Source organism: Vicia villosa, linkage group LG6 (assembly GCF_029867415.1).
Source record: "Vicia villosa cultivar HV-30 ecotype Madison, WI linkage group LG6, Vvil1.0, whole genome shotgun sequence".
Classification (NCBI taxonomy): domain Eukaryota; kingdom Viridiplantae; phylum Streptophyta; class Magnoliopsida; order Fabales; family Fabaceae; genus Vicia; species Vicia villosa.
In genome coordinates this window covers 163,180,536-163,252,056 of record NC_081185.1, presented here as the reverse complement: position 1 = coordinate 163,252,056, position 71,521 = coordinate 163,180,536, and the positions used below count along the sequence as shown (strand labels likewise).

Genomic DNA, 71,521 nt, shown 5'->3' with positions numbered 1-71,521 from the left:
GAAAAGTAAAATTAAAAATATAAAATAGTAGCATAAAACAATATCAAAAACATTATAGTAAAATAGAAAAAACAAATGAGATGAAATATTAGAGAAGATGAAAAAGAAATAGTAAAAGAGATGAGAGATTAGAGAAGAGAATGTACGTTAAACACGTACTCGTAAGATTAAGGCATAATATGTTTAGGTTTGGGTTGGAAGTGAATTAAGTGAAGTTTGGATTGTAACATAATGCGGTTTGGTTTGGTTTTTAAAATATAAACCGCAAACTGAACCGATCCGCGCGGTTTTGTTAAAAAGTGACCCGAACACATCTGAATCAAATGCGGTTTTTTATGATTCACGTTTGATTTGATTTGGTTAGTAGTTTTTTATTGAGTCGGTTTGGTTTTGAACACCCCTAATTTTATATGTATATAGTTAAATAAATATGAAATAAATGTCACATGTCATAGAAATATGTGTTATTTACATACAAAATTATAATAATGGAGAAAATGAAGAGAGAGAAAATGGAGAGGATTCTGACCTATCCACGCTATGGGGAATAAGACATGAAACATTGTTTCGTCACACACACACACACACAAAATGACCAAATGGCATAATCAAGATCTATATATAATCTTAATTATATTCGAGTTTGATGCGCATATTTAAAGATCTATCAACAACATAATCAAGATGTTGAAACGTCCATAATCATCTGGTGGTACCTAGGTTTTTATGTCTAGTTATTTATAATTTATGATTGTTGTATTGTCTTATGTTATGTTCATCTTTGAATCGAAACATGTAATCGCCAAAAGATTATGCAATAAAAGTATTGTGAGAAGTAGTCTGAGTCACAAAATATTCATCTATTAAATCAAAAATTTAAATAGGCCCCCACGGGCTATGTGTGCTAGCCGAGATAATCCTGTAAAAACTTCATCATCCGGGTTTAGCAAACCTAGAGGTTATCCACAATAACAATGATCATCTAGAGACGCTCATGGTCATCTGTGCTTGGTGGAGGTGGTGATGGTGGCACGTCGTTAGCCTATACCACAACATGAGAAACCCTAGCAACAAAAGGCCTTGCCACCATCCGAAGACCCTGCATCGGGAGGTATGAGGCAAGGATGTGATATAGTGAGATACCACTCCAAGTAACCATCCTCACACTACAAAGGGTGCTGAACACTCACTTCCCTAGATCTAATTTCAGAGGCATAACTGATAATTTGGCTCTAAAACCATCTATTAATGTCCCTTTTTGGAGCCTCCAAAACTGGTCAAGGGATGCCTTGGACATAACCATATTATCGCAGATACCTCTCAAGTAAGTGTCTAGCAGCCGAGGTCTCCCATTTCATATGTGTTGAATATAATGCAGTATCATCAAATACACAATGAGCCTGGTGAGTTTTGAATGGTGTCCACACGACATTATCTAGTGTCAAAGCACCAAGCCTTCTCATGTACTCCGCAACACCATTAGGAATCGCTTGCATGGCCTTCCATCTCCTCACCCGTGGAGCATCTGTTGCGGCATGTTGCACTCTCCTATCGCAGATGTTGGGGAAATGCTCATATGTTAAGCACTAGAAAAATAAAAACTAATTAATGTCACAAACAACAAATTAAATAAAAACAAATAAGAAATTCTCGTATACATGGAATAGACTCAGATAACACGCAAGTTGTCTGGTCTCATGCACAGTCGCAACTCCAAGTGTCATATAAAGCACGGTCATAATGGATACTTCTCAAGCCTAGCATGGAGTCTCTAGGCTACTGAACAACCACATGTATCGAACATCAATACAAACACCCAACTACATCCTTAGTGACTTGCCGATCCTCTACAACCTAGAGTAATGATGTCGTCTAGTTAATGAAAATACCAATAAAGAATCTAACACCAATGGGAAGATGGAAAAACAAGGAGACATCATCCAAAGTGATAGTCATCTCCCCAAATAGAAGATGAAAGGAAGATGTCTTTGAGTGTCACTGCTCAACAAAAGCAGACAGAAGGGAGGCGTCGAGCATGGTCAATGAGCAATCAGTGAACTGCAACAGACTGAAATCATAAACAATATGCCTAACTTACGCATGCCCTAGACTCACTGGGGAAGTTCTTCAACTTTGAACCGTGGAATGCGATGTTCAGCGTCAGACGCTCCTTTAGGAAACAAAGTTAAAAAATTATCAATAAACTTTAAACAGACCACTGAACCATAATAAATATTTTTCAAATAAAATACAATATATATATATATACCTCTCCCTTCCATACTCTGTATGCGACATGATCAGCCTACCCTGTGAACACAGATCGGTCACTAGGTCCTCTTGAGAAGGCTCTATCGGTGTGAACATATGCCTCTGTAAAGCACGAGTCGTGGCCTCTATATTTGTAGGAGTAGCATCATCGACTACAAGAACTTGCTCATCTGGCACAACAACCTCCTCATCAACAACAAGAACCTGCTCAGTCGCAACAAGTACCTCTTCTACAGCAATAGGAACTTGCTATATATATATATATACCTCTCCCTTCCATACTCTGTATGCGACATGATCAGCCTACCCTGTGAACACAGATCGGTCACTAGGTCCTCTTGAGAAGGCTCTATCGGTGTGAACATATGCCTCTGTAAAAGCACGAGTTGTGGCCTCTATATTTGTAGGAGTAGAATCATCGGCTACAAGAACCTACTCATCTGGCACAACAACCTCCTCATCAACAACAAGAACCTGCTCAGTCGCAACAAGTACCTCTTCTACAGCAATAGGAACTTGCTCAACCGCAACATGTACCTTCTTTATAGCAACATAAACCTGTACCTCCTCAGTAGAAACATGAACCTGCTCAATCTCCACAGGAGCAGGCTCTTCCACAACAGCAGAAACTCTAGCAGTTCAGAGTCGGGGTGTGCGGAACTGGCCTGCTTAGCCATCTGTTTCTGGTGAGACTCAACCAGGGCATGTCGTCCAGCCCGCAGTTGGGAAGCCTTTCCCTCAGCATCTCTAGCAGTAGTTACCGCTCTATTAGTGGTTCCGTCGACAATGGTGTTGTCCTTCCCTCTGGTCCTCACTTTAAAAAAATGGAAAAAGAAAAATTAGTAAAGGAAGAAGGTACCGGAAAATTTTGAAATTTTCGAAATTTTTTGGAAAAAAATTGAGTTAACTGAAATTTCAGGTAAGAATTCCCAGAATTTTAGAATCTCCCGGAAATTCATAAATTTCTGTGAAATTCTTCTAGAAATTATGAAATTTCTGGTATTCCACTAAAAATTTCAAAGAATTTCCCATATGGACGTCATATTTCTGGTATTTTACTTACTATTTTCAAATAATTTACGATATGCTCGTCAAATTTCCGGTATCGCCTAAGATTTTTGAAATTTTCAGTTAGGAATCGTGATTGTGTGAAAATGGTGAAAATTTTGAGTAGAGTTATAATGGTTTTTTCATTCGATTCGGGAGGGTGTCAGGTACAAGTGTGGAGATGGCAAGTTAATTCCTCTAAAAGTTGAATCTCATTAGACAAGTAATCGCAGTTGAAGAAGAAGTTGTGGGTTTGACTATAGAGTCGAGATAATAAACCTTTTTATTTTTATTTTTCATCAATTTATATAATTTTATTTTATTAATCAAATTTTAAATAGCATAATAAATTTTCTTAATCTTAACAATTTTATTTTATTTTTTACTATAAAATTTAAATACTATTTATGAGTTATAATTAAATATTTAAAAATTCGTCGTATATTAAATTCATCATTTATTGTTAAAATTTATTTTATAATAATATATTAAAAAATTAGTAAGATGACTAATATTATTTTTAATTAAGTCATCATAATTAAATATAAAATTAGCTAAAAATTAAATTAATTAAGTTTAAAATATTTTTGAATAAATTGACTTGAGTTAGCCAAATATAGGTATAATTTATAAGGTTTTATAATTTTTTTAACTAATTTTTTTTTTGAAGAAAAGATATTTTATTCAACAAAAACAATAATACAGTGGTGATATATAGATCCACCCACAAGTAAGAGGCCTATAACATCAATTGGCCAATGTAATTCCTAAGTTTCCTATAATTCCAAGATCTATAAACTATACAATCTATGATTTCCTGTACATAATCACTATAAGTAGTATGTTTGTAAACTATATCATTCCTTCTCTTCCAAATTCCATACACAGTCTCTGTGAAAGCAATTTTCAACACTTTTGCTTTAGTCCCTTTCTTGGAAGAAGCATGGAGAACCCACTTCAATTCCTCTTGCCATTTCAACGGTTGATGATTATAGTTCATCCAGCTCAGGACCTTGCGCCAAATATCAGCATTAGTTTCACAAGCAAAAAAACAATGTTCACGATTTTCCTCTTCTCTTCTGCAGGTACTACACAAGTTCTCATCAATCATATTGAATCTAACAAGTCTATCCTTTGTGGCTTGTTTCCCATGGCATACTAACCAGGCAATAAACTGAGCCCTAGGTCGCGCAATATTCTGCTTGAACAAGTATCTCCACTCTACTTTTTCCCCATCAGCACAGATAGCCAGATAGAATTTACTCATCTGGAATTTACTCTGGGTTTGCATATTGTTCCATATAGTGAGATAGTTATGAGCTATCTCTCTCATATCCAGGATTCTGCTGAAAATCCAGGTTCTGCTCTTTGGCACCACTGCATCCATCACATTATTCCCTTTGAGATACACCATATGGATCCACTTCACCCAAAGGTTATCGGATTTCCTGCACAAATTCCAAAGACATTTCAACATAGTTATTTTATTCCAAACAGTCAGGTTAAGAATACCTTGACCACCATGACTCTTAGGCCTACACATGGTTTTCCAGGCAACTGGACTTTTTTTACTTGCTTCAGTACTACCTGTCCATATAAATGTCCTGCACATTCTATCAATTTTGTCAATAACAGCTTGAGGTAAGGGTATGCACTGCATCTAGTATTGGGCAATGGCAAGAATCACACTTTTAACCAACAGAATTCTCCCAGCATAGCTTAATAGTTTCACAGTCCAATGCTTCAGCCTGTGGGTTATTTTCTCTATTAGGGGCATATACTGATTTAAGGTAAGTCTCTTGCAAGTAACAGGCACACCTAAATACTTCATAGGCAATTTTCCCTCAGCAAAGCCAGAAACTTGAGTCATAATAGCCTTGTCATCCCTAGTCATCCCTCCACAGAACACTTTACATTTGTTAGGATTTATCACTAATCCTGTAGAAGCAGAGAATGTATGCACACTACTCATCATAGCAAGAATAGATTTAGTGTCACCCCTACAAAATAGAAGGATATCATCAGCAAATGTTAAATTCGTGATACCTGCCTTCTTACATCTGGGGTGAAATCTAAAGTCTGGATTTCCTTGCATCTTGCTCATCAATCTATCAAAATATTCCATCATAATAACAAAAAGCAGAGGTGAGATAGGGTCACCCTGTCTCAACCCTCTCTTTGCTTCCATTCTCATAGAAGTCTGCCCATTAATGTTGAATTCATACGAGACATTTGTGACAGCAGTAAGGATCCATCTAGTGAAGTCTCTAGGCATACCAATCTCCTGCAACACCTGCTCTAAAGAGTACCAATCTACCATATCTACCATATAGTAATTCTTTTAACTAATTACTATATTAACTATGACAAAACTTAGATACAATTCTCTAGGTGTGATTCTTACTGTTTTCCAATAAAAATATGACAAATATACTTAAATATCCTTTAGTGAGTGAAAATATAAGAAATTTGCATACGTGTAAGAGAAAATTATACACTTGTCATATTTTTATAGGAAAATAATAAAAACCACACCTAAGAATTGTACCTAAGTTTTGTCCTATTAACTATAATAAATTTTTGAGACACTTAGCTTAATTTTTTAAAATTTTGAGGATATCATAATTTTAAAGAATATTTTTAAAATATAAATTTTTGAATTTTATATTTCTCTATTGGTATGAATTGACACATAGTTACAATTGAACTTGTTACAAAAATCATAATTGTTTGAATCAATTTTTTTTTGAAATATTTAGCATCTTTGTTGACAAAGGAGGATGATTTCCTTACCTATTATAGCCGATTGAATTTGACATAGTTTTGGATGGTCTAAATGGTACGATTTTAGATTTTGACTTAGCATATTTACTAGTAAAGACACGGTCCTTTTAAAGCTATTTTAAATAGATTTTTATAAAAATCATTTTTAAAATATCACTTTTTTTAAAATTACGATTTTGACTATGTTTTTGTCTTCAATAATATTTGTTTATGTTATAGAATGTCAAATGTAATATTTCAATTTAAAAAAAATAAATATAAAAAAATTTATAATATTTTAAAAAAGAATTTTATAAAATTTATTTAAATATATATATATATATATATATATATATATATATATATATATATATATATATATATATATATATATATATATATTTGAGGTTAAAGGTAGTGCACTGACAGTGTAAAAAAGTTTTACACTGTCATCCAATAGAAACAAATCGTTTTGCCATGTCATATAAGTTTTTTTAAAATTACAATCTGACTTATCCTGATTCATGGTCGTGATTGGTTGACAGTGTAAAACTTTTTTACACTGTCAGTGCATCACCCATTTTCTCTATATATTTTTAAAGCTGAAACCGACACTATATGTATATTAAAATGGATCCCTCAAATAAATCATCATTTTCATATGCTATGTAACTTTATTTAACACGCCACTAAAAGTTGGAGTTATAAATAAACGATTATAAATAAACGGTTATAAATCATTATTTTTAACAACTAAAATCTCTTTTATAAATTCCTTATTATTTTCATAACGTTTTATATTTTAAGTAAAATATTCTAAACGATTTCAAATATAAATAAAATTTAAGAACGTTTCTTTTGGTTTTTTTTAAATGATTTTTATAATATTATATAATTTTGTGTAAAAAAATTTTATAAAGAAATTTTTTATAAATGCTTTAAATGAAAATTTAGTTTGAATAGTTATTCTTAAAATGTGATTTTAGGTATTTCATATATTTACAGAAAAAAAATTTAGATATCAAAATTTCAAAAAATCACTTAATTTTGAAACTATTTTAAATAATTTTTCATAAAATAATTTTGAAATAGCACTTTTTAAAAAAATTGAGATTTTGATTAAGTTTTAATTTTCAATAATGTATGTTTATTTTATAAGATGTCAAAATTATTGTTTCATTTTAGAAAAAACAAATATAAAAAAACTTGTAACTGAAAAACGATTTAAAAAATCCAATTTAAAAAATAAATAAAAAAATATTTTTTTTAAAGCTGAAACAAACTGACTTTTAATAAAAAAAACTGATGTATTTAGTATTTTAATACAAATGGTTTTTTAAAATAATTTTTATATTTAAAATCAGATAGAAATATATTAAACATCAGAAAATTATTGTAGCTGTATTATATCCTCTCACTTGATCCTCTCACTTTAATTTCATTATTTTTGTGCACGAGGCACACGATATGGGTGCAAGACTAAGGGTTTCTCACTATAAAAAAGAAAATGTACAAAGTAATGTTAATAGCAGAAAAAAGTTGATGTTGACTTAAGGGTTTCTCACTGCTTTTTTTTTTTTTTTTTTTGTTTAATGGCAGATAAACGTGATTAGTAAAAAGCTAACGAGCAGTATAAGTGTGTTAGTTGCCTTATTAATACTTTCAGTACACATAGTTACGAAATCAATCTTCTATATCTTTTAAAAACTATATATTAAAAGGAATAACACTTTTTTAAAATAAAAAGGAATAACACATGTTAAAGTAATTTATAATCCTTTTAAAAATATAACAATTATAATTATAAATGATTGTTATAAAAGACATCCACAAAAACAATTATTTAATTAATTTTATATGACAATAATTTAAATATTTAATTAACATATCTGGATTAAAATGATATGTATTAAATTATATATTTTGATTAATATAATTAATTAGAGTATTAATATAATTGAGTTATTTTGATTAATTTCCAGATATATATTTTCGAAAAATCTCAACACTAAATATTGAGTTATTTCGGATATGCATATGTACAAGTCACATTTTTTTTAATAAAAAAATGATTTCAGAAATACATATCTAAAATATAGGTATATTTGAAGTTTTCACCAAAGGCTCGTGAGAAGCTATATAGCTGCATAGAGAATTTCCCCACACTTAAAACCACTTTAATGGGCTGCTACGGCTGAGCCCAACCGCCCTTTTTTGGCCCAATTGAAAAATCTGTGACGGTTGAATAAAAAGATGAACCGCCTCCTTTAAAAATCAAAGAACCACGCTCAATACAGGAAAACACTGTTGAGAATCAAATGTGAGGAAAAAGTCTCACATTGAGAAAGAAGTCTCACATTGATTAGAAAAGAGAAGAATGGAGAGAAAACTTACACACGTGAATGTGGAAGAGAGAGTTTTCATATGAGGGATAGCATTGTATAAACTCACACTTGTGGAGAAGTGTTGAGAATCAAGTGTGAGGAAGAAGTCAACACTTTATAAATGAGAACTCACACACCACACACCTATCACTTTAAGGCTTTAGGTGAACAAGTGGTATGTCTCTCACAAAGTGTATTTCAAGTGTAAAATGCTCTCTTGTTAACCCGATCAAATTGCCTCCAACAAACACTTCAATCATATAATACTTATATAGTTCTATTCATATTTCAAACACATAATTTAGATGGATTTTCAACATGTTGATGCTAAGGTTTCTCGACCATTCTTTATTTCTTAGTGTCTATTTGTTACTTTGTTATTAGTGTTATTGTTTTGTGGTTAGAATGTGAAAATTGAAACTGATAATTTAAGCACTTGTTTAAAAATTGTTATTATGGCTTGGGCTCTTTTGAAATTTATTTTCTTCTTTTAATAAATTTAATAAACTAGGCATGTACACACCCATTCAATTTCTCTTATTGAATTCTTATCATGGAGTTTGTGGAGACAATCTAATGCTTATGCGTTTTGATTAGGTAAAGGAAGATTTGACACTTGAACTCTTAATGAACATCTCAAAACTTCCTCTTCAACACCAGGAAATTATCCAAACAATCTAATGCTTATGCCATTTGATTAGGTAAAGGAAGATTTGGCACCTGAACTCTTAATGAACATCTCAAAACTTCCTCTTCAACACCAGGAAATTATCCTTTGATAACTAAATTTTCCTGTTGTTATATAACTAAATATTGTACACCACGTCGCTAGATACTGAATACTTGTGATTATTTTGAGTTTTTGTAAGTGGGACTATGAGGACAACAGCTAGTGTTGACTTAGGCGATTTATTTCTATCTTGGTCTATGATTTTATTTATCTATATTATATATGGTAATGAACTACGCAGGGTTACATACTTCTTCTCTTAAGTTTTATTTGCGAGTTTGGAGGAGAAAAGAGGGGAGAGTTTGAAAAATTAGGAAAAATTGAGTGAAATAAAGAATAAAAAGATTTTGGGTATAAGAGTTTTTGAGGGTTTGATTTTATTTATAACACAAAAAAATTTATAAAACGGAGGAACTCAAAAATTATATTGAATGAGAGTTTTGAAGGACTTACATAAATTTTCCAAATATCTTTTAGGTTGTTATAGTATTCTTAAAATTAAAAATTTAGTAATAATAATAATGACTCTTTTATCATTCTAAATAAAATTATTTTTTTAAAAAAATATCAAATATTTTTCTATAATTTTTTTAAAATTTCATTTTTGAAGCGTTTCCCTCCCCTCCTCTCCAAACTCGCAAACAAAATCTTACATATAAGTTTTATCATGGTAAAATGAAATGTATGCTTGTCAATTGTATTGGCTCAATTTAGTTTTAAGTTCCTTAAGATGTGGTCTATATGAATACTGATGTAGGGATTTTATGATTTCTTGTTGGAATGATAGAGTGGTTGGCTGCCCTATGTTATGATTTCTATGCATAATATTTCTTTTGCTGATGACTTCATTTCATATGACAACTAGCTATTTATAAATGTGATCCTTATGTCTTATATATGTCAGTCCAAATTCATCAAATAATTCTTGAAATGTATAAATGTTTGATAACTTTGGCAATTATATATTGATTAGTAACTGTTTTGAATGGTATATTGATTACTATCATGACAGTTTCTCACCCAAACTACAGGTTATTATAACTACCTACCTAATTAGCAATAGTCTTATATCCAATATAATTGCTGTTTTGTACTAGAATTGTTATAGAATATGATTTTATAATTTATAAATAAGTCTGAAATCTATCGTTAAAGAAAATTCATAGTTGTTTGAAATTCAATTTTGTCTCTCTGCCTCAACAAAGCTCCACGCGGATGTCTTGCTTGAGTTCCTACCACTTCTATCATATGCTAGCTTTAATTATTTCTTTTGGATCTACATGCCACCTTTTACTTTTTGAGCTTCTTCTTGGTTTTTTCATTAAATACATTTTTTTATTATTTCCTTTCTCTCATCACTTCTCAGACCATTTAATCTTTCTGTTGCATTTTACATCATTACTTTTTTGGGTGGTATCACACACTTCTTCTTTACTACTTTTGCCCTGCTGCTAACTAATGCTTTTATTCATAATTAAATTTTTTCTATTATTTAATCCTGATATTTTCAAATCTATAGTGTATTGTTGCATACCATTATTTTTTTATTCTACTATTTTTGAGTTGATGATCATATTTGTTTTAATAGTTAATAATTGATGATAATAATTAGTAATGATCATATTTGTTTTATTCTATTATTAGAAAATATTTTTATATATGAAACCAATAGATTATTTAATTTTATTTTTTTGCATTATTTACAACTTATGGATTATTTTTCTAATAGTTTTTTTAAACGATGTTATTTTTATATATGAGAGAAAAATTACTATTAATTCAAATATTTTTGTAAACGATACATAAACAAAATAAATATTCTTATACAGGAAAAAATTATTAATTTAAATTCACTACTGCAATTTTAAACTATACTATATATATATATATATATATATATATATATATATATATATATATATATATATATATATATATATATATATATATATATATATATATATATATATATATATATATATATATATATAGAGAGAGAGAGAGAGAGAGAGAGAGAGAGAGAGAGAGAGAGAGAGAGAGAGAGAGAGAGAGAGAGAGAGAGAGAGAGAGAGAGAGAGAGAGAGAGAGAGAGAGAGAGAGAGAGAGAGAGAGAGAGAGAGAGAGAGAGAGAGAGAGAGAGAGAGAGAGAGAGAGGAGAGGGTTATATTGACTCCAAGAGTAAGTGATAATAATTTACTGCACATCTTGATCATTAATTATTTTCAATCTAATGGTTAAAAATAATAAGTCATTAAATGCGGAAAGAGAAAACTATTCCTTATTATTTTTAACCATTAGATTGAAAATAATTAATGGTCAAGATGTGGAGTAAGTTATTATCACTTACTCTTGGAGTCAATATAACCCTCCTCATATATATATATATATATATATATATATATATATATATATATATATATATATATATATATATATATATATATATATATATATATATATATATATATATATATATATGTATATATATGTATATATATGTATATATATGTATATATATATATATATATATATATATATGTATATATGTATATATATATATATGTATATATATATATATATATATATATATATATATATATATATATAACGTTATAAAAAAAAGTTATAAAACATCTTTAAATCTAAATATTAAATATTAAATATTAACGGAAACATTAAGTTATTAATCAAAATATTGAATATTAATGGGAACATAAAGTTACTGATCACAATATTGAATATTAACGGAACCCGAGGTTATTGATTAAAATGTTGAATATTAACGAGAACATGAAATTACTGATCAAAATAGTGAATATTAACGGGAACATGAAGTTATTGAGTAAAATATTGAATATTAATAGGAACATGAAGTTATTGATTAAAATATTGAATATCAACGGGAACATGAAGTTACTGATCACAATATTGAATATTAACGGGAACCTGAAGTTACTGATTAAAATATTGAATATTAACGAGAACATGAAGTTACTAATCACAATATTGAATATTAACGGGAACCTTGAGTTACTGATCACAATATTTAATATTAACCTGAACATGAAGTTACTGATCAAAATATTAAATATTTACGGGAACATGAAGTTAATGATCAAAAAATTGAATATTAACGGGAATATGAAGTTACTGATCACAATATTTAATATTAACATAAACATGAAGTTATTGATCAAAATATTGAATATTAACGGGAACATGAAGTTATTGATCAAAATGTTAATTACTTTTAATATACATTTTTTCTATTAAAAAATATACATCTAAAACAAATGAGCATCCCGTACCAAAACCCGTGCGAACGAACGAGTTTGTTACTAGTTGAATAGGACTGGAAGGACATAAATTAGATTGCAGTTGAATCTTTATGCTTATATGTTTTGTATTGAAATTAGTTTACATGGTAAAACCATATGGAAGATGACAAATGCTTTATGGTTTCATCTATTTGCTTTATAGTAGTTTTCTAGGCTATAACCTTAATCTTTATTGACAACCGTTTTTACAAGTTATGAGACTGGCAAAGAAAGGAATAATTTGAAGGTTAAAAAAGCATATTATTCCTAGACGATTCAGGTGAATAGAGCTGCTTCCAAATTTGGCTCATCAAGAGACAATGATGCAACTTCAAGAGTTCCTACGCCATCAAAATTTTCCCATGCATTTTCACCAATGTCCCATATCTTAGTACTCTCTTTTTTGTATTCTTCAAATTTTCTAAATCCTGCCCAAAAACCTCAAATTTGTATGCACATAAACCAAGTCTTCAACTATGTTAGGATTCAATTTGTTTCTTTTTAAAAAGTGGATGCATGAATAGGTACTCCAATTTATTTCACAACAAGATGAAGAGCTAGGTTGCACAAGAAGCTTCAAGGCAAACTTTTGAAGAAGAGGAGCGGGAGAACCATGCATAATCCACCAAGATTTGGGGTCTAATACCCATCTATTTTCAATGGAGTTAAAAGAATCAAAACTATTTGATTTTTATGAGAAATTAGTATATTCATTTTCAAGCTTTTTTCTATCCTCAAATGTTGTAAACAATTTTCGAAATCAATTATTCCTTTGTGTAGATATCTCTTCATCCTCATGTGGAGAAACTCTATTTAAATCCTCACGAAGCCATTAATCACTATAGTACTTATAAATGAAGTAAATGTTAATACATAACTTATGAATTACAAAAGGATAAAAAGTAAATAATAAATAAGCTAGTAAATTTTTGGCTAATTTTACCTTGGATTTAAAGAGTGAGCCGAAAAACATTATAAAATGGTACAACTCTTTGTTCTCCTATCAATTAGTATCGCATACACATTATAAAATGGTGATATTGATGTATCATTTAAATCTTTCCCTTCATGCCTATATATTGATGTCTTCACCTTCTCTATCATAGAATCCCACATCTCATATACCAAATGAAGTATGGACTCACCGATATCACAAACTCTAATCATATTATAAATAGGCTCTATAAAATCAATAATATATGCAATTTTGTCCCACCAAACATCATTCAAAATAAATTCTTTTGTAGCTTGAGCCTTACCCATGTCATTCTCTCTATAAGAATTTCATTATTCACTAATAACACTTCAAGCATTTAAATCTTCTTAACATTACTATGACAGATGCAAAATGTATGTCAAAAACATCAAGTAATTTGAAAGATGAGAATTGTTTAAAAATGACATTTCTCAGAGAGTGGTTCAAGATAAAATTTCTAACAAAAGAAACATCATTAACAATTTGAGTAATCCAATTACATTCAGTCCATACTACCTCATTTTTTTAGTATTTTTGGCAGTACATGTATTCTTCAATGCAAGAGTTAATGTGTGCACAACGCAAGGAATCCACAAAACTTTTGGAAATGAACTTTCAATGATCATTCCTGCAGCTTTGGATAGGAGCGTTTTCTGTAATAACTTGGATCACATTTTCTTCTCTTACTTCTCGTATAACTTCAGCCATCCTATCAGCCATGTATGTTTATTTTTAATTTCATTTGAAGTATCCACAACTTTCAAGCATACAAAACCCCTTTCACTTATGGCCATAAAATTTATTAAAGGTCTTCTTTGACAATTTGTCCATCCATCATAAATAATGCTAACCCCTTTTGAATTTCAAGTTGATTTAATGGGCTTATGCAATCTCTCAACATGTGTTTTCTCTTTGTTGTAAGAGAGTTGTCCTCAATGCATTATATCCAGGGGAGGAAACTAGATAAATTATGGTTTGCAGCAAATAAATAAGAATTCACATAATAAGGATTTCTCGCAAGGTTAAAAGGCAATCCAGCGTAATAAAACATTCTAACTATAAGAGCTCTTAGAGTCTCTCTTTCACTTAAATTAAAAGATTTTTCTAATGGACTATTTTTTCTCCTTTTCAAATAAGGACCCTCTTGCATTTTTTTCACTGGGTAATGGAACATGTTTAGGTTTCACTCTATAGTTCTACAATAGATTGTATCTCAGACAAATATTCTTCATTTACACTATGACTCATAGAAATTCCAATTCCATAAATTCTTAGCAAATGATTTTTTAATCTATTGTTAGAACTTGTAAACTCTTTTTGACAAAAGTTACATACCCATACCTTATTTCCACCTGCTTCTGAACCTTTAATACCCTTGTTTGTTATATTGACATAACCCCAAAGAGGACAATGATCATCTTGTAAAATATTTTCAGAGAGAAACTTATTTAGAATTTTTGAATTTGATTTGGAAGATGTGGTTGACATTCTGTTGTTTAAAAAATGGAAAGGTATGGAGAAGTACAAAAATAAAGTAGCAGAAGAAGAAAAAATTTACGTTGCAACTTGTAGAGAGATGGTGAATATTGAAAAATGTTAGCTGCATAAATAGCAACTAATAATTAATATAATTAAATATGAGATTATTGGGATTGAAAACTTGTACAGCTATTGCCTATCAGAAAGTAGTAATTAATGATGAATATAATTGAATGAGATATTGAAAATTGATATAAAAGATTATTGAAATCTTTGAAAAGTGAAAAGATTAGGAAAGAATTAAATAGGGGAATATATAATGAACGTTAAAAAATTAAAAAAAGAAATGAAGAGTCATTAAGAAAATAAAATCTGCAAAAAATTGGAAGGTCACATATCTTAAACGTATCAGAAGCGTATCGCAACCGTATCAGATTTTTTTTTTATTTAAAAATAAATTGGATACTCCTTTGATACATATCGGCAACATATTAGAGCGTATCAGATACGATTCGACAAGAATTTTGAAGTATCTGTGCTTCATTGATTCAAACTACCTCTATACATGGATTTATGAATTATCACTTATATTATGATTGATATGCCATGTGTCAACTTCTCCCCTAATAAAGACTTTATATATACATTGAGAATTTAAAGCTAATTAAGGTATGGTTAATCTGAACAGCTAAATGTGTTTTTTTGTTGTTGATTGGAACTAAGTAATGTTGCTTGCTTAATTTGCTCTTTTGCATGAGTAGGAAAAATTACAAGCTCCAACTAAGGATTCATAATCTTGCAGGTGATAAAGTGATGGTGTATTCATAATCTTGAGGAAGGCCTTCCAGGATAACATCAAGGTATTCACGAGCTGAGATCGGTTCACCGGTCGCGTTGTTTGAGCTAATAATCAATTGAATGCGAAGAAGAAACTCTGAAATCAAGTTCTTGCAATTTTTCAGATTTGTGTGTCGAAGCTCAAATCAAAATTGCGAAAGCTTTGCTGCAGTATGTTGTTGAAAGTATGCATGAATTCTGTCTCATAGCAATTCTAACTGAAAGCAGTAACAATTCTTAAATTCTAGGAAATTAGTTAGAGGCAGTTTTGACTAAGAATTACTACTATGCAGATAGTGCACAATAGGTACATGGAATTGTCTCTATTATTTAACTACCTTTAAAACTGCAAAACGACACAATGATATGATTGACATTTAATATTTAATGTGTTTGTGTCCCACTTTCCTCGCAACTAATTCCTATATGCTTCCATAAATTTTTGTTGACAACCCGGTATTATGTGGCTGACAAAATCTAGAAAGACTTTCCATTCAACACATCACGACAAGTATTGAGGCAAACTATTCTGTGCCAACTATGGGTCCAATAAAGGAAGACCCATTTACAATTCTCAAGCAACGAGTCTAAGATAAAGTAAGGTCCAATAACTACTTGACTTATATATAAATATATCGACACACATAAGAAAAAAAACACATACTTTTTCTACTTAACTCTACCCGTTTTTTAAATTCAAGAACACACCACCCTAATTTACTCATAATTCTTGTTCCCCTACAAAAGAATAAATGTCTTCAATTTAGCCTGATATTCAACCTTCCAATTTTCCAATCATATTTCTTCAAACTAATTTGCAGGAAGAAAAATGAAATAACAAAGTCAAGTATAAAAAAAAAAAATGTGAGAAACGAATTAAAAAGAAAAGAGAGAAAGAAAAACTAGTAAAAGATTAGGTTTCATTTTCTCACATGTTATTAATTTGTTAATTATGGCAATAACTCAACTAATTTCTTCTGTCTATACAATAAATTTAAAATAATGAAAGATAACTAACTAACTTGCATAATCAAATAAAGTTTCGTTTGTGATTTATATCTCCTCCACGTATGCACCTTTCTCTCCATATAGATAAAACCCCGCTAGTGCCACGTCACAACTCTTTCTTTTCTTTTTCTTTCTTCCATCTTTCTCTCTTCTTCAACCTCAACATTTCCCTCCAATTTTCCATCTCTTCCGTTCCATACATGGCAGTTAAACTACGCCACTGCAATTTTCCATCGTTAAGGTAATCAATCAACTTCATCTCTCTTTTCGTTTCTGTTCCGATTAACAATCGCAATTGAACATAGTATACAAATCAACGCAACTGTTTAAGCCCTAAGAAGTAGTGACGTTCTTGGAAGATTTCACGTTTTTTGTTTCTTTCTATTGAGCTTAATCATTTCTTGGATAGAATTCTTTGTTTATGTGTATTCTGTTTTTGATTGCGTTTTTCTTTGAACAGTTCGTCGAATTCTTGGTTTTCGAAAGACCAACGCAATGCAGACGCAAAGGCGTTGAACTTGCATTGCCAGCTGGTAAATAAGGGTAGAAGTTCAAAACAGAGATGCTTCTTGCATCGTGCTTTGTTTTGGAATAGTGAAAATGTTTTAGTTGGTTATAGAAAATATTCCTGTAGACCTAAAAGAAAGGTAAAGAATCTGTTATTTGCGGCTTCGGATGATGGTGTGACTGTTAATGAGGATTCTCAAGATAGTAGCGGTAGTAATGCTACTGACCTTGAGAAAATAAAGGTGAAATTGAATAGGCCGTTGGTGAATGATGAAGATTTCTGTGAGGGGCTTTTGCAATCTTTATATGATGCTGCTAGGGTTTTTGAGTTGGAAATTAAAGAGCAGAATTCGCTCTCGAGATTGCCTTGGTTTTCGATGAATTGGTTTGGAGTAGATCGAGATGCGTGGGAGAAGACACTGTCGTATCAGGTAATTGCAGTACTGATAATTATTACTACTTGAGGTATATTGTGTGAATTGTATTTAATTACCTTTTAAGTTTGCTATTTTATTGACACTCAAGTTTTGACTACGGCTTTGGGATCTAGGATTTCCTTTTGTGGATTTGAAATATAATCCAAATGTACATAATTTATATTGATGGTGTGAAATTGTATCATGCTGATGGATAGATGTTTTCTTATGTTGCAAACTTGCCATTGCTATTAGAACTGACACTGTCATTTCCCAGGTTTCCCATTCATCATATTTCAATTGGACTCATTATTTCCATATTTTTCAATAATTAAGTTTATGCAAAACTGAGAATCAGGTTGCGTTAATTCTCCCAGGCTGCGGTGTACTCCTTATTGCAAGCTGCAAGTGAATTATCATCCCAAAGTGATGGGAGAGACAAAAATGTCAACGTGTTTGTCCAAAGGAGGTAGTATGTTGCTTTGTGTTTTGGTTACTTTTATCGGGAGGATTAAGAAATCATTAGTTGTGCAAAACACTTCTGCCTTTCATTGAATTATATCTTATTATGTGAGGAATATATATTTTTTGGGCTATTTCATAAATGTTATGATAAGCTGAAGTTATCTATATTACATTTTACATCTTTGACATGTTCCCTCATGAAAGAACCTTTTGGATTTGAATCATGGACAGCACATAAGCCCACCTGTCTTGTTCAACTTCAACTTTTGATTAAAATGTTGAGTGGAGTAAGGATTGAAATTGAACTTATACAACTTGTTGTAAAGGGGTTGATATGATGCTATGGACCAACTTTGCCAAAAGCTAAAATAGGTAGATGAAAAAACAAATTTTGTTACATCTCTAGCAGTATATTTGAAATTTTTTATTTTTTAATACTCCCTCCATTTCAAATTATTTGTCCCATAAGGTTTTTCACATGAATTAAGAAAATCAATAAATAACTTCACTAGGGGGTCAGTTTTACTACACTGTCCTTCTTAACTAGTAGACTATCGGACATTGTCATAAATGTATAGTGAAATACAGTAGCTTGGAAGTGATGCAGATAGTATTTATTTGGGGTCAAAGTTGGGAGAAAAGAGTTACTGCATTGAAACAATTAAATGGCAGTGATTATATTTTTTGTTCATTTCTCTTAAGCGACAATTAATTTAAAATGGAGAAAGTATTATGATTAGATAGATGGAGAGAAAGTGAAAGAAAATATTTGAGAGGGAGAGAGAAAGTAAGAATTCTAACTAAATCAGAAAATGCTGAATGAACAATTGAATTATTCAATTCTGTACACACTGATATTTAAAGAGGATAAACAATGAGCGAGTCTTAGAATGTTCTTGGCATATTCTGTTATAATAACATAACAGAATATGCTGACTCAGCTTACAAACTAACTGTCATTATAGTTTTATAACTACCCTGACAGCTAAACAAGCTATACAAACACATAGTAGTAAAGTTAATGCATACTAATACTAACGATACTCTAATACCTTATTAGTTGAATGGTTTTATACGAAGTGTCTACTATTATACAGTTTGCTTGCATCTTGATGTTAAACTCTGAAGTCTGAAATATATACTCGTTTGTTTTACAGTTGAAATATGGTATTTATTGAATGCTATGAGAACCATCTCGTTTGAGTTTTTGGCCTCATGATTAAAGTAGATACTTGTGATGCACAAAATGATTGCATACATGAAAACTTGCTTGACTGCCTGTTAATCTTTGACATGCTTTATGTTTGTTTCATTCAGTAATTCTTTGTTAATCCTTTTAGTTTTGATATTTTATTCTACTCCCTTTTTTGGGCTTTAACACGTTAAGTGGTTTGTTGATCCAGTTTACTCCGGCTTTCTGCTCCGCTGGAGAGTTTAATTAGAGAAAAATTATCAGCCAAACAGCCCAAAGCATATGACTGGTTTTGGTCCAAGCAAGTTCCAGCTGTAGTGGCTTCCTTTATTAATAAGATTGAAGGGTATGCATGCTTTATTAATAAGTTCCAGCAATTGCTTTGAATTCCATTTTAAATAGTTGCTTTTATTAGTTCATGTTCTTTCATGTTTCATCCTTCACATATATATTTTTAACGATAAATGCAAAAATAATTTTTAATGGATTTTCCAGGTCTGGAAAAGAAATATGTGGGGGCTTAAGCAGTGCAAGTGATGTATCTCTTCTTATGCTTGCACTAACAAGCATTGCTGTAATCATAAAAGTTGGTCCGGCAAAACTTTCGTGTTCACAATTCTTTTCCTTGAGCACGGAGATAACTGGTAGTTTGATGGACTTGTTGGTTGATTTAATTCCTATAAGCCAAGCCTATAGTTCTGTCAGGGATGCTGGTCTGTGCAGAGAATTTCTTGTTCATTTTGGTCCTCGAGCTGCAGCATGCGGAGGTAAAATTGAGCAAGGTTCACTAGAGGTTGTTTTCTGGGTAAATATCGCTCAAAGGCAGCTTCAAAAAGCTATTAATAAGGAAAGAATATGGTCAAGACTGACAACATCTGAAAGTATAGAGGTTAGTTCTGTGAAATTTTAAAGTCAACTTGTTTTGACCTTCTAAAGAGAGGATATTCAGTTGAAATGATTACACTTATTTCTTTAACCTACTGTTCTGCTTAAAATGCATCATTCTAATATTTGACTGATGTGGTTTGGATATTCTGTTCTTGACTTGTTTAATTGTATTGACATCTGCAATTTTGTTTTGCTTTGGTGGGATCTGAAACTGTAAAGTTTTTTTAACATCTAGAAATAGTTCCTCGAATAAATATGTGAAAAAGTATAAAAGATTACATTACATTAAGAAAGTACAAGAAAAAGTACTTTGAATAAATAAAATAAAATAAAATAAAATAAAATAAAATAAAATGAATTGAGAAATGGGTTGCATTGAGTATGATAGAGGTAGTACTCCTTTTCGGTTCATGTATATACTTTGTTATAAGTAAAGCTTCTATTTATAGTTTGCATAATGCAGGTTTTGGAGAAAGATTTAGCAATATTTGGCTTCTTTATTGCTTTAGGAAGAAGTACACGGTCCTTTCTTTTATCAAATGGTTTCAATACTCTAGATGAACAAGTTGAAGATTTTATAAGGTACAACTTCCGTTATATGATATTCCTTTCTCCTAAATCTGTTTTGATTTTAATGATTTCTTTCGTGTATTTGTTGATCCATATATAGCCTTTTGTTATAGGCATCTCATTGTAGGAAGTGTTGTATATTATCCTGAGCTCTCGTCTGTAAGTTCATATCAATTGTACGTGGAGGTTAGTATGTATGATCATTCCATCTGACAGATGTGCTCCATTATTCAGTTATGTGGACTGATAAAATCCCATCGACTTTGCAGGTAGTTTGTGAAGAGTTGGATTGGCTTCCTTTTTATCCTGGAAACGTCAATACTGCAAAACAGCTTCACATGCATAAAAGTAAACATGAAGGTCCTCCAAATGCTGAAGCAGTGCCCCAAGCACTAGATATTTGCTCTCATTGGATGAAGAGCTTTATAAAATACAGTACATGGCTAGAGAGCCCTTCTAATGTGAAGGCGGATAGATATTTGTCAATAGGGTAACTACACCAATGCTCTATTATTGTTTGATAAATACCAGTTTCTAATTTAAATTCTTACAAGTATTACCTTCTTTTATGTTAGGCACAAGAAGTTGTTGGAGTGCATGGAAGTTAGGATGCTAAAGTAAGCTATCAGGGAAAACACTGCATATATGATGTTTTTTTACACTCTTATTGTTACAATTTACTGGCACTCATTATTTAAAACCAGAGTTAAATATTGAAACTGTTGCATATGCATTTCTCATGGTCATTCAATATGAAACTTGAAGTAGTTCAAATTAAGTTTGGGTAGCTTGTCCGTTGTGAGTGATTGTTTGTGTTTTTGGCTTTTTGCATAACTGGTTTCAAATGCAATAAATGTGGGAATTTGCTTTGGAATAGACATTTCATTGCTTGTGAAATTTACTGGATTACTAGATTTAATGTAATGATAGACATGTTTTGTGAGGGATAAATTGTTTTCAGAAAATCACTTAATAAGAAAAGTTGCACGTAGTCACTCTTCAAATGAATCTAGAATAAAGGCCCTGCTGACTGGTTCCAATTCCAATTAATAATTTTTTTTCACATTTAGCATGTTTTTTAATGCAGTGAGCTTAATCTTATTACTTATGTGTCAAAATTGTTATCATATTGTGTATGCATGCCTTTGAGTCTCACATCTTAACAGTATACTCTTGCGTCTTGATTAGATCCTAGACAATCCTTTAGGAAATAAACTTGGAGGTTGTTCCAAATGGTGTGCGTTTTATCTCCAACACAATCATTATATGGCTGCTATATAAGCAATCTATTACTAAGAACTAGTTTTGCATTCAGTCCTCGTTACTCAATGTAAACTTGCTAGTTTAGATGTTTCCAAATTATTTGTTTCAATGTTTCAACAACTTTGTGGAGATAATTGTACTTTTGTTTTAATAGTATTTGCTGAAACTTCAGACGCAACATTGACACATACCCGATTTTATTATAAATATTTGCCTATTCCAAAAACTGTTTCTCTTAAAATGTCTGGAGTACTTAAGTTTGTGAAATGTGATGCAGAGATAAGACATTGGAGATCTGTGCCAACAAAACAGTTGAGAGATCTGCAGTTCATTCAAGTGCAATTGTGTCAGATTCTTTTGATGAGGTTTTAGTTCCCATTTTCAAAATTTGAATTCCCGCGAAATGATACAAGTTTTGTCAAATTAGAAATCTCCTAGAGTAGCAAGTATATAAGTTTGATTTCTTGTCATTTTTGTTTCAGTTTTTGAATATATTAAGTGTCAACGTTCTTTAAATATTCTTACTTCATACTCCATTGGATGAACCTTGAACCTTTTGTTTTGACATATCTTCAGCTAGGTCCTAATGCTATGGATTATCTCTGGCCTTTACTTTTCAGGTTTTACAAAATGTAGAAGAAGTTGTGCTAAAACTGGAGAGTTTGCTTCAAGAGTTGTATGCATCAAGTGTTAGTTCTAGAAAAGAAGATTTGAAAGCAGCCTATTCTGTTCTAGAAAAAATACGGAAGCTCAAGAAAGAAGCTGAATTCATTGAGGCATCTTTCAGAGCAAAAGCAGATTCACTACAAGAAGTATGGCTTTATGTCCTCCTCCTCCTTTATCAGTCAGTTCCTATGGATTATGGTTAAATGTTGCTGTGATATTTTGACTTTCACAGCCGTCCATTTTACATTTCAATGGCTTTTTCTTAATTTCTCAGAATTGGTTTTAAAAGTTTATTTAACATGTATGCTGGAGGAAAACAATTTTCTTTTTGATACGCCATTTAAGGTGTCTTAGCAATTTTCTTTCTCAAAATAATGAAGTGTTACTACTATGAGTTATACTAAATTTATAATTTCTATGCACAGAGATTCATCATTGTCTTGCTCGACTTGTATTTATCCCAGTAGTAACATATTTGCCTTTTGAGAATATATTTGTATTTTGTTATCGATGGCATTTTTTGTTATATTCATTCACGGAGTTGATGTTGGTCAGTCCCACAGTCCAGTTGGTGCAAAGCAAGAGTATTTTAAAGCAAAGAGCAGAAAGAGTGCTAATGTGGTTAGAAGCAAAAAGTAAGAAATATGTTTGTTAGCTATTACTTTTTATTCAGTATTTGTTTTCTGAAAAATCATAATTGCTTGATATTATATTATTATTATTATTATTATTATTATTATTATTATTATTATTATTATTATTATTATTATTTTATTATTATTATTATTATTATTATTATTATTATTATTATTATTATTATTATTATTATTTATGTTTATATAAAATATATGTTCTTTTCAGATACATAGGCAAATCTCAGGGGTTCAGAAACGACTTTGTACAGGTTCAGATAGATATTCTTTACCATAATTTCATGATTCTGATTTGTGTTTAATGTTATTAGGGAAAGGACGGCTAGCTAGACATTGTAAAGGTCTATTTGGTTTTGCTGTTATTGTTGTTATTTTGTCCTTTGATATTTCTTTTCATTGTCTGCTGTCAATAGCAACTCCAGAATTATTGTATAGTGCGTGGAAAACTGAACATTTGGTTGTTGCTGGCACAAAAATAGATTATATTTGGTATTTTCTGTAAGTTTAGGTAATAACTACGTAGTTGTTTAAAATAAATGACTGGCTGTTTGAATAAGCAATTTTGTGTGTGTGAAGAGGTTCTGTTAAGAGTGAGATTAACCAAAAATATCTCTGGTCTGTTGGTTAACATAATATAATATCAAGCTTCTTGCACCAAAAATATCTTTGGAGAACATTTTCCTTTGTTTGGTGCAAGAAGCATTCTGCAGACAGCATTCTCTCTCAAATTAAGTTAGAGGAGCTTATAATGCAATTTAGTTTGCTCTTAATATTTCCTAATAATCTTTCAATATGATGGTTTTCTTGTGCTTTACTTTGTTTGCAGAAAATTATCTGTTCTAATTTACTTAAACCGTATTATATTGAATGTTGAGTAATGTGGGATTTGATATCTTCTTTGAAGGACAGTATTATCAAACTGTCTACATCAAATGAAGATATCCTGGACCCAGAAGCCAGTGATGTCCATCGCTTTAAAAATTTGAGAAATGAGTTAGTTGAACTTGAGGGACGGGTTCAAAAAAGTGCTTATGAATCAGTAAAGGACGAGGTATATCTTAAATATCTCCAGTCTGTCTTCCAGCGTCTAGCTTATTGAATCGTAAGCCTGTAGTATACATATTTCCTTTAAGATCGTATTTGAGAGACAACTCGTAAGAGACTGGAGATAATTTTTCCGAAAACTATCTACTAGTCAGTTTCTCTTAATATAACTTGGTATCTGTAAGTGATACATACACATCAGCTTATTTTGTTTCTTAAGGGACATGTGCAATTTTAAAATTTGACTTGTCCAACTAACTCTCTGTAATTGATTACCTTGTTATGATCTATTTGTTACCATGAATTTTCGTTTACCTTGTCCAACTAACCCTAAACCTTTACAGGAGTTGGGACTTATGGATGATGGTGCTCGACATAGTGATGATGCTGGAGTTGTTCAGATGGTCCAAATTCAGAAGGAAGAAGATATTATAAAAAAATCTCTTAGCAAGCTAAAGGAAACAGGAACAGTATGGCTTAGTCTTAAGACTTTTCTTTCTTGGAAACATTATGTTGGTTTAGCTTATGAATTCATCTGCATCTTCACATTGATCAGATGAATCCGACAGTTCAATTACTCCCTTAACCAATTTTTACGAATGAAATTGGTTAGCGTAATATGTATTTCTAAAAAGTCAATGATAATATTGGCAATGCCCTCCTTATCCTTAAGCCATATTTGTTTCTTGTCTCTAACATGAGTTCTGATGCCGCTACTCAACAAACAGGATATTTGGCAAGGAACACAACTTTTAGCTATTGACGCTGCCGCCGCCATGGTTTTAGTTAGAAGAACCGTGATGGGAGATGAATTGACTGAGAAAGAGAAGAAAGCACTCAAGAGAACCTTGACTGACATGGCTTCAGTTATTCCAATTGGATTTCTAATGCTTCTTCCGGTGAGTTCTGCTCTGCCTGTTTTAACGATTTAAGTTGGGCTAAATATGTTTTTGGACTTTGCCATGTTAGCCCATTTTAGGGTAAATTTTTCTGACACTTTAGTTATCAGTATCAATTGTCCATAATCCAATTGTGCGTGTTAAGTATAACAAGAACTTAGTATTTTGGCATGAGGGATGCACTTAAAATAGTAAATTGTAGAGTTATAATCTTTGACTGAAAAAGCAGCGGTTAAAATTATATTAAATATGGTGCAAGAATATCTAGGACAAAAGTATGAAATTACAAAAAAATGCACTGACTAATCTAGAGGAACCAAATCCATGCAACCAACATTATTCTTTCTGTTGTGATCATGCTTTCTGGGCATTATGGCTCATCCCCTGTCATTGCTCACTTGTGAGACAATATTGACAGAAGCTTTTGCTTCAAAGCTCAACAATCAAATAATTTTCTGTCATCTTGTGAAGCTGATGTATGTTATTAATCATCTTTCACATTATATAATATATGTAAGCAATTGTAATGTAATTGAATCTAAAGATTCGGCATGACGTAAAAATCCTATTCCATAACAGTTGAGAGTTAGTATAGCATCTATTATCATGATTTAAAGAGATTCCTACTCCACCGTTTCCCTAGTTGGTTTGGCACTTTCAAAATTTGAAATGATCAATTTTCCTCTATAATTTTACCGCAACTTAGAAATATATTTTTCTTCATTCTTTACCTGTGATGTACGGCTCTGGTCTTTGAGAATGATTTAGAGTTATAAAAAAAAAGAGAAGAATGGAAACCTATAGAAACTTATTACTGGTTCTGGTCTTTGAGAGTGATTTAGAGTTATAAAATAAAGAGAAAAGAGAAGAATGGAAAGCAATAAGAACTTCTTACTGTTTCATATACTTATATTTGGTAGGTTCTTATAGGTTACTGCTGTTGGATTTGTGTGGTGTTCTAAATAGCCATATTAATTTTCTACAGGTTACTGCTGTTGGACATGCAGCCATGTTGGCTGCTATTAAGAAATATGTACCAGCTCTGGTATGTACATTGTCATTCTTCTGCTTTTATGTTAGATCTCCTATCCATAAATTGATTCTCCAATCATGAAATCGTGGGAATATGATGTATCTTCTTTTTGGCAGATACCATCGACTTATGCACCAGAAAGGTTGGATATCTTGAGGCAGCTTCAGAAAATGAAGCAAATGACACCCAGTGATATGGGCTCAGACGAGGAAGTAAAAGAAATTAATTGAACATAAAAAAGTGCATCCAGATTTTTGTGTAGCATAGCTAGAAAATTACCATTCTTTGTGGGGTAGTATACAACTGGGGTTTAGCCCTTCTTTATCAATCCCAAATTTCTTAAAACAAATTTTGGCATAAAGAAATTCATTCCACATGTCTGGCATTTCCCGATGAGCACCAACCGGATACAATTTTGCAGGGCCCAATACTTAAAAGTGTAGCCATCTTTCCTTTATACTGACAGATATGTGATGTTCAAAAACTGGAAATTTCCAGCTTCCATATTGTATCTGTTAGATATTCAATCATAGATGCATATAGTTTGGTTAGGTTTCAAGTTGTTGCACTCTGTACAGGGTCATTTTGTATCAATGATTACATGTGTGTGCTTTTCCTGTATTCCACGGCCATTGTTCATTTATTTAAAACCTGACTGAACATATTGTTGACACAATTTGATGTTTAGGTCATCTCTCAGCTAGGAAAACCGTTTGTGAAATGAGGCAAGAATAAAAAACAAACAGTATTGAGTATGCTTGCAGTGAAGTAAGAACAGAACGTGATTAACAAGTCATACTGTTCCGACTAATATTGTTATATATTACTAAGAATAAAGATGATATATTATTAAGAATAAGAGGTTCCTTTTATAAGAGAAAATAGAATCAATCACCTCCTTAATTTTATGAGATATAAAATAATAAGAATAGGAAGTAATATATTATAGGCAAAATACTCTTTTTCGTTCTCTAACTTTCATTCGGGGTCCATTTTGGTCCCATAATTTTTAAAAAGTTCAAATAACTCTCTTATCTATTAAAAACGTAGCACAAGAGTCCTTTCCGTCCAATACAGACAAACGGACGTTTGTAGATGTTTATGTGGCATCTTACGTGGACGTTACTGTACTCTTCTCCTTCGTTAAAAGGAATTGGGGGCTAGGGTTAAACCAGATTCTTCTTCCTCTACCCAATTCTTCACAAATTGGGGGTTAGGGTTTGCTCGATTCCAGCTTTTCGAGATTGGGAAGAAATTGGGGGCTAGGGTTTTGCAGAAAGATAACTTCATGAAGTCGTCTCAATGTTCGTCACATATCTTACAAGGTAGCCATGAAAGTTTGAATTATGCGAATTGTAGGAATGCGAATCTGCTATGTAATGTTGTGGTATGCCATTGTGGAGCTAAAGCCACCCTACGAAAGTCAAAGACAACGAAGAGTTTTGGAAGACAATTTTGGGGATGTCCTAATTTTAAGGTAAGTTAAGTTTTTAGTGATTGTTGGTTTTCTGAGTTTATGGTAATTTAACATCAATCTATGGCACATGTAGGGACCTGTGAATCCTGGATGTGGATTTTTCGAATGGTATTTGGAGGAAGCTGAAGATAAAGATGGGCATTGTATGCAACATATGGTGGAAAAGCTTGGAAACAAATTTGAAGACCTACAAATGGATGTTGTCAAAGTTAGATTGTCAATTGAAGAGATAAGGAAGGAGACTGATCAAATTCAAAGGCAACTGAAGAAGATGATGAAATTGGAAAAATGTTGTAGCTTGATGATTGTGATCATGTTATTGGTTATGTGTTTTTTTAAGGTTTAGGTGTAATTTTAAGGTTTAAGTGTAATCAGTAGATGTTATTGTTACCAGTAGATGTACCTTTTAACATTAATGAAATCAGTGGTTTGGTTAGTCTTAATGAAAGCAGTGGTTTGCAATATCAAACATGTGTGCAACATTGAAAGATTGTAATAACACCATACATGTTCATTAACCATACATGTTCAAAACCAAACATTTTCAAAACCATACATGTTCAAAACCATACATGTTCAAAATCATACATGTTTAAAAGCATACATGTTCCAAATTGACACTGACAAAAGATGAAACTAACAGTCTAAACAATCTAAATATTCTAAACATTCTAAACATTCTTCATGGATGAGTTTCTCTTTGTTGGAGTTGTCCTTCTAGTTGTTGGGCCAATTCTTGATGCACCTAATCTTGTGGTTGGTCCAGGTGGTACCCAAGGAGTTAGTGCCCTTCTCACACTCAATTTCTTTTTTAACACCCCATATTTTACATTTATTAATTTAATGGGAGTTTAAATTAATTTCTTTGATTATTGGTATTTTAATTGGACTTAAGTTGGAAATTGTGTAAAATAAGCTATTGGGCCAAGTTGTGGTTAGTAATGGAGGGGGTGTGATTGATAGGCCCTATTACTAACGTTATTTTGCTTTATTTTCATAAAATAAGAAAAAAAGAAAATTGGAAAATAGAAGAGGAAAACCTAAGAGGAAGAAGGAGGAAGCTCATGGACAAAGACTTATTTTCGTATTCATGAACCTTTACAACAAAAAATTCCCGCGAGGAGGGCTGGTGTGTTTTGGGCAGCTGTATGTTGGTGCATTTGGAAACAAAGGAATGATATGGTGTTCAATAATGCAGTAGAAGATGTGGAAGAGATAGTACACAATGTAAAGATGCATTCTTGGTGGTGGATGGCTATTGGAAATAAAAAGAGAATAAAATGTTCCTTCTATGAGTGGTTTAACTTTCCTATACAATGTATGCAATTGTAATGTTTTTTAGCTCTGCCTTTTCTTCTGGTTTTGATGCTGTTCTGGTCTGTTGGTGAATTTTTGGCCATCTTATTTTTCTGGCCTTTGTAATGTCTTCATTGTTGGTTTGAGCACCATTGGTGCTTTATGTTATATATAAATATACCATTGCTTATAAAAAAACAAATCATGTCATAACTTTCTGCTCGTAGCTCCAAATCAGGTAATTCTTGAAGATTCGGATTCTACACGAAATTTCCTTCGATTTAGTATATTAATTAGTTTCAAGGAGGTTTTTGTTGAGGGAGATAAGCGAGTTTGAAGATGGGAGATTCTTGCTGAATTTGAGGAAAAAGGACTTACGAGTTTGATGGAGAAGAAGGCGAAAAGTCCAGATCCTTGGCTAAGGTAAGGGGGGACTCTTCCGATTAACATCTATTATCGGGTTATTGAAAATAGGACTAATATAGGTATATTATTTCATGTCAATTGTGTCGAATGCTAGATTGGGGTTTTGGGATGATTTTGAGGGGAATTGTATGATTTGTTGAATTGCATAGATCATTGGTTGATTGTGTGTTGTTTTGATGTGCGATGATGAATAATGATGCAATTGACGATTAATTGTCTGTATATGATGTTTAGAGTCAGTTTTGGACTTAGACTGGGTGAGATCGCAGGGTCTGACGCAGACCTGAAAATCTGTGAAATCGCCAGTTCGCGCCGCATCCATGTGTTAGCGCCGCGAACTCATTTGGGTTGTTCAGGTCGCGCCACGAACCTTTATTTGCGCCGTGAAGTGCTTGGAAGAGAGCCAAGGAAAATTGATGCGCTCATTTCGCGCCACGAACAATGTGTGGCGCCGCCTGCTGCTAGTAATTTTTGAAAAGTTTAAAGATGCATAACTTTCGAACCGTTGGCCTGTTTTAAGTGTCGTTTCAAGCAGGATGAAGCTTAGGAAATATTCTTTGTGTTATTATAATGAAATGAGCAGCACCTTGAATTTATTTTATCATCATTTGCTTGTTTTGATGTATGATGTGTTGTGGATATATATGATAAGATATGACGATGTATGCTAATATGCTATGTTTAAAATATGAGTCGTATGATGATTTATTTGAATTGTATGACGAAGCTTATGAGACATCGTATGCGAGGATATGAGTATGATGTGACTATTTGTTAGTTTGATGGATGATGTATTGTTGACATACATGATGAAATGTGACAATATAAGATGCGTTGAAAATATGATTATGTGATGATTGTTGAGAATTGTTTAATGATGATTGATTTGATTTGGAAGATGTGTATACATGTATGTTATTTCTTATTGATGATGATGATTGATGTGGATACATGTATGTTCTTTAATGATGATGATGATTGATTGTATTTGAATGATGCTAATGTATATAAACATACTTGATGATGATGACGATGATGATGGTTGAGTATTTGATGATGTTACTCATAGACTTGACGATGGTATAAGTATGTTTTATATATGTTTGCATTCATTCATAATCATTTATTGAGGGCTGAATCCTGATAATGTGGGGATTCAGTGAAGGGCATAATTCCCATTGTGTGGAGTTTGTGCTGGCAGGGCCGTATCTGGATGATGATAGATCGGTCGGTGGGTTATTCCCATTGATGATGTTGGTACCACATGCATAGTGTCAGTTCATTCATATGCATGATTTTATAACATGATTGGATGTTTTCCAGTGTTATGATTTTGTTATGATGTGTTGGTTTGATGAGGATGAAACTTGTCTGAATTATGAATATGTTTTCAATTGGGTGAATGATGTAACTATGATGTGTTATTATTTATGATTCAATAACATTTGTTAATTTGAATGAGACTCACCCTTACTGTTGACATTTTCAGATTGGCGAGTAGCGACTTTTGGCTTGGTAAGGATTAGCTCATAGGCCAGTTTGTTTAGTATAGCGTCAGTGTCATGCTCTGATATTGTAACACTGAGGGAACACTAGTTTAGAGTTTATGATGATACTCTATTTTGTTGTTATCGGATTAATTTTGTGAGATATTGCATAGATGATGTTATGTTTATCCGTTGATTAATGTTCCGCTGTGTAGAAACATGATTTTGTTAAATTGATGATTCGTTCCTAAGTGAAGCATGACAATTGATTTATGATAAATTGTTTTAAATTGAATTGTGGCACCCTTGTATTCATGTTACTCTGATATAATTATTTAAATTGCCGCGGGGTTTAGAAGGGTGTTACATATTTGCTTCTGAGCAGCAGGTTGTCTACTTCTGGATGTCTGAGAAGCTTGTGTTGTTTGCTGTTGAGTAGGCTGAGTTGTTTGCTGTTGAGTAGCTTGTGTTGTTTGCTGTTGAGTAGCTTGTGTTGAAACCTGTTGAGTAGCTTGTGTTGACGGCTGTTGAGTAGTTTGTGTTATCTGTTGTTGAGCAGTTGGTGTAGTCTGATGTTGAGTAGGTATGGCTGGCCCTGTTACCTTACAAGTGGCTTTGTTGTGCCCAGACTTCTTGCATCTACTGCACTTCACAATTAGCCCAGTTCTCCTAATTTTTTTTCCAGACCCATCTATCTCTCCTTGTTCCAGATTCCTTTTCTTCTTTGGTCTACCAGGCATCTTTCTGTATTTTGGAGGATGCACATCTGGGTATTGTGTTTTTACCCATAAGTTTGAACCATTAACAGGGTAAATAACTGGTTTGTATACTGCAATGTACCTACTCTTCCTATAGTACTCAGGAATGTAATCTTCAAATTTAAAGTTCCTACTCTTCATGCATGACAAGGCATGCACACATGGCAAACAAGTGAGTTCCCACCTTCTACATGAGCATTTGTTGTCTTTCAAGTTCACTGTAAACATCTCAGCTGGATCTTGCACATGCTTAACTTCAAAGATATGTTCATCAGACATCCTACATATTAGATAAACTAAACCATCAGACAAATTGAGAGGTACATCAAAAAAATGACATATATGTTACACACCTTACAATCCAATTGTTTGTGTATGTACTAGTTTTCTCCACTTGCTTTCTAATGTTTGGTAGCACTGCATCATCAGAGAAATTCTGAAACCTCAACCTGTTGGTTGCCCACCTCTCCATAAAATAAGTTCTGATCTCTTCAATCATTGTTATAAGAGGCTTGGACCTTGACTCAAGAATCACACTGTTGAATGACTCAGACATGTTGTTGAGTAAAGTGTCACATTTGTTAGTTACCTGACACAATAGACAAAAGTATTCAGAATCATTCAGACAAAAGTTTAAAAAAATCTTTGAAGTTTACCTTAAAATGTGATTTACTCCAGAATCTGGGAGATGTCTTTAACATATGTAGATATGCCTCACCATTGATAAGCCTCATAGCCCTCAATTCTCTTTCCCAAGCTTGTACATATGTTGTCTTTGTAGCCTTCCAGATGGCATCCTTTAACATTTTCCTAGGAACTTCTTCCTAAAGATGTTGTAAAGATGCCTTACACAGAATCTTTGTTCAACACCTGGAAAATGTTCATCCATGGCTAGTAGTAGACCCTGCAAAATACAAAATATTAATAGCACATACAAAATATAGTAGTAATCAGCACACACAAAATATGATTATGTACACACCATTTGTTGGTCAGAAATGAATGTGTATGTAAGGCATTCTTCTTGACCTCCTAAATCATCAATCAAGAGTTGCAGAAACCGGGTCCAACTATCTTTGTTCTCTCCTTCCACAACTACAAAGGCAACTTTGAGCATCTGATCATTTGGATCCCTACCTATTGCAGCAAGAATCTGCCCACCACATAAGACCTTCAAAAAACAGCCATCTAGACCTAAGATATGTCTAGACAACTTGAAGCTTTCCTTACATGCTGCAAAGCAAACATACATCCTTTTAAAATAAGGTCTTTGATCTTCTACACCTTCTTGAACTGGTTCAACATTAAGCTTCACAGTGGACCTTGGGTTAGCTCTAAGTAGCTCATGACAATAATCATATATCCTTGTGTAATCCCCTAAGAAAGATCCATTAACAATATCTCTTGCACTAAATCCTGCCCTTATTGCTCCAGGTCATCAAAACCATCAGATGAATCATCAAATGCCACTTCCATAACACTCTCATAATTCTCATCAGCACTGTCATCTCCACTATCAGTACTAGACTCATCATGCACCTCACCAACATTATTATCCTCCACAGCCACATTACCTTCATCCAAACCCACATTACCTTCTTCCCTAATCACATGTCCTACTTCTAAGACCATATTATCTTTCACCACAGTCACATCATCTAACTTTTCCATAGCATCATCTTCCTTTTCCATAGCATCATCAACTTCTTTCTCCATAGCCACATTACTCTCCTCCTGACCAACTACTTCTTCATATATTTTAGATAGTAACTTTTCCTCCTCTTCATTCACTATGTCCTCCTCTATAGGGTATTCACAAAATTCTGGCTCACATACAGTATGTTGAATATATATGTCAACCCTTAAGTGAACCCTGTAAAGACGAGCTATGTCTAAGGCTCCCTTATCATCAACTAATTCAGTCATGCCAAATGTAGGGTCCCTATACCAGATTCTCTCAAACTCCCTATGACCTAAATGCTTAAGAGCACCAACAAATTCAAAATAGCTCCAGGTGTCTACATCTATTTTCAAGGAAGCAGTTTCTCCTCCTTCATAGTTAGTATTGTCACTATCAATGAAGGCACCACTATGGTGAATTGTTAGATAAAGAAACTTGTCCATTACACCTGATTCATATTAAGCCCATAAATAAGAACCCTAAATCATAACAAACCCAAAATTATAATCAAGCATTAAACACCTAATTTCAGAGAGTAGTGATTTAATAAACCTTAAATCAAAACAATCAGAAACATTTACGAGAACCCAAATACAAAACAATCAGAAACAATCAGAACCCTGATACAAATGAGCGAACCCTAATACGAACGAACATGAAGAGAACCCTGAAAATGAAATCCATTCACAACAATCAGCACCATTTAGAGGTATAAATGACATACCTGTTATTCTTCAGTGGTTGATATTCTTCACGCGTTCAACTTTGAGCTTTAGAGGTACACCCATAACTTCTCAGCTTCAACTTTAGTGGTTGATATTCTTCAATTGTTGCTAAGTATGAAAAATGAGCCTTCTAAAGGATAAAAGTTTAGTTTTAAGTTAATGATACACACGTGGATAATACACATCAGCATGTTAAATACCACTTGTATAAAAAAAATAATAAGACAACTAACAGAAGCAAACGGAAGGATAAATGTGCTACGTTTTTAATAGATAAGGGAGTTATTTGAACTTTTTAAAAATTATGGGACCAAAATGGACCCCGAGTGAAAGTTAGAGGACGAAAAGGGTATTTTGTCTATATTATATTTCAATACAATTTTTCAAGTTGGTGCTTTAATGTCAATTATTTCCAATTTGCTAATCGAAATTCAAATGTTCTTGTCAAACTCGAGATTAAAATCTTAGATGTTTATTGATTGAAGGGAACAAAAGATAAGTAGAGAATATTAGAACCTATTTTCTTTGATATAATGAAAATCGATTTTAATTTGCTTTGTTCGATCATGTTAAACATGATTGTGAACTATGCTTATAGTAATTTTAATGTCACAATAAAACTTTTAGACATATTCCTTCACAAATTTTTTGGGCCATTATTATAAACTCGGCTTCAACACTACTTCTAGCAATCTATCAATCACTTCTTATTTTTTTTCTTCTCCATGTTATTAGGTTCCCCATAAATATGTGCAATAGTTTGGAGTTAATTTTCTATCTGTAACAAATCTTGTCTAATATGCATCTGTGAATATTGTCACGCTTATATGATTAGTCTTCTTGGAAATAGTCTTTTTTTCTGGAGATTTTTTTCAAGTATCTCAAGATTATGTATACAGCTTTAACGTATTCTTCATATGAAGCATGTATGAATTGACTAGCAACACTAATTGAAAAAGCAGTGTCAAGACAAATATGTGCTAGAAATGTATCAATTTACCAACTAACTTTTGTATTCTCATGGTGTCAATCGGGGTGTCTTCCTTCTTCTAAAGTTTAGTATTTGGGTCTATATGAGTCTCAGCAACCTTACAACCATACATGTATCTTGTATGAGAGATCAAGATTAGAACATATTTTTTTAGAAAAAAAATAATTCTTTTCTTTGATCTTGCTACTTCCATGCCAAGAAAATACTTGAGTGAATCCAAGTCTTCGATTTCAAATTCTTTTGCTAAGTATTTTTTAATCTCTCCATTTTTGCCACATCATCACATGTAAGAACAATATCATCAACATAGATAATTAAAACCATTATAACCTCATTTTAACCTAACTATGTGAATAAAATATGATATGTTGTCCTTTGGTATATCCTTGTTTCTTCGTTCACTAAGTAAATTTTCAAACCAAATTCTTCGGGATTGTTTTAATCCATACACTGACTAATTTAGTTTGCACACTTGTGACCCAATTTTCGAAGCCTAGATGATAATCCATATACACTTCTTTTTCTAAATTAACATTGAGAAAGACTTTTTTTACATCTAAGTGGTGGAGGGGCCAGTCTAAGTTAGCAGCAAGGGATAAGAGATTTTGTATATGTTAAGTTTTACAACAAGAGCAAACATCTATGAGTAATTTATGTCATATGTTTGAGTAAATTCTGAGTTTTGTATCTTTCGATGGATTCATCAAAGTTGTATTTTACTGTAAACACCTACTTACATCAAACAGTTCATTTCCTGTCGTTAGAGTTATGACAATTCAAGTTTTATTACTTTCAATAACTTTCATCTCATCAAGAACAACTTCTTTTCACTTTGAATCTTCTAGAGCTTCTTATACATTCTTTGAAGTCACGATACTATATAAATGAGAGGTAAAATTAGTAAAAGAGGATGACAAGTTTGAATAAGATGTAAAATTATACAAGGAGTGCCAAATTATCTCAGTAAAATATTGAATTTTTTGAAATTTTCGATAGATTTACCTATTAATCATGTCTGATGCTATATATCAAAAATTTAATATTTACGGCATTCCATACTAAAAATTTAAAATTTACGGTATTTCAAATTTTCTGATATGTTTATTTGGATTGTTTTGATTTATTGGTTTTCTATTAGAAATTCTTAAAATTTCCAAAACGTGTAATTTTTAAAATACCTGATAAATCACATTTTTGCTGAAAATTTTGAAATTTCTAATAAACGGATACCAAAATTTTGTAAAAAAAATAAATAATTTCAATATCGGTCAAAAAGGATACCGAAAATTTACACTACAGTACCGAAATTTTACTTTTTGATTATTTTTGCTGCCAGTAAATTTTTTCCAGAAAAGATAAAAAAAAATTGAGTAAACAGTGTCAGACATAAAATGTGGGGTGGCATGTATAAAACTCCTAAAGGTAGTGGAAAACAGCAACCATACACATACACTACCCAACAGTAGCATAAAACACAAATTGAAAAAAATAGACAACAAACACTTAATTTTAACTTTTCATTTACCAAATAAAAACTAGAAAATCCTTAACATTACCAAATAAAAACTAGAAAATCCTTATCCAAATCCATAAACAACAATTCTCAAAAACTAAATTATAAAAATTAATTAAGCATCAGCTTTCTGATAAACATAGGTCAAACCACACTTGCCACAGTAATGACGATCAAAGTGATTGGCCATGAAAGTCCTGGCACCGCACTCCGCATTGGGGCACTCCTTCCTCAACCTCTGCACCTTCCCGGAATCATCAACCTTGTAAAACTGAAGCACAGCAAGCTTCACCTTCCTATGCTTGTGCTTAATCTTCTTCGGCTTGGTGTACGTCTTCTTCTTACGCTTCTTGGCGCCACCGCGGAGACGGAGAACAAGGTGAAGAGTGGATTCCTTCTGGATGTTGTAGTCAGCTAGAGTGCGGCCGTCTTCCAGCTGTTTGCCGGCGAAGATGAGACGTTGCTGGTCCGGTGGGATTCCTTCCTTGTCTTGGATTTTGGCTTTCACATTGTCGATGGTATCCGAGGACTCCACCTCAAGGGTGATGGTTTTCCCCGTTAGGGTTTTTACGAAGATCTACATCTTCGGAGAGCCTTAGGCTATGTTTGGGAGTTTGGAGGGGAGGGGAGGGGAAGGCTTTCAAAAATGAAATTTTAAAAAAATATAGAAAAATATTTGACATTTTTTGAAAAAATGATTTTGTTTAGAATGATAAAAGAGTCATTATCATTACTAAATTTTTAATTTTTAGAATACTATAACAACCTAAAAGATATTTGGAAAATTTATGTAACCCCTTCAAAACCCTTCAAAACCCTCCTTCAATATAATTTTTGAGTTCCCCCATTTTATGGGGTTTTTGGTGTTATGAATAAACTCAAACCCTCCAAACCCCTCCTACCCAAAATCTTTTTATCCTTTTCACCAAATTCTTCCTATTTTTCAAAACCCTCCCCTCCCTTCCCCTCCAAAATCCCAAACATAGCCTTAGGGTTTGCGCCGGAGAGGGTAATTGGATGAAACGCGAGTCTCTTGGTTTGTTTGGGGAATTAGGTTTGGGTTTTGTGCTTGTTGGTTATTGGGTTTAATAATTTGAAAGAATATAAATAAATAAATAAATGAAGTCTTTGGTGTTTTAATCAAAGTAGATATGTTTAGCTCGATAAAAAATATAATAAAAAATAATTAAATAATTAGATTTATTCAAAAAATATTTTAATCAATTTTTTAAGTAATTAACAAATAAAAAATAGATGGTTTCCTCGCTAGAGCTGTTGAGACGAAGGCTTCCCAGCTACGGGCTGGACGACTTGCTCTGACTGGTTGTTACTAGAAATAGATGGTTGAGTAGGCGCAGGGCCAGTTCTACGGACCCCGACAAATTATGGTTTACCTTGTGCTTATGAGTTGGGAAGATATATTGTTGTTGAAATTCCGATACCAATAGAAAATGTTCATCTTCTATGGAGGATACTAAGTATGGAAGGGGAGTTTCCAGTAGATGAAGAAGATGGTTCAGAGGTGAATACGAGTATTGCAATAGATAAATTATGAAAAATGTTTAAATCACTAGATGTTTGGGAAAGAAGCATCGAAAAGTATGGTTTGTAAACTTGCTTATCCCACGACAACTTCAATGTGTCCACCACCTGAAAAAATAAAACCAAACGAGGAGTGAAGAAGAAATGGAAGAAACCGGATGGGTATGGTGTTTATAGGGATCCTTCATATCATGAGTATGTTTACCAGACATCTCAATCTTCACAAAAATTATGTCAAACATCACAAACTTCTAAGAAGAAATCACAATCAAATAAGCAATCACAATTCAAGAAGCATGATTTCACTTTTCAGTTTCCAAGTCATATTAGGCCATATATTATAGAGGTTGCTAATGTTGAATCAAATGGTAACTGCGGATTTAGAGTCATTGCATCATTGTAGGGGTATAATGAGGATGGTTGGGAAATTGTTCGTCGAGACTTGGACATGGAAATAAGAGACAAATACATGAAGGGTTTTTATGAGAGGTTGTTCGGAGATCAGTTATCCGAAGTGAGAAATGGATTAATGATAGATAATATTGGTTTTCAGCCACCAGAGAAATGGTTGACACTACCAGACATGGGTTATTTGATAGTGAATCGCTATAATGTCATTCTTGTGCATTTAGGCAACTTGTGCTTGACTTTATTTCCTATGACAACCCCGCATTCATCAACTGCCTCTATTTACTACATTCGGCTTGTCAATAATGATCGTTGGATTCAGGTAATCTTTATTTTAAATATGTGAGTTACTTTAATTTTTTATTATATGTGAAATAATTTAAATTACTTTGTAATCAGGTTAATATGAAAGATGGGCTCCCATTGCCACGCGTCACGATAGATTGGAAGATGTTTCATTCTCAAGTTTCGACATCTTGGATGTTAGGATTTGCAGGACGTCTTCAATATTGGATACATCTTTCGCCTATGATACCATCATATGTTAGTTTGGAATAAGTGACTTAGATTTGTTATCACCATCGTACTTTTATTAGTTGTAATATTTTCACTAAGAATTATTACCAACATCGAGCTTTTATTATAACATAGTTTTGAAGCATACCACTTTTGGGTAGATTGCAACATTACAACATTAAAACTTAAAACATTAAAAGTCTAAAACATTAAAACTTAGACTCTAGCAGATGATTATGGACGTTCAAGCATCTTCAGGACCTGGAACCTCTCTACATGCATCACGTGGGGGCGACACCAACTAAGGAAGTGACACACGATAATACCACTGCAGAAATCCATCAACAATATCAAATGAGAATCTGACTGGTGATGTGTCTTTAATCACCTCGTGGACGCTCTGGCCGTAGATAATCCACTCCACAATAATATCATCATCACTCATCGTATCAGCAGGAAATGGGGGTTGTCACGGCCAAACAAATTGCACCACGAAGGAACAAACAGAGTCACCACCAAATTTTATTTATTCCAAAAGGAAAAGGAAAATATTGATAAAACCCACGAAAGAAATGAAATGGATAAGATGGTCTTCGCAACCAAAATTTTGGGTTCGGGAGTCGGTTAAGTAAGGGGAAGGTATTGGCACCCCTTACATCCATCGTACTCGATGGGACCCAAATTTTGGGTTAATTGATTTTAGAATGGATGTTTAGTGAACATTTTGAGCATAGGTGTGCTCCTAGCGTGTTGTTCACCCAAGATATTCAAAAGGATGCGAGTCCAATTGTCTCTTGTTATCCAAGTTGGTAAAAATGATCTTTGCGGACTCTTAATAAAGGTTTGAGCATAGGTATTCTTCTAGCGCATTTTTACCCAATGTATTCAAAAGGAAGCGAGTCCAATTGTCACTTGTTGTCCTTGTTTAATTAATGTGTTTTAATCCAAAAAGGTCAAGGTATTCAAGAGGTGTACTCCAATTGTCACTCGATCATTTGGTTTAATTGAGAAAAAAGGTTTTGTAATAAAAACTTGGCGTTGGATCAAGTGTTTGAAAACAATTTTGAAAATCATTTTTGACTTTGAGAAAGGAGAAGGTTGATGGCGATGCGATGAAGCGATCGACTTACAAAACAATGGGTAGGACTTGGTATATGGACCAAGTATGCTTTAGGGTTTTGATTTTATTGAAAATGGGTCTAATTGCACTTAGGCGGAAAAGACAAACTTTTGAAATGAGATTCGCACTTGGGCGAGATTTGCACTTGAGCAATGAAAAACTTCGTGCCTAGACGAAAAATATAGTGATGAATTTGAATATTTTTATTTTTTTAAAAATAATTTTGAATTTAAAATAAACATGATCTTTACTTATTTTTATTGTGAAAACCGCCACTTATTGAAAATTAGGCTTGAAATCAAAACAAAAGGAGGGTTTGAAGAGGTTGGGGCGATGGGCCCTGTTCATAGCAACATAAGTTGCTGGACCGCAGGAGCTATGGCCCAATGTACTCTTCTCTTGATACCGTACCGTACGTTCTCCTTCCTCTCTCTGTTTCGATTTTAACAAAGCAATAAACAACAACAACAACAATCAAAACCAAACATCCCTGTCGTTCTCTCTCATTCGCGGCTGTGGCTTTCTCGCTCTGTTTCAAGATGAAACAAGACTCAATCACGACTCTCGTCTCTCTCTCGGTAACTCTCCCAGTCAGCCATTGAAGGGGCTTTTGAGACCAAACTTTCTCCTCAACTCCTCCTGCAAAGTTACTCGTCTCCGTCGCTTCCACGCTTGTCGCCGGAACCTTTGCCTGACTGGGTCTACTATTTCCATCTCTGAGTCTCGCTCTCTATCTGTTTGGTACGTTCTTCTTCCTCCTTTGTGCATAGTCTAATTTTAGGGTTTTTATCTGTTATGCTAAAGAGATGGAATAGATGAAGAAATTACAATTTCGACATCCAAACCTCTCAAACAGTTCTTGAGAGTCCAAGTATTGAATAGTGTCGTGACTTTGAAAATTCTTTAGAACGTGATCATGGAAATGGTTTTACGATTTGGCAATTTCTTTAGATAATTATCATAATATAATTAGAAAATTTCTTTAGCCACCTCCCTATGAGTGGTCACCCCCTGCGAAAAACCAAAACTACCCCTGCTTCGGAAGTTCATTTCCGAAAGCGTGTTTTTTTAAAAAAATTGACTTACATCGGAAGTTCATTTCCGAAACAATTATTTCGGAAGTTCACTTCCGAAATACTGCGATTTCTGCAGATTTATCAAAACACTCCCCCTCCCCCAATCATTTACCCTAAATCAAAACAAAAAGTGGCAAAGGCGAAAATTTGTGCAAACAGAATTCCAAAGCTGCATCAAGGCTCCAATCACACTACTAAACAACATTCAAAAGCCCTCAATCCTAACACTTTGTAAGTTTTGAAATTTTTAGATCTATTATTCAAATGCATGTTATTTAGGGTTTTAATTGCATAAATGATATATGGTTAGGTTGTTAGTAGTATTTAGGTTGTTTAGAAGCATTTTGATTTGGTTTGAAGTTTGGTTTAGGGTCTGCCATGGAAGTTGCAGAAAACTCCATTGCAGAGGTGTTTCGGAAGTTCATTTCCGAAAACACCTCCATCCCAGTTTTCGGAAATGAACTTCCGAATTGTATCAGAAGTTCAAATTTTTTAGTTTTTTATTTTGTCTCGCATATTAATCGATTTCAATTGTTTACAGGAACATGTCAGACAATCAACCAGCACGCAGGACTGCGTCTTCTAGAGAGGGCGCTAAGGGAAGAAAGGGTTCTTCAAAGAAGGAGGTGAAAGAGGTGAAGGAGGTGAAGGAGGTGAAGGAGAAGAAGAAGCTTTTGACTGGTTCTGCTTCTCGTCCCCTGGGGGTCCATGGCTCGGACGTGCAGGCTCAGCCTTCAGGCGTGATCAACGCTGATGGTTCTGATACTGAGTGGGATGAGGATTGGTATAATTATCTTCATTCGGAGGAGTTCGCTCGTCGGGAAGAATAACGTGTTTTTATTTTGTTTGATGTGTATTTTGTAACGCTCGTCGGGCAGAATAACATGTTTTTGTTTTGTTTGACGTGTTTTGTTTTGTTTTGTTCTGATTTCGGATTGTATCGCACAGTGTTTTTGTATTGGATTTATCATGTTAGTTTTTGGAAGTGGTAATCGGGGTCGGAACATATGACGGAGGAGGTGGATGTTCGGAGGAAGAAGAACCGGAGGTACGTCCACCGCGAGACAAAGGAGCCAATCAATGTAAGCTATAGTTTATGATTATCATCTGGGGACGTCATTTCTAAAAAATCAAGATTAAAAATAAGATTTTTTTCCCAATCTTTTGTAATGACGTCCCCTGATGATAATGATAAATTATAGCTTACATTGATTGGCTCCTTTGTCTCGCGGTGGACGTACCTCCGGTTCTTCTTCCTCCGGACATCCACCTCCTCCGTCATATGTTTCGGCCCCGGTTACACCTCCTCCGTCATTTGTTACTTACAGTAGTACGTATTTTTATTAAAAGAATAAATAAACCTTTTGAAATTTGGAAGCCTTTTTTTCTCCCCACCACTCTCTCATCCCCACCTACCCGTGTTTAACAATATGTAACTTTAATTTTATGTAATATTATCGTTGTAATTTTCACCCGATTAAATAAAGCGAATTGTTGTTGTTTTTCATTTTCTTCTGTCCAGACATATTTTCAGAAGTTCATTTTCGAATTCCCCAAGGGGGGTGCGTTCGGAGATGAACTCCCGAAACACCACATTTTCTGAAAAAGTAACTTTATTTCGGAGATGCATCTCCGAAATCAATATTTTATATTAAAAAACACACGTTTTCGGAGATACATTTCTGAAAACACCTTTTTTAAGAAAATAAGTACTGTTTCGGAAATGAACTTCCGAAACAAGGGGTATTGTGGTAAATTCACCAGGGGTGGGCAAGAAGGTTAGGAGGTGGGTGAAGAAAAAACCATATAATTATAGGTTAAATAGGTTTGGATACTGCAAAATTAATGGAGCAAAATAGTGGAGCGAAAAGAAGCGGAGCGGAGTGGAATAAAAATATATTTTTATTATTTGGGTATTTTATGATGCAATAGACTAGTTTTCTCATTCCGCCCAAATTAAAAGATATAAAAAATGAAGGAAAGAGATGGAATGAGATGAAATGTTTTTCATCATGTTCCGCTCTATTCCATCCTTTTTTAACTAATCTAAATAATGGAACATAAATTTATATCATTTCATTTCGCTCCATTCCGTTCCATTCCATCAATTCAAACAATCATTATATTAATAAGTTAATAAGGTTAGATATAATCATAATATAATTATAGGTTAAATATGTTTAAAATTCCTCTAAAGTCATGTATGTTTACTTTTCTTTCCTCTAAAAAATTTGGTTAAATAACCGTCTCTATAAAATTATGAATTTTAATTTTTGCTTGCTCCTGCAATTTAGGGACGGTTTTTAGAATTTAACAGTTAAATTAGAGATGATTTTAGCAGGAGAGACCACAAGTTAAAATTTCTGATTTTAAAGAGACGATTCTTTAACAAAAATATTTTAGAATGACGAAAAATGAAAAAGTTTAACTTTAGAGGAAACTTTAAAAATATTTAACCTTACAATTAAATATTATTTAAATTGTATTAATCATTAACATATTTTTTTATTAAAATTTCTTAAATTATTGATGAGTCATCATTTATGCTATACGTTCTGTCACTTATTCGGCAAAAATCTAAATAAATTGTAGAACTTTGTTCTTATTTAAGAGAAATCATTTGCCCTATTTCTAATAGTGTGTGGGTAAACCTTATTTAATGTGTTTCGGAGAAAGGTGGCATGACAGTTATTGAAAATGAGAAAAATGAATTGATTCCTACAAGAACAGTCATCTGTTGGAGATACATCGATTATAGGAAGTTGACCAAAGCCACTTACAAACACCATTTCTCCTCTCTCATTCATTGTTCCAATGTTAGATAGACTATCTGGAAAATGATTCTACCGTTTTCTTCATGATTATTTGGGTTATAATTAAATTGCAATAGCCCAGAAGATCAAGAGAAACTTTCACATATCCCATAGAACCTTTGTCTTTAGCCGGATGCCATTTGGACTATCTAACACCCCTAACAACTTTCCATGAAAAGTCATAGAGACAACTATTCTAGGTCGGTTAAATGTCCAATAAAATAATACTAACATCTGACTCAAACCTTAAACATCTCAACAAACTTTTTTACATAATTAGAAAGTACATATCCTAAAACCTTAAACATCTCAACCAACTAACATCTGACTCAAACCTTAAACATCTCAACCAATTTTAAGGATATGATTGAAGACCTTCTGCATAAAAATAGGTCTTCAATCATATCCTTCCTAATTTATCTACATAATTAGAAAGTACATATTCTTCTTGATTATGACTTGAATCTTTCAGACCTTAAAATTAGCGCGACACAAGATAACATAACATTCCCAGAATATTCTGCACCAGTTAAATCTTGAACTGGTCCAACAGCCTAGTCCAAATAATCACGATGTCGAATGACTCTACATCAGACATCTTGTCTGACATGTTGCTTCAATTGATAGAACACCTCAACTCAACATGTTTCTTCATAAAATAGGACTTCTTGCTCTACATGTTCTTCTCAGCAAGCTAACACATCCTATTTAACATAGTGTTGTTATATTTTTTTTTTACTAAAATTAATGCAAATCCTAAAACTAGAGAATTAACAAAAGATGTGCATAAAGAACAAGAGAAACACAATTAAGGATAAAGTGAATTATATGGAAAATAACCCCAATAGAATCAGTATCAAAACAACTTCTAAATAGGTGACAACCCCAATTTTAATCAAAGGCAACCTCTATTTCAATAATATCTCCAAAATCCTTCAAATGACAGAACAACAAAAAAATTGAAGAATGCAATAAATTCACTTGTGAAATTGTCCATAGCCGACTATAAGAACATCGATGCAGCCATCAATAATTTAGATGTGTAAATGAGACAATTAGAAACAAAACTATATGTGAAACAAGGAGGAACTTTTACTCAAACACCTAACAAAACCTAAAGGCAGAATGTAATTTAATAACAACATGGGGAAAAGAGTTATGACAAATAATGGAATAACAACACAAACAAGCTCAAAGTACTTGAAGTGTTCGACAAACACACTTTCTATATTTGAATACATGATGTTGTTCCATAGATCCAGATCCATGATATGTTCTTATCTTTCTGATTTAACGTACTCTTTACATTTCATACTAACGTTTTTTGAAATATGAAACAAACACAACAGATGAGTTGCATTTAGGAATCCAGATTCCATGACATTCATCAATGCAAGTTCTCGGTCCATCATCACAACCTTCGGTAGCAATGTCTCAGCAGAGAACAACTCTTTGAGCTTCTCTAGTGCCCATATAAAATTCTCCTCCCTTTCATATTCCCAATAGGCAAAGACAACTGAAAATATCAACTTCGTTGACGTAGCACCAACAATCTCAAGCAGTGGTATCTGGTACCTGCACAATCAAAATGCACATAATCAAACTGACAACTAAACATCTACCACAGATATCAGGATGTGCGATAAAAAATTCTCACCTAGTTGTCTTGTATGTGCAATCAAAAAACAACACCAAATGAAACATATTCAACAACTTTACAGAATCAGGATGTGTCCAAAAGATATCAGCTATAACATATGAATTATTCCTATTTCTAGTCCAGCACGTGTACTTCTCTCCATGAATAAAGCTCAACAACTTCTGCATTTTTGTCAATGTACCTCACTTGCTCGTTTTGTATGTAGCTCTAGCTTTAAACATCTGGATAACACTCGTGAGGTTTTCTGGATCTTTGTCTTTCAAAGCAGCAACTATGTACATTGGAGTCAAATTGTACTTCGTCGTGTTATTCACAAACTTTCTTTCTTGATCTTTTAGACGGCTCAATATGTCATAGCCTTCCAAATTCTCAGATAGTTTATGATTGTGCATCCCGCACCTAACCATCACCCTCCAACCGATACCACTTAGAACAGATCTCAACCTAAAAGAACATTTAACTTGCATACAATAAAGGCCTTCTGAAGAATTATTGCTTTCATATGCATTCCTTCTTTTTTGTAATTTGCTCCTCTCTCACAATACATAATTAATTTATCTGTCATCCCTAACATTCTATTAGCAGAATCAGGTTGAACAATGACAACAATAATACCATGATGTTTACCAGTAGCTTGTATTCATGTTAAAACTTCAGACCGAGACTTAAATATCTATCAACTACAATATATAAATATTAAACTATCAGTTTCATAAAGACGGGAAAACAATTAAAAATCACATTTGTTGCATAAAAAACATACGGCATCCGTGATGAAGGAATTTGTAAAATATGTACAAGAATTTGTAGAAGATGTCAGTTCTAGACCAGACAAGTAAAAAAAAATTATCTGCAGTCATACCGGCAATTTCAAGCATATACAAAATTTATGATTTAAAATTTCTAAAAGATTTTATTACTAGCTGGAAATTTCAAAATATTTCCAGTATGTTTATGTGGTTTTCTAAAACACTAATTTTTTTCAAAATTTCCGGTAAATCGTCTCTGAAAATTGAGATTTACACACTATTGTCGACAATAACGTCACAATGAATACCGAAATTTTGTTTTTACTAAATGTCCATGGTAAAAAAAATTAAAAAATGTAAATTTTTTTAGAATAAATAATAACAAGCATTTTTATCAATACGAAAATATGAGAAGTGCCAGATTTGATTTTATGGGTGATAGATTGAGTTCTCTTAAGTTTGATATCTGCGTAATGAAAGCCATCCATTTCTTGACCTAAGATAAATTATAATGTCAACTCATGTTTTAGGCCTAACTTAAGAGAGAGTCTATTAGTCAATGCATTTTTCACATACTAAACTGGTTCACTTTTATTTTTGGTTTCTTAAGATCAATATAGAAGCTTTAATACTCCTGCCAAAAACCCTTGTAGATTTATGACGCTGATTTTTTATAGCATGGTTTTTCATGTCATTTCATGTTTTATGAATTGGTTTGGTGCAATTGTGAGGAAAGCCCGGGAAACGGCTGCATCATGTAAGATCAAATTAACAAATGGAAGAATATACTTTATTTAAATTTATTTATTAAATAACTAACATATCTTCACTATAATGGTAACCGGAGAATGTACAATTACAACCTTGAATGAGAAATCAATTAGCTACCATGACAACTTATGCCTAGGTTATTGATTTTATTTTAGTTAATGCTTGAGTATGGAGAAAAACATGCTGCAGTGATAGGAAACAAACTAAGATTTCCAAACTCAATTTATTTCAAGGATCGTGTGTTTGGGACTATTTTTTGGTTTCATGGTAACGGCTAGCATCACAATGTTGCAGTTCCTCAATGCTACACAGTGATTGATGTTCACAACTAAATACTAAAAATCAAATGACAGAATAATAATAATAATAAGAGTAACAAGTCTATATTAATGTTAGAAACACCTGTTTTATGATTTCTATCATTGCCTAATCAAAATTTTCAATCTCAATATAAGTACAGCTCCCATGTTACAGACTACATTAACTTCGTGCAATGCAATGATCTACTTGTTGTAAAGATGAACAGCACTGAAGACAAAGAAACCTGCCATCTGCATCACAATTCAAACGTTATTACATAAGGGTTTCAAATGTATGAAAGATGAAATTCAAGATCATATTTCACTTGGTTGATTATTATCCCTTCCCACTGAGAGAGAAATATCCTTACCATCGAAAACGCTGCCCCATAATAAGGATAGGCAGATGCGATAAATCTCTCGTATTCGTTGTGTCTGAAAGGACGAACAGGAATCTACAAGGAAAGTTAAACAATACCCATCATGAATTGTTTAGTGTTTTTCCAATTATAATCTATAATCCTGAAAAGTAAAATGTTTCAAAAACTACATGTTGCCAAATATTGGAATTCGATGTGATCTTGTAACAAACTCAAAATCTTGTACAATAACTAACATAGAATTAGGACCAGTTTGACTGCATGCATAGGCAAAGCTAATAAATAACGCATAGCTATCTAAGAAGCCCGGATACATAGTACAATACAACCGGGATACGGGATGTATATATATTATTTCTAGTATGAAATATGAATGTGACACGAATAGTGTGTCATTGTGTCTATAGTTAGTATGACAAATGGAAAATGTATCGTATCCGCCTATCCGGAAGATAATTGTGTCTTTAGTTGGTAAGAAGATCAAAGATGTTTCTGAGAAGCATTACATATGTATTTGAGAAGAATCGGTGAAAATATGTATTTGATACTTTATTACTTATTAGTACGTATTTGAAGTATTAGACGTGTATGGGTATTGGAAACATGTCGGACACCGATACATCTCCATTTTTTAAGTATATAGGCTACATCGATAGCTATGTACCATATTGGTCAACATCTTAAGAATATTGAAATATTAGAGGATCAGTAATTATCTTAAGAATATTGAAATATTAGAGGATCGGTAATTACCTGCTTTGCTAAAGATAAGCTTGTATATCCAAGTCGATTATACTCAACTTTGAACTGGAAAACCCCATAGACATCAGGAACCTTAAACGATGTGAAATAACGACCCTGAAAGAGGACATGCAATGCTGTGAGTTGCAATCAAGAGATTACAAACCAAATAAGCCTATGTTCAAGAGAAATTTCAAAAGAACCTTCTTGTCATTTGATAAATTCTTCAAGACATAGGGGCTCATCATGTAAAATTGAACTTGAACATCATCAGCAACATAAGGTTCCCATGTTGTCCCAGACCACTCATAAATTTCAACAGAGTATTCCTTTAAAAGGATTTGAGAAGCAAGCATCAGCGAATATTAACTTTCAATTAAAGAAAACATGGCATGCATCAGTAATGAAATAATATTCAAACTACCAAATCATCATTGATCCTGTAGATCGATGGTTCATTAGTTTCCCCGACTTTGTGGTGTTGCACATTCACCGCCTAAATGTCAACATGAAGCAACAGCATATTAATTAACAGTTGTGATGCTAACTGATGATGTCAAATATCAAACAAGTGAACAAAATTGGCTGAAGTAATTGTCTCTTACCTTGAGGTGACCTCTTTCATGCAAAACCCATTTGCTAAGTTCAGTCAAGAACTGCTCATTGCCTGACTTGACGTGTCTGTTATTCATAGATAAACAACAGAAATTGCTTAACTTTTTGTAATAGAAAGTATGTTTCACTAAAATTGATATTCTGAACGACAAGAGACATATTGGCTAGTGTAGGTTGGAGATAGTGTAAGTTGACCCACAATAACCATAAGAGAGACGGTATGGTTCTCCAGTAGTGAGTAAGACAAATATTTGATGGAAAATAAAAAAGCTGAACACTTTACTCACTTGGTTGGACTGCCTGCCTTCTGCACACCTGAATTGAAAAATCTGCAAAATAATCATTGTTTTTGAAAGTAAAATGGGCTTCAGAGGTTACATATTTAGCATCATCAAACCCAGGATAACAAGGTCAAGTGAGTCTTTCATACCGGTTGCTGAACATGCTCAATGAGCCAGAGATCAATATCCTAGCATTGTTTCTAGCCTGACAATTAAAATGGGAATAAAAAATGAGGAATCAGAAGTAAGTTTCAGAATCAATCACTTTAAAAATCAGAACAGTATGCAATGAACAGTAAAATATGTGTAAAGTGTGTCCAATAAATGAAAACACAAGATAAAGGTGAAAATATTCTATTCATACTTAACACCAGAACCAGATGCTCAAAAACAAATATATTTTTGCATTTATACTATTGCACAAGTGAAATGGGTAATTTCAAACAAAATTATAAAAAAAAAAAATTGAGAATCTAACTTTCCATGCATATTCCAAAAGCAATAAGCAAGAAAAGTACAAAAGAGGATAGCAAACAATACAACGACACATACACAATAGGAGAAAGAGATATACCTGTATAACTGAAACTAATGAGATTGAAGATCCAAGTAGTGATGGAGGACTTGTCAACTTAGATTTTGGGTTGGCAGAAAAAGCTGTAGGAGATGCTGATAGAACTTTCAACACCTGAATTGAAATACATTAATGAGAGAAGTACAACCGAAATAATGTAAATTTATCAACCCATTAAGTCTTATGATTGCATGTGAACTAAGATTAGGAATCATTATTACCAGGCTATTAGAAGGATTCAATGAATGCCCAATTCCCTGGAAAAGCACCGGAGCCTGTTGCATTGCATGTAATGAGAAAATCATTAAAAAAAACATTGCAGTGTATAAGAAGCATTTTCCTGTGACTAACAAGCCACTTCCCGCCCCTTTAAAACAAAGAACAAAAAATGAAAAAGGAAATAAACAAAAACAACTTCATAAAATCAGCTAAATGTTTATGCCTTGACCCTTAATTGAGCGAAATGCAGTTAACAAGTAAATTAACAACAAACTTGCCTCAATTTTTTTGCTTCCCAAGATCACGTCAGACTTAATGAAATCATCGCTAGCAATCAATGTATGATCCCCTTCAGTAGAGGAGACTGCATATCCCGCATGATCTACAACAACAGCAGTATAATCCTAGGAAAAAATAACACAAACAAAAATACACAAGTAAAGAGATAGTATTATTTTAGATATATGACCTAAACCAGCATACAAAAAATAGCATCCAAGCACACTGAACAATGAACAACCATAACATAAACACAAAACTGAGAAATGTCAATGTACAAAAACTCATTCAACTACAATCACCTCATCAAAGTCCACTCCACACTCAGTAGCAATTTCCCTGATTAAATCAGATGCATTATTATCAGCAGCAACTATCAAATCATGACCGGAATCAACAAAATCCAAAATAGCAGCAGCATCAATAGATCCACCAAAACCTACAAATTACAAAAATTAAAAAATGGAAAATTCAAAATATAAACAACCTAAAACCAAAAATTAACAAAGACCCATTTCTAAAACAGTAACAAAGATTAAGATCTAACAACCAATTAAAAATGGGGAAAAATAAAAAATTGCAAAACTAACGTTCAATTGTTGGGGAAAACAAAACTAATCCATCATAGAGATACTGTCCGTATCTCTGGAGCGCGATTTTGGGGTCATCGGCGAGCTTGAAATCGAGATCGAATCCGCGAGATTGGAGAGATTTGAAGTATAGAGAATGTGAAGATTTGACTGCAAAATCATCAACTAAGACAAGGATGCGACGATCTGAGGGTTTATCAGGAGAGAAGGAAGTGCAGAGAACTGGAATGAGAGTGAGAAAGAGGAAGATGAGCTTCGCCATTTGAGAGCAATGCAAGGCGCCACCGCGGAGACGGAGAACAAGGTGAAGAGTGGATTCCTTCTGGATGTTGTAGTCAGCTAGAGTGCGGCCGTCTTCGAGCTGTTTGCCGGCGAAAATGAGACGTTGCTGGTCCGGTGGGATTCCTTCTTTGTCTTGGATTTTGGCTTTCACATTGTCGATGGTATCGGACGACTCTTTTACGAAGATCTGCATCGTCGGAGAGGCTTAATTGGATGAAGCACGAGTCTGTTGGTTTGTTTGGGGAATTAGGTTTGGGTTTTGGGCTTCTTGGTTATTGGGTTTACTAATTGAAAAACAGAGACAATTAAAAAGTAATTTGAAAGAATATAAATAAATAAATCAAGTCTTTGGTGTTTTAATCAAAGTAGATATGTTTAGCTGGATAAAAAATATAATACAAAATAATTAAATAATTAGATTTATTCAAAATAAATATTTTAAGTAATTAACAAATAAAAAATAGATGGTTTCCCCGCTAGAGCCGTTGAGACGAAGGTTTTCCAGCTACGGGCTGGACGACTTGCTCCGACTGGTTGTCACTAGAAATAGATGGTTGAGTAGGCGCAGGGCCAGTTCTACGGACCCCGACAAATTATGGTTTACCTTGTGCTTATGAGTTGGGAATATATATTGTTGTTGGAATTCTAATACATATAAAAAATGTTCATCTTCAATGGAGGATACTAAGTATGGAAGGGGAGTTGTCAGTAGATGAAGAAGATGGTTCAGAGGTGGATATGAGTATTGCAATAGATAAATTATGGAAAATGTTTAAATCATTAGATGTTTGGGAAAAGAGCATTGAAAAGTATGGTTTGTGAATTTGCTTATCCCACGACAATTTCAATGTGTCCACCACCTGAAAAAATAAAACCAAACGAGGAGTGAAGAAAAAATGGAAGAAACCGGATGGGTATGATGTTTATAAGGATCCTTCATATCATGAGTATGTTGACCAGACATCTCAATCTTCACAAAAATTATGTCAAACATCACAAACTTCTAAGAAGCAATCACAATCAAATAAGCAATCACAATTCAAGAAGCATGATTTCACTTTTCAGTTTCCAAGTCATATTAGACCATATATTACAGAGGTTTTTAATGTTGAATCATATGGTAACTGCAGATTTAGAGTCAAATAACCCATGTAGTGGTATAGTGAGGATGGTTGGAAAATTGTTCGTCGAGACTTGGACATGGAAATAAGAGACAAATACATGAAGGGTTTGTATGAGAGGTTGTTCGGAGATCGATTATCCGAAGTGAGAAATGGATTGATGATAGATAATATTGGTTTTCAGCCACAAGAGAAATGGTTGACATTACCAAACATGGGTTATTTGACAGTGAATCGCTATAATGTCATTCTTGTGCATTTAGGCAACTTGTGTTTGACTTTATTTCCTATGACAACCCCGCATTCATCAACTGCCTCTATTTACTGAATTGAGCTTGTCAACAATGATCGTTGGATTCAAGTAATCTTTATTTTAAATATGTGAGTTACTTTAATTTTTTATTATATGTGAAATAATTTAAATTACTTTGTAATCAGGTTAATATGAAAGATGGGCTCCCATTGCCACGCGTCACGATATATTGGAAGAAGTTTCATTCTCAAGTTTCGACATCTTGGATGTTAGGATTTGAAGGACGTCTTCAATATTGGCTACATCTTTCGCCTATGATACCATCATATGTTAGTTTGGAATAAGTGACTTAGATTTGTTATCACCACCGTACTTTAATTAGTTGTAATATTTTCACTAAGAATTATTACCAACATCGAGCTTTTATTATAACATAGTTTTGAATTATACCATTTTTGGGTAGATTGTAACATTACAGCATTAAAACTTAAAACATTAAAAGTCTAAAACATTAAAAAATAGACTATAGCAGATGATTCTGGACGTTCAAGCATCTTCAGGACCTGGAACCTCTCTACGTGCATCACGTGGGGGCGACACCAACTGAGGATGTGGCACACGATAATACCACTGCAGATATCCATCAATAATCTCAAATGAGAATCTGACCGATGATGTGTCTTTAATCAACTCGTGGACGCTCTGGTCGTAGATAATACACTCCACAACAATATCATCATCACTTATCGTATCAGCAGAAAGAATAAGATGAAATGGATAAGATGGTCTTCGCAACCAAATTTTTTGGTTCGGGAGTCGGTTAAGCAAGGGGAAGGTATTAGCACCCCTTACATCCATCGTACTCGATGGGACCCAAATTTTGGGTTGATTGATTTTAGAATGGATGTTTAGTGAATATTTTGAGCATAGGTGTGCTCCTAGCGCGTTGTTCACCCAAGATATTCAAAAGGATGCAAATCCAATTGTCTCTTGTTATCCAAGTTGGTAAAAATGATCTTTGCGGACTCTTAATAAAGGTTTGAGCATAGCTGTTCTTCTAGCGCATTTTTTACCCAATGTATTCAAAAGGAAGCGAGTCCAATTGTCACTTGTTGTCCTTGTTTAATTAATGTGTTTTAATCCAAAAGGTCAAGGTATTCAAGAGGTGTACTCCAATTGTCACCCGATCATTTGGTTTAATTGAGAAAAAGGTTTTGTAATAAAAAACTTAACGTTAGATCAAGTGTTTGAAAACAAATTTGAAAATCATTTTTGACTTTGAGAAAGGAGAAGGTTGATGGCAATGCGATGAAGCGATCGACTTACAAAACAATGGGTAGGACTTGGTATATGGACCAAGTATGCTTTAGGGTTTTGATTTTATTGAAAATGGATCTAATCGCACTTGGGCGGAAAAGACAAACTTTTGAAATGAGATTCGTACTTGGGCGAGATTTGCACTTGAGCAATGAAAAACTTCGTGCTTGGACGAAAAATATAGTGATGAATTTGAATATTTTTATTTTTTTGAAAATAATTTTGAATTTAAAATAAACATGATCTTTACTTATTATTTTGGATGATTTTTATTGTGAAAACCACCACTTATTGAAAATTAGGCTTGAAATCAAAACAAAAGGAGGGTTTGAACTTTGAAGAGGTTGGGGCGATGGGCCCTGTTCATAGCAACATGAGTTGCTGGACCGCAGGATCTATGGCCCAATGTACTCTTCTCTTGATACCGTACCGTACGTTCTCCTTCCTCTCTCTGTTTCGATTTGAACAAAGCAATAAACAACAACAACAACAATCGAAACCAAACATCCCTGTCGTTCTCTCTCATTCGCGGCAGTGGCTTTCTCGCTCTGTTTCAAGATGAAACAAGACTCAATCACGACTCTCGTCTCTCTCTCGGTAACTCTCCCAGTCAGCCATTGAAGGGGCTTTTGAGACCAAACTTTCTCCTCAACTCCTCCTGCAAAGTTACTCGTCACCGTCGCTTCCAAGCTCGTCGCCAGAACCTTTGCCTGACTGTGTCTACTATCTCCATCTCCGAGTCTCGCTCTCTATCTGTTTGGTATGTTCCTCTTCCTCCTTTGTGCATAGTCTAATTTTAGGGTTTTTATCTGTTATGCTAAAGAGATGGAATAGATGAAGAAATTACAATTTTGACATCCAAACCTCAAACAGTTCTGGAGAGTCCAAGTATCGAATAGTGCCGTGACTTTGAAAATTCTTTAGAACGTGATCGTGGAAATGGTTTTACGATTTGGCAATTTCCACCGAATCAAGTGGATGCAATACAAATAGCTTTTATGAAATGGGTTTTTGTGTAATAGAGTTCAATGATCAAGCATAGTTACTTTGAAGTATGTTTGTGTAATAGAGTTCAATGATCAAACATAGTTACTTTGACATGTGTTTGTGAAAAGAGGTCTTGTGTTCCTAGTTCTGTTTTTCTGTAATAGAAATTAATTAGTTTTTTTTTTTATGATCAAGCACACCATAATTAGTTCCATTGTGTTCTAGGGATTTAGTTTTAGGGTTAGCTAAATTTGTTTGGCCAGACTTGTTACAACTAGAGATGTAATTGATAGGAGCTACACTTGTGACTATTTTCAGAGAAAATTGCATGCAACAACAACATCATCCAAGCCTTATCCCACTAAATGGGGTCGGCTACATGGATCAACTTTCACCATAATGTTCTATCAAGATCGATGCTTGTAAAATTCATGTATTTGAGCTTTTCATATGAGAAGATAGAATATGTTTTGTTTTCTTATTATCTAGTTATAATGCCAACTAGGAAAGGATCAACATCACTCGTTACCTCTCAAAATTCATGTAATATTTGAACTCTAATCGACACTTGCTTGAAACTCGTAGTTAAGTATCAAGTACATATTATTTTTTTATGTTGGATTAAAAGATAGACCATGCTGCTGCCCAATATATTTGAAGAGTTTTATGTAGTATGGTGCCTGTAATATCTTTTTGTAGAAATTCTGCTATCTAGCAGCTACCCTGTTCTCTAATTGACTGGTAGCACCAAGTCAGAGATCACTACTAGAAAATTCGCTTTTAGTGACCGAATTAGAGACCAAAAATGTTTAAAAATCGGTCACTAAAACGTTTAGCGACCGATTTAGTGACCATTATATTTTGGTTGAAAAAGTGCTAGTCGCTAAGCATCTGCGACGAATTTAGTGACCGAAATTTAGAGACCGAATTTGTGACCGAATTCAGTGACCGATTTTAGTAGTCTTTTTCATAAAATAAAATCAAAAGTTGTGATACCTAGGAATCGAACTTGTGACCTCTACATATTTTAAGAAGAACTTACCCCTTCACCACTTTACATCTATTGTTATATTTTATATTTAAACATATATACATATAGTATTTTACAAATATATTATATGTTAAAACAATAAAAAATATGAAAATTTTATTAAAAATTAAAAATTGAAAGAGAATTAAAATCTTTAAAAAAATGGAAAGGAAATAATAATATAATAAAGAGGATTAAAAATAAAAAAAAATAAAAAATATTAGTGACCGAAATTTCGGTCTCTAATTTATATATATAAATTAAATTGCATAAAAAAATATTTTTTGTGACCGATTTAGTGACCTCTTTAAATTTGCTCATGAATATCAAATTTTGGTGGCTAATTCGGTCACTACAGTGACTGAAATTTCGGTCACTAAATTTTGGTCTCTAAATCGGTGGCTAATGTATTTTAGTGACCGATTTAGTGACCTATTAAAATTGGCTCATGAATATCATATATCGGTGGCTAATTCGGTCACTACAGTGACCAAAATTTTTTGGTCACTAAATCGGTCACTAAAAGCGAATTTTCTAGTAGTGGATGTAAGTTTAAACAAAAGGTTGAAAGGAATCAAGAGATTTATCTCCAATAAAACATTGTAACAAATTAAATTATTGTATTTATGTTTTTGTCTCCTCTGTTTTTAGAAATGTTTGATGTTATATATTTCTATTAAGAGTTGTAGTAAATTGGTGTTCAGAACTGAGTCAAAAGTATGAACAATATAACAGAATGAATAACATTATTTTTCTCTTAAAAGGATCCGAACTGAATTGACATGTATACCCTTAAGAAAACATGGGTATGAAAAAAGGATTTGAAGAATTTTCCCCCTGAAACCCTAATAGCGATTGCGATGGCGTTTTGGGGCTGCAATAGCAACCGCTACATCCGCTATTGGCGGCTCGTGGGCCAAAAGTGCTGCGCCAAACTCTGCCTCCGCTATGCCATGCTATTCCTTGTTGAATTTTAAAATTTATAAGTACTTTTGCAATTATACATCTAAACATTTGACTTTGTACAAGTGCTTATTATTATGTACTATCCAAACGCAAATTTGCTTATCACCATAAGCTCTTATGCCATATGCTCTTGTGTCATAAGCACTAACAGAAGCTGTTTATCCAAACAGGCCCTATATCGGTCTCTCTTCCGGCAAAAAGTTTTGCTGCCATCATTCAAGAGCTACCTTCGATTTTCTTCTACTGTGTGCTACGTGTCGTCTTGTACTCCCAGGTTTGTTTCAATGATTTTATCTTGTGTGTTCAATTGTTACTGTTGAGTGGGTTTCCAATTTGATTTGGTATTGATTTATACACACCATTCAGGATAATTGAGATTTCTTTCACGGTTGACATTGCTTTCATGATTTTAGCCAGCAAACCCCCAACATTTGGATTATTGGCAATGCTTTCTTACACACATGGTATTCTTAGATTGAAACAAAGCTAACAAATTTTGCTTGTTTGTGTTCCTATATGTTTTCAATTATTTTATTCTTAATTGTTCTTTGCGAAATTCTGATTTGGCTCTTCTTCACTATTGTTGCATTCATTTTGTTATTCAAATTTTGTTTCAATGATATTTTTGTTGACTTTGATTTCTGGTTTTGTTTTCTCAAAACTTAAACTGATTTTAGTTTTAAAATTTATCAAAATTCAGCTAAAACTGATTTTCATTTTTGAAAATTTCAAAACATAAAACAAAAAGTCCCAGTGAATTGATTAGATTTTAGCTTTCATATCATGGGTTGTTTTAACCAATGATTCAGTTGAGCCATTGTCTCATTTCCCCTCTAACCATCTCCCTACTGTGCTTCTGCTAGTTGCTAGTTTTGGAGGTGTGAAATGAAAGTGAGGGTTGTGTGTAGGAAACTTTATGACTACATTCGCTATGATCTCAAAGAAATTGCTTTTCCGTCCTCTTTGCCCAATCCTCCTAACCTTAAAACGCGCCGCAAATTGACCTGGGAGCAGCGCATCTGGGTATGCCGTTTTCCATTAATAATAAATGCTTCCAACTTTTATCACGTCGAGTTAGTATGTTACCTCACATTCAGTCTTCAGGTTTTGAAAAGAGCTACTAGGCTTTATGCTGCTAGCTGGGTTCGTGACATTGGTCCTGATCTTCGGCCAAATGACTCCAAGACGGATGAACCTAATGCTATAAAGGAAACAGCTAAAAATAAAGAACCCTCAATACTCGAGGAACTCGGTACCATCTCTTTCTCTGGTTTAATTCTGTTATGCCATTTGGATTCAATAGCATCTTAAAATTAAGATTATTATAGCACCATCTCTTTCTCTGGTTTAATTCTGTTATGCCATTTGGATTCAATAGCATCTTAAAATTAAGATTATTATAGCGTATTAAAGTAGAATGATGTTTGTCACTAAAATTTTAAAAAGTTGTTTTTTATGTCTATTTATAGTTTTGTCATAATTATTTAATCAAACCATACATGTCTCACACAAAATCTAATACAGCCAGTGCATTGTTGTCTAACATTAATTGAAATTTGAAAGCAATTAGGAAGATGCTGAGCGTCAACTCAAAGATTACCTTCTCTTAGAGGGCCAAAATAACTCTTTGACGAACATGAACAATTAGTCTGATTTTTCATTAACTTGTATGTCATGATTTTAAATTGCAGTCTGTATTGCAATTGTTTTTACAATGCAAAGGTTTTTGAAGGCTTCAGAAAACAATGACTGTACTAGTCCATAATTTTGCTCAATAACAGAGATCATAATATAACTATAGTAACTGTCATTGTAATTTAAAACCTTGTGTGCAACCCCTGGAGCTCAGAGTGAAACTCTCAGTTCTTGTCGTTGAGGCAAAATCTGTATAGATTTTATTGCTATAATGACTTTTAGGGTCTATAACCTTCCTGTCCTTTATATTTGTTTTTGGTTTTGTAACGATTTTTTCTGGTTACGTTTTCAAATCATTGCTTTGAATTGTAAGTTTGTGATGGTGATTTTGACCATCCATTTGTATCTTTTAATGGGTAAAATACAGCTGTAGCTGCTAGAGGGGGCATGGAGACTCTCAGACCTGCTTTGCAGCGTGTGTATATGACCAGAGCTTCTGCATACAGAGATGCTATGAAGAGTTTTATAGAGGGATATCAAGAGGGTGTTCTGCAAGTAGTGGAGAAAGAAAATTCCAAAACTGAAGAAAATGCCGATGCATCAAAAAAATCAACTTGAATGTCTTCTCCCGCTTAGCTACCTGTCATCTAGAACCAGACTAGAAATTAGTCTATTTATGGAAATTCAAGGGTTTCAATGTACATCGCACTGAGAAAATATAATTATATATGTTCCAAATTAGTGCATTTGGTATACTGTGGTAGCACCAGAATTTTGTTTTTGCAATTTTTTGTTTTACGAAGTTTGAAGTTGTGCGTGCTTCTTTATTCCGAGAAATATTAGCATTGGCATAAGTTGATTCCATCCTTCTTTAGCAGCTATACCAAATGGTATATTTAGGTCTTAGTGTTGTGATTTTGATCTTGTAATCAATGGTTGCTGAACTTACTTATTCTATGAAAGTTGAGCTAGGGGGCTTTGAATTTCGTTCTCCCCGTATTTCTTCTCATTGATGGACAGTGAAAGAATCACCATATGAATTCAAATATTCATTCATCAACTTATCACAATTGTATTTTTTTCTGTTATCTTATAGATACATGAATGCATCTGCCTAAGTATAGGTTTTCTATATGATTGCTTCTAGACTTGGGTGCATGGTATCTTTGGCTAATGCTAATTAGTGTAGATTGTGCTTTCAATTCTTTTAGTGGAATTCTTTTGGATTTTACAATAATTGCTGACTACACGTGTGCTCAATAATAAGCTTGAGACTGGGGGGCAGCACTTCTACCACGGTATGTAATCTTCTGCACATGTATGTGGAAGAAAAATTGGACCATGAGATGCAGGTTGAATAGTTTTAAGTTGAACAGTTTTAGGGTGAGTAGTTTTAGTTTCATCGTGGAGGTTGAGATAATGTGAAAGATAAGATCAATGAAGGCCCCACATAATATTATTGCCTTCAGCTTTTGGATGTAAAGCCTGCTATATTGGACTTTCCTAATGAAGCATGCAACTACAGTAATTTCTCTAAATTATGAGGGAATAGTTTTACTATTTTGGAAAAAAGTAATTACTTCAATACATTTTTTAATAGAAAGATGCTTATCTGCTTATGGTTAGGCCTTAGGACATAGATTTCTAGATTCAAAAGGATTCAGGTGATATGAATATGGTGCCTTATTCTTCTGGAAGAAAATTTTCAGTTCCCAACTATGTGCCATGTCCTAAAGGAGGCTCATGGTGAGATTCATCCCCCCTTTACTTTTTCAAAGTATTGTTTAGTCTTTAGTGGAGTGAATTAAAGGGATACATTCACATTATTTCTCTTAAATTTTTTCCTTTCAAGCTATCTGCAGTGTATTAATCATAATAACTATACCACTCCTGCAGGTAAAGTTCTTTTATTTCTTTGATTGGCCATTATTTGGAAGCTAATGCCAAACAAACACCACATATCTGAGGACCCTCCCACTTGAAGATCCATTGAGCCACTGAGAGACACTGGACTCCTTCTCAAGCATAGCACAATGGGCCTGTTGTGTAAATCTTTATGGGCCCCCAATGATCACATGGCACAGTATTTGATTACTCATAAAGGTATTCTGCACTCCTGTCGTTCTTTTGCATAATTATTCTGCACTAACTTGATTAATACTAAAAGCTTTGATGAAGCCACTGTTTAAACACAGTGATCAGTTGAAGCTCTTCTCTTCTTTGGGTCCTCAAACATTGCTGAATTATTCTTTCTCTTTCTCTGGATTTTTAAATTTGTAGGAATTTGCTTTAGTAATTCAGTGTGATGGATCATTTGATCAAAAGCACCTCATTGTTAAGTCACATTCCCATTTTCTCATTACCTTGTCGTTTATACAAGCAGTTGTTTGTACCACAGCAAAAATTTCAGTCAGTAAAACCGTACTTTTCCTGAATGATATATATTATATACCTCACTTTGTACCCAAAATTTGGACATTTCTTGTGTGCCTAGAACCCATATCACCACTGTGTTGGAGAGATAGGGATAAGGGAAGGAATAAAATGAAAAGAAATTAACTTGCACTGCTTGTACAGAACTATGGACTTAGGGTAGAGGTTCAGTGGTGGAAATCAATCACTCATTCTGCCTTTTGTTTGTCAGCCAACAAGTAAAAGGATAAAACTTCTATACACTATTCATTGTAAGTAGCCTTGAGTGATATACTGTGTTACTTGTTTTCTCTTTAGGGATATATTTGTCTCTTTCTTGGTATAATGTCTCACTTTCTTTTTTCCATCTTTGCCTAAACATTTTACCCTAGTCAGTTACATGGTAAACGTTCTTTCTTCCCTTTTATTTCAAAGCGTGCTGTTTTGTAGTTTTGCAATAACCTACACCTGCTACAAAAACAGACCATATAAAAACAGGTCTGTCCACAACAGAGTGGGGGGGACCATGGCCTGTTGACATGCTCAAGTTTTTCACTTGATTTTCATCCACATGTTTAAACTCTCTCATCAGTGATGACAAATGAGAAATGAGCAGAAGATAACCACCCTCTTGTCATTACACGAATACACTCATGGGAGGTAAAATTTGTATATAGACAAAAATTCAAAACATTGGGACCCCATAAGCATATACCAAAAGTATCCCCTCTGGTCATACTCATGATCACCCAAACACTTTTTTTTTCTTTAGCTGCAAATCTATAGTATTACTTGAGGCTGAGATGTTAGTGCAGATGATTTTCTGAGCTGGAAGCATATTGCAGCATGTGGTTTGTGTTGGTTTGATTATTGCCTATACATATTTTGATTGTATGATATTTGAAGTCAAAAGTCAAGTTTACCCACCCACTCACTTTACCCACCTATGCCAAATAGGAGCACACCATCACTGCACTGGCAACATTTCTTACCTCCTCCCATGTCTATATGATGATGAATCCTTGTGAAAAATCTTCAGGCAGAATCCCAACAGTACAAAATTGATTCCTCATTTCTGATTTCCTATGGCCTAAATTCTCTATATAGGCACTGTGATGATGTCACCTAGTTTTCATTACTGGGTCCTACTCTAATTTTCTTTCCATACCCTTGCTTGGTTCTGCTTTCATTTCTTTTCCCATCAATACTAACCCCTACACACCTATGGTTTACTCATTGCTATTCTTTTGGTGTGAAAGTTTGGTATGAAATTCAGGGATTTAGTTTCTTTACTCCTTCCTAGTTTTTCAACTCTTTCTGTTTATGTTTCTACACCATTTATTTCTCTTTCCCTTTTAGGTAGGGTTTGAGGGGGGAGGAACCTGACAAGTGGGTTAATTTAGTCAATTCTGGGATGTCCTATCTACCTGTCCCTGTCCTTTATGATTTCTCATTTGCTTCAAAACCTGTTGCAATCCCATATCCACTCACTATTGATTCCTGCCACTACATTTTTTCACTACAGATTAGTAAAAGTTTACATACACTTTTTGACACACCCCTTGAAATGTGGGATTTTGCCCAAAAGCCCACAAATTAATTCTTAGCTTGTTTCTTTTAAACAATAAACATCACTAATAAAAAAATAATTAGTCTCATTTGTATCTGTATAATATATAAAAATTTATCAGTTTATTTTGACGATTTTTTCTCTAAAATAATTTGTATTTTAAATTTTAATTTCTCTAAATTGAGATAGATCACCAGTCTTAATATAAATAAATATAAGAAGTAAATTGTTTAAGGGTTAATGTATGAAAAATATTATTAGTATGTAATGTTTTCAATTTAAATATTATTAAAAATTTCAAATCATTTACTATTTTAGTTATAAGAAATTTTGTGCTTGATTTCATCTCTTAAATTTTTACTCTTCTAGTTATTCCATGTAGGTTTGCAACTCAATTTATCATGGTAAGAGATATTAAAATTGGTTTATGAGAGAGATTTTATAGAGTATTAATGTTAAAACTCAATTTGAAACACCTTAATCTCTAACCAAAATTTAAGCATAAAAAAAATTTCTAACAAAGGAACTAATGCAATATGATTTTTGTATTTGTATTCCTACACTTTTTCCAAAGACTGAACTTAATTTCACCTATTCTTTCCTTTAGTACGGAGGATCCAATCCCAAAGCACAAAGAGGAAAGATATCCCTGAGATTCAGGAAAACTATGAAGTGTTGGGATACTGAAGAGGGATAAACTACTTGAGAGTGACATGAAGAGACACTAATTAGAAGGATATCTTTACCACAACTAAAAGCCTAACCTACTTAGTTGACTTCCATACTTTCTCATTTCTTGAGTTTTGCTTCTGGAAAGTTTTAGATCAAGTTCTACAATAGTATAAATGTTACCCGAAAAGCCACCTTCAAATTTCAATAATAAACTTCATTATCTTTTTTAATGATGATTCTTAATCAAGGCTTTTAAGGCCCACAAACGTTAATTGAAAAATTCATAATTTAATATCGTCATATTTCATCACACTTCCAATTATGAGTTGATTCATAAGCATACCATGCAAAGTGGACAATATAAAAATGAGATTATTTTATGTATGTTAATTTGACTCCAAGGTTTGATGAAACTTTAGCTCCATCGCATTTAAACATCACATGACCCAAGTTAAACTAGTACTAGTACTAAGAAAATATATTATTTTATGCTTACAACAAACACATCGTTTTCACACTGCGCCAGCGCCAGGTAACTTGTTATAAATTATAATAATGAAAAAGAATCAAATTATAGGTGTCTGTTCTGGCATTCACATCTTAGTATAGTAGAAAGTAATGAATATTTGCTTGATTGATAGGGAACAAGAAAATCTCACGAAACAAATAAACAAACTATTTCCATTTACATGCATCTCCTGAATTTAAGACAAGAAAGATCCTCTACAATCTTCAACGTGAACCTAAATACTATACTTATAATAATAATCATAAACAATTAAGAAACGGTTCCTTTCATGCATCATGTTAATGACATAGTCATTAGTTATACTACTAATAATAATAATAATTAAAATTAATTAAACAAAAGAGAGAATCTAGTTAGGAGAGTGAGCATGTCTTATAGAAATTGATTGATTCTATGGTTGTTGTTGACGTAGCATGTGATGGTGAGTGTTTGACGGTGGTTGACGGTGGAGGTGGTGGTAGAATTGTGGTCCTTGTGACATATTATAAGAGCATTCTGCCGCTTCGGAATCATTAATATTATTATCAGGTTGGCATTCCATGTTCACTCCAAACAGCCTCAGCACCCTGGAAGTACTCGAATTGTTTCCACAAGGTGCGTTTGTGTCCTGACTTTGGGTCCCTTCACCTGTCAAATTACAACACGTGCAAATGCCCATACTTTTATTTTCAATCCAAAAATAAATAAATAAATAAAATACGGAAAATGCATTTAAATTTCTATTGACGAAGACCCAACAAACAAAAGAAACAAAACAAAAACAATGTCCTTAGTTGGAATAACATTAGTTTTATTTTTACCACGTTAAATACAACAAAAACAACAAACAAAATTAATTCAACAAAAACAGAAGCGCGTAGCTTTCACGCTATTCCTCCCTGTCCCAAATAACTGGAAGTTACTCTATTTTAAATGAAAAAAAAAAAAACTTTACAGATTTTAATATGCTAAATATGTTAGAAAATTAAAATTTTAAATAATTTTAAATAATGTCGATTTTATTAAGATAGTTAGAGAAGTAAAAACCTGCAGCATGATATGAGAAAGGGTGATGATGCGTAGGATAAGGATGATGCGCAGGGTAGAGTCCTCTGGACCACCCAACAGAAGCAACAGCGCCATTGCCGTCAGTACTAGGGCCAGCATGAACCGTCGCTGTTGCGGCAGCAGTAGCATGGCGGCGCCTCCAAGAGATAAAAAACCGGTGAGGATGTGTACGGTGTCTCTGAAACAAAACGACGTCGCCGGCATCAAGACGTTTATCTTTCACATAACGACTCCAACCTTTGGTAAGAACGTAACTCTGACTACTGTTCCAATACGAGTAACGGAACCTCCAACACTTCCCTGACTCGTCGTCGAAACTCAGTAGAAGTCCCTTCGTTTCTTCTGAGTCGAGTGGGAAATATCTCTCCGCGTGTTGCTTCGGTATCACGAGACGGTTCAGCTTCCCAACGTCGCTTGGTGTTAAGGGTTTCTCAAACATAGCTTCTTTCTCTTCTTCTGATACAGACGCCGACGCAGACACCGAAGCTGAAGCCGTTTTCAGTTTCATCATTGACTCTAAAACGACGTCGTCGTCTAATTCACCTTCTTCCTCTTGTTGATGACCCTTGGTCTTCTCTTGTCGTTCTTGTCGTTGTTGTTGTTGGTGAGTAGTCCACCATAACGACGTCGTTTCTTGTATTGACATATTTGTGTAGTACGTGAGTGGTTGAAGGTTGTTTGTGTGTTTGTGTTAGAGTTTGTTATACTACAAGAACGTGAGGAAGAAAGAGTATATTTATGTGGTTGTGTTGGGTACTATATATATAGTACTTTGTTTCTGTGTTTCTCTTTTATTGTCTAAGCTTATTGTTTCTCTTTTATTCAATCTAATAAATGAAAGTGTGATATACAATGGGTTCACCAAAGATCTACACTTGTATTACTTCTAAGTGAGAAATGATTAATCTAAGATTATAAAAATGAATTGGACCGAACATATATGTTTATTGACAGAAATCAGAGATTAACATCTAATAAGGGGCATCTCGTGGAGGTTAATTACTCATTAACCGGCCTATATTATAATAACTTAATACTTTATTATAGTGGTATTTATTTCAGATGAGGTCACAGGGTATACCGATATTATGAAACTATGGTTTAATATTTTTGGTTCATTTAGGTATAAATCAGATATTTTTTCGGCTATAACTACACAGAACTAATCTATAGAGTTATAAATATCATGTATAATATTCTCTTTGGTCTTATTTATAAGAAAATATATGTTTTTTTAAATATATTGAATAACTAATATATCTAAACTATATATGGATCATTGTTTTTTCAATGAACCTAAAAAGTAAATTTATTTTTATAAATAGAACCAGGAGTATATGGCGAAACTCTCCTTCAAAAAATTTATTATGGCTGAATGTTCAGACTGATTCAAATCTAAGATCTCTGATCAAGAGTGAACATACTCTTACTATTTCAACTAGATATTATTGCGTATATGTTTATGTTGTAGGTATTTAATAATGTAGTGTGCTCTATGCTAATAAATTCAGGTATGGACTTAATTTGAGGAACTTGAAATTTTTGTGTGACCAATTTGAAGAAAAAAACTAACAGAGGCAAAGGGGTGGTCCAGGTTCTCCAAATTGTTTTGTATCTGTACATATGAATGTACATACCATAGTATCATTCATTCAAGTCTCTCCAAATTTTATTCTATTATCTTCTAGGGGCCTGATGAGTGAAGGAATATAATACTAATTTAATCACGTGTGTGACTTAATTATTGATGTTTGTCCATTCCTATATTTCAAATTAAATTGAGAAGGGTCAGGGTTAAAAGTATAGAGAGTAATGAGATTTGATTTGTCCAATTAGAGAAGAAAAATGGTCCTATTGTTTTGAGTAACATATATTTAATAGTTAGGGTTGTGTCTTTTGTATGAGTTGGAGACAAGAAAAACTCACCTCAGTAAGTTTCCAGGTAGATTCATTTAGACACCCTTTCTTGTCCTGCAAAAGGTTGAACTTCTTTGTTTTAGTCTAAGTACATGTTGGAGACACGGGCATAATCATAGAGGTTGTTGGTTTTTTTTTTTTTTAAATTTATTTTATTTTATTTTTACGCTTTAATACAAACGATCATATTTTATAGTATAGTTTAAATGTAATTTAGTCCCTTAAACATGGTTTTTTACACGATCTCTTACTAATATGTGAGTAGGTTAGACCTAGTCGATTTTGCTTAAATAAATTAGGTCTATTTCAAGAAAATTGGTTTAAATTTGAGAATTTCTTTACCCACCTTCCTATTTTCTGGGTCACTTCTGGTGAAAAACCCAAAATACCCTTATTTAAGAAATGCATTTCCGAAAACACCCTTTTTTGGGTTTTCGGAGATGCATTTCCGAAAACATTTTTTTTTGGGAGAGGGGTGTCTTCGGAGATGCATATCCGAAATATTCCAAGACCAAATTGGTCTTGGAATATTTCCGATATACACTTCTGAAAGAATTCAATAATTATTAAAAAATTAGAATCAAGGTGAATCAATACAATTAATAGGTATAAAATCAAGGTGAATCAAAATTTCCTAAACAATTTAAAAAAAAATTATTTTAGTAAGTAAATTTTGAATTATATAGAATTAAATATAAAATTTATTCATTAAATAAAATTAAGATAAAATCTTTTTTTAATTTTTTTAAACTAAATAAAAAATTATAACTCATTTTTAATTATGAATCAGAATAGAAATATATAAATATATAATAATAATTATTAATTTTGTAAGTGAAATATATAAATATATAATATATAAATATATAATAATTATTATATAAATATATAAATATATGATAATTATTATAAATAAAAACACTCATTTTTTTAATTTTTATAATTATTATATGAATATATTTATAATTATTATATAAATATATAAATGAAAACACTCATTTTTTAAATTTTTTTTGTAAATACATAATAATTATTATAAATATATAAATAAAAAATTATAACTCATTTTGTAAGTGAAATTATTTTAATTTTTTAATTAATTTTTTTTTAAATTTTAAAATATGAATCAGAATAAAAATATATAATAATTATTATTCATAACTCATAAATTATATCAAAATATATAATTATTATTATTATTCATTACTCATAAATTATATCAAATTTATGATATATGAATTAATTAATATCCTAAAATTAATTTTTGGGATTTTTAGATTTTTTTGTTTTTTCGGAGATGCATATCCGAATTAATCAAAATCCCAATTTTCGGGATTTTTTCGGAAATGCACTTCCGAAGTCTGGAAAAATTTAGAAAAAAATATTTCGGAAATGCATTTCCGAAGCAGGGGTAAAGTGGGGTTTTCGCTGGGGGTGACCCCCATAGGGAGGTGGTTAAAGAAATTTCCTTAAATTTTATCACTACTATAAAAACATCTTCCATGACTTTTTTTTTTACCACGGTCGCATAATCAATCGATGTAATATATGTTTATTAGGTGCATTTCATTTTTAAAGATTTTTCTTTTAAATTACATATAATCCTAGTGACAATTCTCAACCGTTGTGATATGTTAATAGTCACATGTTTCGAAATCCAACACCTGTAATTTTTATGTTTTTAGTTAATAAAAAGGCGTGTTCTCTTTATTTCTTAATTTAAATAAAATTAAAAATTTGTCAACACGGTCCAGAAATACAACAGTGGTGAAATATCAAGACAAACCATCACGATTAATTTTAACAATTGTTGTGAAATATATTTCATTAATCTAACTTATTTCACTTCATAACATACTATGGTGTAAGTGTGAAACCCTAACTACTCTCGTCATGTCCCAATCTCTCAAAATTCTAAGCTAACTTTGCAAAACTCCAACTTAACTTCACAAACTAGTATGAATCAAGTAAAGAGTTCACGAAACATGCAAGCTCATATTGTTGTTTTCATTTTTCACAATTTTTTCCAAGTAAAGGTACATATGTAAATTTTCTTCTTCTTCAAAACTCCATTATTTTATTGTTGTTATAATTAGGTATGTAAATTGTTTAAGTTATTGTTGAGGCATGTGGTTGTATTGTTAAAGTATTTTGTTGTTTATGATTTTGTTCATAAATGTTATTGTTGATGTATGTTTGAGAGATGCGTTGTTGTTTATGTTTAGGTAAATTTATGGTTTTGTTCATAAAATGTTGTTTGTGTTGAAGTATGTTGATGCTTATGTTAGGTATGTAGATAAATATTGTTGTTGAGGTATGTTTGTTAAACGTATTGCGTTTATGTTAATATTAGTTTATGATTTTGTAGACAAATGTTGTTGTTTATGTTATTTGTTCATAAATGATTTTGTTTTGTTCATAAATTTATGATTTAGTTTACACAAGTATTTTTGATAAATGTTGATTTTTGTGTTATTGTATGATGTGTTTGTATAGGTATGTTAATGTTAATGTTATTGTTTATGATATTGATAATGCTATTATTTGGACATTGCAGCTATCATGTTGTTCATGTGTGCGTCCGTGTGGTCTAGTGGAGAAAGCTTGGGTCCTGAAAGTTGGTGAAATAAGCCATATATGTTATAATAAAATCAAGTGAACATATCACTACAGTTGCTAGTTGCTAGTTATATTCCTGATGAAATAGGGTACGCTAAATCTTTCAATATGGTTGTAACTTTCAACCGTGGTTAAATATTGAAAAACTGGGTATCGAACCTTTGACCTCCGCATTTCCTTATTACTCTCTCTATCTCTCCTCACTAAAAGTGCCTCACGCACTAACACATTGGTATCCAAAGCTTATGATTATTGTTCTTGATCGTGTTTTCAAAAACTTCATGCCAGTGGTCGTGTTTCTAGGGAACACAAATTTATCGCTGCAAAGATGAATGGTACTAATGGCATTCAGAATTCTCTTCCAATGCTTGACGGCAAGAATTGGATTCGATTGAGAAAACATATGCAATATCTGTTTGGATTTCATGAAACCCTAGAAGTGGTTACCAATGGTGTTCAAGCGCTGGCTACAAATGTGTCCGATGCACAGAAAACAGCCCACAACGAAGCCACGAATAAGGATTGCAAGGCTGCTTATTACATTCAAATGACAGTTGATGCTGCAAATTTCGACAGAATCTCTTATGCTGAATCGAAGAAGGAAGCATGGGATATCTTTGTAAAGTATTATGAAGGAGGTGAGAAAGTCAATATTGTCAACTTGCAGATCTTGCATCGACAATATGAATTGTTGTCGATGGGAGAAGACGAAAAAATTGTAGAGTGTGTGTCGAAGGTGCAAAAACCGTTCATCTCATGAAGGGTTTTGGTAACCCTAACTGATAAGATGATAGTTGAGAAGGTAATGCCTATGTTGACCTCTCACTTTGATCATGTTATCGTAGCTATTCAAGAATCCAATTAACTTGAAACCCTAAAACTGGAAGATTTGATTGGTTCGTTGGAAGCGCATGAGATAAGGATTGTCTAAATGAGTTCAAGATTCGATACAAGCTTTGCATGCTCAGTCATGTAAAAAGAATGGTGTTTCCAACAAATTCAAAGGCAAAGTTGACAAGACTCAAGACAAGAATAGCTAATTAAAAATAATGCAATTACAAGCATCAGATAAGGTCTTGGTCAAACCCTCACAAGCATCAGGTCGATGATAGAACTTCTGAGTCCTCGAAAAGAGGAGGAGGAAACTATCGAAAGGATAAAGAAGATAAGAAAGGTGTGGAGTGCTATCACTGTGAGATGTGGGGTCACTTATCTAAAAATTGTTGGTACAGGAAAGACAATAGATCGACAAAAGGAAAGGACGAAGGAGCGAACCTTGCACACCAAAATTAAGATGATTCTGAAGCTATGGTGGTTATAGCAAGTTGCAGATAATCATGTCGAATCCAAGATCTAGTTTCTCCACTTAGAATGCTCGAATCACACGACTGATCAAAAAGTGTGGTTGACAGATTTCGACGAGTTGAAGAAGAGCAAGGTAAAACTTGCTGATAATAGTTCGTTGCAAGCAAAAGGTTTTGGCAACATAGTTTTTCAAATGAGTAATGGAGGGAAAGTTATGTTCAAAGATGTGCTCTATGTACCAAGAATGAAGTGTAACCTGCTAAGTGTTGGACAACTAGTCAAAAAAGGTTTATTAGCTGTCACAAAAGATGGAGTTTTAAAATTGTTCGACATCCAGAATAATTTGGTCTTGAAATCTCCTATGTCGAAGAACAGTACATTTAAGACCTTGATTGGTTCGATTGAAGTACAATTTATAAAAACTGTTTGGTGACCACAAGGATAGTAGGTTGTGGCATTTGAGG

The 71,521-nt window shown here is 33.1% G+C and overlaps 6 protein-coding genes and 1 pseudogene across 14 annotated transcripts; 4 read left to right on the top strand and 3 right to left on the bottom strand.

Annotated features, from left to right (window-relative positions):
* Window positions 1-16,893: 16,893 nt before the first annotated feature.
* Window positions 16,894-26,757, top strand: LOC131610945 (uncharacterized). The gene is made up of 17 exons (XM_058883048.1): window positions 16,894-17,053; window positions 17,273-17,750; window positions 18,113-18,204; window positions 19,604-19,738; window positions 19,888-20,281; window positions 20,744-20,862; window positions 20,964-21,036; window positions 21,120-21,340; window positions 21,426-21,467; window positions 22,391-22,478; window positions 22,734-22,925; window positions 23,335-23,414; window positions 23,641-23,683; window positions 24,821-24,946; window positions 25,205-25,375; window positions 26,361-26,420; window positions 26,525-26,757. Exons 1-17 carry the CDS (start codon window positions 17,013-17,015, stop codon window positions 26,636-26,638), a joined length of 2,469 nt encoding a protein of 822 aa, XP_058739031.1. The 5' UTR covers window positions 16,894-17,012; the 3' UTR covers window positions 26,639-26,757.
* A 410-nt stretch (window positions 26,758-27,167) lies between these two features.
* On the top strand, window positions 27,168-28,231 carry LOC131615216 (uncharacterized). The gene is made up of 2 exons (XM_058886694.1): window positions 27,168-27,885; window positions 27,959-28,231. The coding sequence occupies exons 1-2, from the start codon at window positions 27,697-27,699 to the stop codon at window positions 28,229-28,231; spliced, it is 462 nt and encodes a 153-aa protein (XP_058742677.1). The 5' UTR covers window positions 27,168-27,696.
* An 8,611-nt stretch (window positions 28,232-36,842) lies between these two features.
* LOC131610944 (ubiquitin-ribosomal protein eS31 fusion protein-like) lies at window positions 36,843-37,345 on the bottom strand (annotated as a pseudogene).
* Window positions 37,346-38,242: 897 nt separating this feature from the next.
* LOC131615215 (uncharacterized) lies at window positions 38,243-39,270 on the top strand. Its single transcript, XM_058886693.1, has 3 exons — window positions 38,243-38,284; window positions 38,708-39,034; window positions 39,112-39,270. Exons 1-3 carry the CDS (start codon window positions 38,243-38,245, stop codon window positions 39,268-39,270), a joined length of 528 nt encoding a protein of 175 aa, XP_058742676.1.
* Window positions 39,271-47,732: 8,462 nt separating this feature from the next.
* On the bottom strand, window positions 47,733-51,965 carry LOC131610943 (dolichyl-diphosphooligosaccharide--protein glycosyltransferase 48 kDa subunit-like). The gene is made up of 13 exons (XM_058883046.1): window positions 51,396-51,965; window positions 51,108-51,244; window positions 50,805-50,930; window positions 50,529-50,582; window positions 50,308-50,421; window positions 49,883-49,938; window positions 49,740-49,781; window positions 49,443-49,518; window positions 49,262-49,333; window positions 49,041-49,166; window positions 48,850-48,954; window positions 48,088-48,171; window positions 47,733-47,968 (listed from the first exon to the last, which is right to left on the bottom strand). Exons 1-13 carry the CDS (start codon window positions 51,868-51,870, stop codon window positions 47,921-47,923), a joined length of 1,515 nt encoding a protein of 504 aa, XP_058739029.1. The 5' UTR covers window positions 51,871-51,965; the 3' UTR covers window positions 47,733-47,920.
* Window positions 51,966-54,761: 2,796 nt separating this feature from the next.
* On the top strand, window positions 54,762-60,048 carry LOC131610941 (uncharacterized). Of its 9 annotated transcripts, none has more exons than XM_058883043.1 (6): window positions 54,762-55,128; window positions 57,522-57,625; window positions 57,718-57,815; window positions 58,215-58,374; window positions 58,456-58,603; window positions 59,414-60,048. In XM_058883043.1, exons 4-6 carry the CDS (start codon window positions 58,237-58,239, stop codon window positions 59,602-59,604), a joined length of 477 nt encoding a protein of 158 aa, XP_058739026.1. In that variant the 5' UTR covers window positions 54,762-55,128; window positions 57,522-57,625; window positions 57,718-57,815; window positions 58,215-58,236; the 3' UTR covers window positions 59,605-60,048. The 9 variants fall into 9 exon arrangements, with proteins under 9 accessions (XP_058739026.1, XP_058739028.1, XP_058739022.1 ...); XM_058883042.1 differs by lacking the exon at window positions 54,762-55,128 and adding an exon at window positions 57,158-57,371; XM_058883044.1 differs by lacking the exon at window positions 54,762-55,128 and adding an exon at window positions 57,158-57,427.
* Window positions 60,049-64,217: 4,169 nt separating this feature from the next.
* Window positions 64,218-66,072, bottom strand: LOC131610940 (B3 domain-containing protein At2g36080-like). Its single transcript, XM_058883036.1, has 2 exons — window positions 65,196-66,072; window positions 64,218-64,796 (listed from the first exon to the last, which is right to left on the bottom strand). Exons 1-2 carry the CDS (start codon window positions 65,860-65,862, stop codon window positions 64,561-64,563), a joined length of 903 nt encoding a protein of 300 aa, XP_058739019.1. The 5' UTR covers window positions 65,863-66,072; the 3' UTR covers window positions 64,218-64,560.
* Window positions 66,073-71,521: the final 5,449 nt, after the last annotated feature.

What these genes read in the sequence shown, in the direction of transcription:
- LOC131610941 (XM_058883045.1), top strand. Translation starts at nt 58,237, where the DNA reads ATGAAAGTGAGGGTTGTGTGTAGGAAACTTTATGACTACATTCGCTAT. An exon ending in CCTGGGAGCAGCGCATCTGG is followed by an intron (nt 58,375 to 58,455) that starts GTATGCCGTTTT and finishes TTCAGTCTTCAG; the next exon opens with GTTTTGAAAAGAGCTACTAG. An exon ending in CTCAATACTCGAGGAACTCG is followed by an intron (nt 58,604 to 59,413) that starts GTACCATCTCTT and finishes GGTAAAATACAG; the next exon opens with CTGTAGCTGCTAGAGGGGGC.
- LOC131615215 (XM_058886693.1), top strand. Translation starts at nt 38,243, where the DNA reads ATGGAAGGGGAGTTTCCAGTAGATGAAGAAGATGGTTCAGAG. An exon ending in ATGAAGAAGATGGTTCAGAG is followed by an intron (nt 38,285 to 38,707) that starts GTGAATACGAGT and finishes GCATCATTGTAG; the next exon opens with GGGTATAATGAGGATGGTTG. An exon ending in ATAATGATCGTTGGATTCAG is followed by an intron (nt 39,035 to 39,111) that starts GTAATCTTTATT and finishes CTTTGTAATCAG; the next exon opens with GTTAATATGAAAGATGGGCT.
- LOC131615216 (XM_058886694.1), top strand. Translation starts at nt 27,697, where the DNA reads ATGAAGTCGTCTCAATGTTCGTCACATATCTTACAAGGTAGCCATGAA. An exon ending in GGGGATGTCCTAATTTTAAG is followed by an intron (nt 27,886 to 27,958) that starts GTAAGTTAAGTT and finishes TGGCACATGTAG; the next exon opens with GGACCTGTGAATCCTGGATG.
- LOC131610940 (XM_058883036.1), bottom strand. Translation starts at nt 65,862, where the DNA reads ATGTCAATACAAGAAACGACGTCGTTATGGTGGACTACTCACCAACAA. An exon ending in TTTCTCATATCATGCTGCAG is followed by an intron (nt 64,797 to 65,195) that starts GTTTTTACTTCT and finishes GTAATTTGACAG; the next exon opens with GTGAAGGGACCCAAAGTCAG.
- LOC131610945 (XM_058883048.1), top strand. Translation starts at nt 17,013, where the DNA reads ATGGCAGTTAAACTACGCCACTGCAATTTTCCATCGTTAAG. An exon ending in AGAAGACACTGTCGTATCAG is followed by an intron (nt 17,751 to 18,112) that starts GTAATTGCAGTA and finishes TAATTCTCCCAG; the next exon opens with GCTGCGGTGTACTCCTTATT. An exon ending in AGCTAAAGGAAACAGGAACA is followed by an intron (nt 24,947 to 25,204) that starts GTATGGCTTAGT and finishes CTCAACAAACAG; the next exon opens with GATATTTGGCAAGGAACACA.
- LOC131610943 (XM_058883046.1), bottom strand. Translation starts at nt 51,870, where the DNA reads ATGCAGATCTTCGTAAAAGAGTCGTCCGATACCATCGACAATGTGAAA. An exon ending in TTGAGCATGTTCAGCAACCG is followed by an intron (nt 49,782 to 49,882) that starts GTATGAAAGACT and finishes ATTATTTTGCAG; the next exon opens with ATTTTTCAATTCAGGTGTGC. An exon ending in ATGAAAGAGGTCACCTCAAG is followed by an intron (nt 49,334 to 49,442) that starts GTAAGAGACAAT and finishes GTTGACATTTAG; the next exon opens with GCGGTGAATGTGCAACACCA.